Source organism: Spea bombifrons, chromosome 9 (assembly GCF_027358695.1).
Source record: "Spea bombifrons isolate aSpeBom1 chromosome 9, aSpeBom1.2.pri, whole genome shotgun sequence".
NCBI classification, from domain to species: domain Eukaryota; kingdom Metazoa; phylum Chordata; class Amphibia; order Anura; family Pelobatidae; genus Spea; species Spea bombifrons.
In genome coordinates, this window is record NC_071095.1 from 2954380 (window position 1) to 3026468 (window position 72089).

The following is a 72089-nucleotide window of genomic DNA, read 5'->3' on the forward strand; positions in this document are numbered from 1 at the left end:
ACTTTCCAAACTCGAGTTTTTTTTATTAACAATTCACAGTTCACATTATACATCATTACATTACACATTAATACATATTTCTCATTTTTCATTCATACATACAGACACATTCATGGAGGATGCAAACCATGAATTTAAAATTTTCTTTCTTTTTTTCTCTTTTCTTTTTACCTGTATGAATCTTGTTATTCGGGGGTTAATTTCTTTTTATCCAAAATTCCCATTCTTCTAATTAGAGGATCTATCTTAAATCCCGTATTCATCCCTTTCTCCCTTTAACATCGCCACGTTGCTTGGGTTCTAACCACTTCCCATTCTAGTATATTACTAGTTTTCCAGTTCCTAGCTATGGCTAGTTTGGCTTCAATAAGCATATGTATACTGATTATTTTGTAATATTTAGGTGCAATAAAGCTAGTTCTGGTAATACTTGTTTCTGTTAGATTGCCTAGCTTTTTAAAAACAGGGTCACAGTACTACCATACATGCATCATGTTTTCTTTTGCTATATCGCACCTCCAACATAATTCCGAGGCTCCTGGATACATTTTAGAATTTTTTTTCTTGAAATGTAGGTCTTCTGAGATCCAGTTCCCATTTTATTATAGCCAAAAAAGCAGGTTCTTGTTTAAGATTAATTATTATATTCCTGCACCTGAAGCTTTTTTAAAATGATGTTTTAATAGATAACCTTGTCTTCAAATGTCGAAAGATAGAGATAGCTCTCTCTCTCGGAGAAATACAAATGTATACTTGAAGAAAACACAGAAACAATGAGTTTAATGGTAGGTAAGAACCATCAACTTCTGTCCGTTTATTCCTAGAAACCTAATTTCCATCCAGATAAACTGCTTTTGTGTGTGTGAGCAAACTGTACGGTTACACACTGCTATCAGTCAGCCTTGTCCTACAAATACTCCTTAAACCTTTGAGTGCTGAGGATCAGGCTTCATGAACCCGATCCCTGACTAAAGGCAAGGATCTAAAACTTTAATTTACTCTTTCAGAAGATGCTGATCAGCTACAGACGGATCGGTAGGTTTTTCCTTCGCCTAAATGACATGTTGTGTTTATAAGTAAACACAACGCACCTGTCTTTAAAAGAGGTCTTGTGTGTTCTTAAACAGGCAAAATGTCCACCAAGAAAGGTAGATGCAGGGCCGGATTAAGAGCATCATGGGCCTGGTGCTGAGGATTTTGGTGGGCCTTTTTATGGGAATAAAGAAAAATCCACAGAATAGACAGAATCTGAACTCCTCTGCATCCATGTGCACCGAAGAGAACGTCAGTGCTCGGCCGACAGTATAAGATAGAATCTTATGTGATGGGATTGGGAGTACATCAGTACACCAAAAAAATCATCATACACGGGATACCCGAAGCCACAATTTAGTGCCACTAATCCTTTTTTATAATATATGCAGATTGAAATAGAGTAAATAACACAAAAACTTTACTTTTCCTCTCACTGATTTCTGGGGGTAGAAAGTTTTGTCCTCGGAAGTGACTACAAATTCAGGAGGGCGTTTTATCTCTGGATAACTAAAAATGAAATGTGTCCAATTTATTCCTACAGTAAGTAAAGTGCCAGTCAACAGATAACCAAATACACACAGGCTCTGCCACACCAACACCAAACACACACACACCAGTACAGACTCTGCCACACCGACACCCAAACACACACCAGGACAGGCTCTGCCACACCGACATCCAAACACACACACCAGGACACTTTTTGCCACACCAAACCCTAAACACACGTACCAGCACAGGCTTTGCCACACTGACACCCAGACGCACGCTCACCAAGACAGGCTTTGCCACACAAACACACACCAGGGTAGGCTCTACCACCCAGATACACACTCTGCCACAGGCCCACACAAAAACCTAAACACACAGCACACTGACGGGCTAATTATTTCCCCCACTGCTTTGTTGTTGTTGCCCCCCATTTTGTGTTTTTTCCCCCTTATGTATCCTAGCCACATTTTGTACCTATGCCACCCAGGCCCACTCCCACCGATTCTTTTTTTTTTTTTTTTTTTTTTACTAAACTTACCTTTTTTCTGGCTCCCTGCCTGTCTGCTCCGTGACCTCCTTCGAATTCGATTACTCCTCCATGGGACTGACAGACTCCGGGACGAAGAGCAGCGCGGCCTCCACGAGCAGGCCGCTTCAACATCAGATGGCCGTGGATGCCGGTGGTGCGGCCGTATCAGCCGATTCGAATCAGGTCCCTGGAAATCTCCCGGTGGGCAGGTATGGCCCTGACTGGGCCTATTTTCATGTAGGGGCCTGGAGCTGTAGCTCCTTCAGCCCCTACGTTAATCTGGCCCAGCGTAGAAGAAGGATGTCCATCGGCTTACGGCCTTAGAGAAGCATGGAGCCCACCTGCATCTCTCCTCCTTACTCCATACCCTATACTGCGGGATGGAAGTTGTTTAAATGAAGCACAGTGAAGCAAATGAAAAGCAAATACCCTACTTACTCTCCTATCTCTAGCTCTCCCAGGTATATGGGGACGAGATCCATTCAATGGACCCCTTGGGTGCCAAGAAGGCGGACAGTGAAAATCAAACACTATCACAACTCTCATAGAATAATATTGAGCAGCAAATAACATTTGTATGACAGTCTTACTACAGACATGTGAAACACTTTTGACTTTTTTTTCACGCAACGGAAATTCTAACGCAGGTAAAAGTAGAAAGTAGAAACAAAAAAGAGAGACTCAAACAAAAGTCAAAATTCAGTTTTTTTGTAGGTTTCATAACAAATATAACCTAGAGATAAAGGCCTACGCTATATGGTGTAGTAAGATGTATTTCATCATTATTTGCCTTCCATGAACCGCTAGCCCAGAGGTTATCTAGTTAATGTTTACAGGGGGTTTTGTCTTTCTCAATAGTAAGGGCATTTTCCCATATAAAGTGCACCCTGGTTCTGTGAGTGGGACATCTCGGACAGATCACTGGGAGAGACCAGTAAGTGTGCGGACCTTTAACGTCCGCCATGATTTTTTTGCATTTAAGTATTAAAGCTGTGTTTATGATTTTTAAAATCTAAGTGCAATTCTAAGCTTTAAAATAATCAGACTCGGCTTCTCTATATTCAGATTTCAGCACAGTTTCCTGATTGTTAACATGTTTTTCAACCAAATTAAGCTACAATTATCTAAAAGCTAAAATATAACTTTTTTAACGAATCAGCTGGTTTAAATTTTACAAAGAGGACAACCACAGTTGGACCTTATGCAAACCTCTAGACAAAATTTTGGTGATGTATTGGGGCCCTGTTAAAATGGTAACCCTGCATAAGGCAAGATTAAATGCGAAAGTCCCTTTTTCCCATGAGAAGCATGACTGACGGTAGTACCTTCTCTAGAACAGAAGGCGGCGATAGAGTGTTGCGTGTAAAAGTTTAGTAGCACCAGAAAAGAAGGCAAATTTACGCATTATTCTTATGTCGATAGGACATTGTTATTGCTGACCTTCTTGTGGGTATCAAGGATGTTCCGAAAAATAATATCTAAAAATATATTTGTTTTTCATGAGTTTCCAAAAAATATCTAAAATAAAATTTATATCTTATTAAATGTAAATATATAAGAAAAACTCTGCATTTGTTTGGCTCTAGAAAATATATTTGTTTTTCATGATAGTACTAGACTTTTTTTATTATTATTTTTTTTTTAAATCACAAATCTCTCAGGAGTGTCCCCATTTATAAATCCATAAAATATTTTTTTAATGATTTATGATCATTATTCATTGGCATTAAACAGATATGCTACAATGTAGCAGGCAAATATCACAGTGACAGGACCTGGGAGATCATCAGTATCAGTAAATTATCAAAGTTTTTCCTCTATCCCTACCTTGAGTTTACAATGCTCGCTTATACTCTCATTTACTTTCGTATGTATGGCTGATTTCCTGATGTTTTCTTTTTTTTTTTTCAGTAAAATGAAAGTCCTCCTCTTTGTCACTTTGAGCACCGCTCTTCTATGTACTTTGGTCTTAAGTGACCATGGCGGAAGCCATGACGATGATCACAGTCATGACCATGATCACGATCATGATCAAGATCACCATCATGATCACGACCATGATCACCATCATGACCATGATCATAAACATAACGAAAGCCACCATCACCACCATCATGGCGATGGCAAATATCACCACCATCACGGCGACGGCAATTATCACCATCATCATACCAATGAATCCATGGCTTGTCACAGAATTGCCAAAAGCAATGCCAATTTCGCCTTCCACTTTTTCAATCAGATAGCATCAAGGAACCCTACCGATAACATCTTCTTTTCCCCAGTAAGTATTTCCATAGCCTTCGCTCTGCTTTCCAAAGGCGCTAGGTCTAAGACTCATGACCAAATTATTGAAGGACTTGGCTTCAACGTGTCCAAAATTACAAAGGAGGAAATTCATGCAGGATTCAAGCATCTTCTGCACATACTCAATGACCCCAACAGCGAACTACAACTGAACAGTGGGAATGCCCTCTTCATAAACAAAGAGAGCAAGCTGCTCCAGACCTTTTTAGACGACGCAAAGAATTTTTATGAGTCTGAAGCATTTTCTACTGACTTCCAAAACACAGAGGAAGCGAAAAAACAGATCAACAGTTATGTAGAGAAGCAAACCAATGGGAAAATTGTCGATCTGCTTGACAGTGTTGACAAGGATACAATTTTAGTTCTTCTTAACTACATCTATTTCAGAGGTAAGAAATGAAACCCGAGGAGAAACTATATAGAAATAATCATTCAGGCATAACTATTCATATAGATAACACTACAATGTTATCAATCTTATTTATGTTGTAGACCTTTGAAGACAATATGAATGATAGCATCGCTTATATAAATAGAGTAACCCCTGACATTAAATAGAAAATTATAGATTTATTGGTAGTAAGAAAATTAATATATGATTTGATTTTTTGTTTTATTTTGATTAGGAAAGCTATTTAGAAACATAGAAACAAAATTAACCACAAGGCTTGTCACGCTGATGTGTAGGGCTTTCAGCCGTTGTTAATCGCAATGCAGCATTGGTTCAGTTATGGTCCATTAATATGGCTCTGAACGCATATCTCAGTAGGTTTATGGTCCTAATGAGTTAGTAATTGTAAAGAAAATCATTGTTCAATGCTTTGAAAGATCAGTATGGATGTCTCCACTTTCTTGTCGAGTGTTCCATTCTGTAGAACTTTCCTTTGGTCGCTATCACAGTATGACCACTTCCAAACTTTTATACAAATACATATATAAATAACACAGTTCTTCCCAAGCAAACATTCTTTCTTGAAGTATAACAATTTATTAAAAATCCATATTTTTAAGGGAAGTGGGAAAAACCTTTCGAAGAGGAATTTACAAAGGAAGGCGACTTCCATGTTGATGAGAACACAGTTGTGAAAGTCCCGATGATGCACAGGACAGGCATGTATAATGTGCTGTTAAGTGAAAACTGCTCCGTGGTGGAGCTGCCATACAAAGGCAATGCCTCCGCGCTCTTTATTTTGCCGAAGGAAGGACATCTCCGAGAGGTTGAAGAGAGTCTTGAGAAAGCAGCCATCAAGAATTGGAGGAAATCTTTCTGGCGTCGGTAAGGATTTTTTCTATTGGTCGATTTCTGTGATTTTCGTGATTTATGACATGTCGCTCAGAAGTTACTGGTGGCTACCGCTAATGTCACGTAAAAAAAAGTGCATATAAAAAATAAATGTTTAATAAATTATTAGAAATAACATTAAATGACATTAAAAAAACACATTTTTTTTCAATATACTTTAAGTATAAATATAATATAAATATACTATAAATTATAATCCTTCTATGGATGAAGAGACTCCTCGTGTTGTACATTTGCCAATTAAAAAAACTTTTTTCTTTCCTGTCTCTCCTAGGTCTGTGGACTTAACACTCCCCAAATTTTCAATTTCTGCAACTCTCGACCTTAAAAACGAATTTGAAAAGCTGGGTGTGACAGAAGTCTTTACAAACACTGCCGACCTTTCTGGAATCACAGGTGAAGCTAACGTGAAGCTGTCCAAGGTACGTTCATTTTGTAAAATTAGTCATTACTTCAGCATTCCCTGATTGCTTGTATTCCCGTGATCCATTTCATACATTTCATATATAATGACCTGAGTCCTTGGCCATGTTCTAAGACTTGTCTGTTGAATATCTGAGACACAGTGTATGGTACCTCTGCCCCAGACCTTTACATAATACAATAAAAATCCATTCAAACCTCCCTAAAATGCATTCATACTTCAAAAATATGTTCTGAAGGACAGACTGGAAAGATGGAAAGAATACCCAACGCATTTTTTATTTTAATTTTTTCTCTTCTTGAATTATCAAAGTGCTAAAATGGACGGGGTATTTTGGGGCTAAAACTGACCAGGAAGGAGTTGTACCCGGTCAAAAAGCCCTTTAATAAAAAATCATACTGGGCAATTAATGCATGCTGTGTACAGCATCTAGTCCTGTCCCACATCCGTTCACAAGACAGACCCCATCAACAAGCAAGTCAAGCACATAAGGGATCCATTTACGGTATAAACCTTAAAGACTAGACGTCTGCGCACCTCTTCTGGTAGTTCCAAAAATATTTCGATTTGAGCAGCACAATGGACATTTTCCCTACAAACCACACTTGCCAGCTCGCTCATGGACGTTGAGAACCTACAGTTGGATATTATAAGGTATGACGTACATCCCCACAAACCTGCTCAATCTTCTGTTTGTTTCTCTCTAGGCCGTTCATAAAGCTGTACTCAACGTGGATGAGAAAGGAACAGAAGCAGCAGCCGTAACAGCCTTAGAGATTATGCCTATGAGTCTTCCTCCGGCAGTCAAATTCGATCATCCTTTCCTGATTGTTATAGCAGATGACATAACGCATAGCGTTCTGTTTTTGGGAAGAATTAGCAACCCTGCAAAGAAGTAATATTTGTGTTGTGCCTTTTGTTCTCTGAATAAAATATAATTCTGCATGTTTGTTTTTTGTTTTTTTTTCTCTTGACATCTTGGTGTCACCTAGATTTGCCTTTGACACACTTACCAATATCATGCCCCTCCACACCGGGCATTTGTCATATAAAGGGTTGTGTCATTTATTATCCAGAAACAGACAGGTGATTTCCAAGCCTCCAGGGTAGACTTTATGCCCAGTTCCAGCCACTTCCCACCACTTATGGCATCCAGTTGGTGGCCATTCACCAAGCCCTGGAACCTAAGGGCTATGGCTGGTGTTTCCAGCTCTGACATTAGCCAGTTAAGCCATTAACACAAATAATGTAGCCCTAAAAGGTAAAGCAAAAGCTAAATGGTTTTGACCCATTCTGGTGTCCATACTTGGCCTACATTTATCCCCCCAAAAAACTCCAAAAATATTACAAAAATCCCATACCAGGCAATTGTAAAGTAAATGCTGGCACGATCGCTGTCTATAAGCCTGGTGTTAAACAGGTAGACAGCTCCGGTGAAGACGTTTAAATACTACTGAACATTAATATCATGTGGGATAATAACACTTGGCCACATCTTGTAAAACAATTATGAAACGCTTCAAAGTAAAGGTGGTTGAGCAAGCCAAGTCCGACCGGTTTGCCAAAGATAAATGAAGCCGGAGACACTGCTTGTGTGCGGGGACCCAAATCTGGGAGAACTTTGTTGTTTGTTTAAGCGTTGTGTCTATTATGTAGCAATCAAAACACACTAAACTGAAAATAAAATCAAACAAGTACACAAACATTCTTTCATTAGAATTAGAATTTCTTTTTAGAAACTACTAAGTTTTAGTGCTGTAAAACACTGCGAGCCGTTTCCAACCAGAAAATATTCTACAAGCTCCAAGAGTAATTGGAATACTTTGTGTGTGGGGGGGGGGGGCACCAGACATTTTATATTTTGTATGCCGATAACAGAGGAACATTTAATTTCCACAAACAGGGGATATTAAACTAGAGGGTCAGAGGTTTTACTTTGCTTGGCGGGTGACGGGGTCACAGTACCACCATATATGCATCATGTTTCCTTGGCAGTTTAATGGCAGGTATGAGGTTCAATATAGAGAAATGCAAAGTTATGCATTATGGTAAAAATAATAAAAATGCAACCTATTCTTTAAATGGAATATTCCTGGGGGAAGCTACCAATGAGAAGGATTTAGGAATAACGTTGACAACAGACTTGACAACAGTGCGCAATGCCAGCAAGCAGCTGCGAGGGCCAATAAGGTTTTGGCATGCATAAAAAGAGGTATTGATTCAAGGGAGGAGGATATCATCTTGCCCTTTTACAGGTCATTGGTAAGACCTCACCTTGAATATGCGGTACAATTCTGGGCACCGGTCCTTAAAAAGGACATTATGGAATTAGAAAAAGTGCAAAGGAGGGCTACGAAGTTAATAAGGGGATTGGGAGATATTAGTTATGAAGAGAGACTAAAAAAGTTAAAATTATATACACTGGAAAAACGGCGTCTCAGAGGGGATATGATAACATTATATAAATATATGCAGGGCCGATATAAAGAGCTCTTCAGTGACCTGTTCATTAACAGAAATATACAAAGAACAAGAGGTCACCCTCTGAGACTGGAAGAGCGCAGGTTTCATAGACGACAAAGGAAGGGATTCTTCACAGTGAGGACAATAAAGGTATGGAATTCACTTTCAAGGGAGGTAGTGTTATCCAATACATTAGATACCTTCAAAAGGGGCCTCCATATTTTCTTAGAAAGGCATGATATACAGGGATATAAATAGAATAACATTAATATTTTAGAGCTTCTTGATCCAAGGAGAAATCCGACTGCCTCTTGGAATCAAGAAGGAATTTTTTCCCCCTGATGGCAGAAATCGAAGTAGCTTAATTAGGGTTTTTTTTGCCTTCTTTTGGATCAAGAATAGGAAGGTTAGGTAGAAGGGTTGAACTTGATGGACTTAGGTCTTTTGTCAACCTTATGAACTATGTAACTATATGTAACTATGTAAGGTAAGAACCATCTACTTCTGTCTGTTTATTCCTAGAAACCTAATTTCCATCCAGATAAACCGCTTTTGTGTGTGTGAGCAAACTGTAAGGTTACACACTGCTATCCGTCAGCCTTGCCCTACAAATACTCCTTTAACCTTTGAGTGCTGAGGATCAGGCTTCATGAACCCGATCACTGACTAAAGGCAGGGATCTAATTTTTCAGAAGATGCTGATCAGCTACAGACGGATCGGTAGGTTTCCCTTCGCCTAAATGACATGTTGTGTTTATAAGTGAACACAACGCACCTGTCTTTAACGGAGGTCTTGCGTGTTCTTGAACATGCAAGTCGTCCACCGAGAGAGGTAGAAGAAGGATGTCCATCGGCTTACAGCTTTAGAGAAGCATGGAGCCCACCTGCACCTCTCCTCCTTACTCCATACCCTATACTGCGGGATGGAAGTTGTTTAAATGAAGCGCTTTAAAAAAACAAATACCCTACTTACTCTCCTACCTCTACATCTCCCAGGTATATGGGGACGAGATCCATTCAATGGACCCCTTGGGTGCCAAGAAGGCGGACAGTGAAAATCAAACACTATCACAACTCTCATAGATTAATATTGAGCAGCAAATAACATTTGTATCATATAGAGTAGACAGTCTTACTGCAAACATGGGAAACACTTGTTTCTTTATTTTCACACAATGGAAATTCTAACTCAGGTAAAAGTAGAAACAAAAAAGAGAGACTCAAACAAAAGCCAATATTCTGTTTTTTGTAGGTTTCATAACAAAGATTATGAGATAAAGGCCTACGCCAAATGGTGTAATAAGATGTATTTCATCATTATTTGCCTTCAATGAACCGCTAGCCCAGAGGTTATCTAGTTATTGTTTAAAGGGGGTTTTGTCTTTCTCAATAATACGGGCATTTTCCCATATAAAGGGCACCCTGGTTCTGTGAGCGGGACACCTCGGACAGATCACTGGGAGAGACCAGTAAGTGTGCGGACTTTTAACGTCCGCCATGATTTTTTTGCATTTAAGTATTTAAGCTGTGTTTATGATTTTTTAAAATCTAAATCTTTTTTAAAAATGCAATTCTAAGCTCTCTATATATTGAGAAAATCTCTCAGGAGTGCCATAAAATCCATAAAATTATTTTTTAATTTATGGACATTTAATTATTTATGATCATTATTCATTGGCAATAAATAGATATGCTACAATGTAGCAGTCAAATATCACAGTGACAGGACCTGGGAGATCATCAGTATCAGTAAACTATCAAACCAAGTTTTTCCTCTATCCCTACCTTGAGTTTACAATGCTCGCTTATACTCTCATTTACTTTCGTATGTATGGCTGATTTCCTGATGTTTTCTTTTTTTTTTCAGTAAAATGAAAGTCCTCCTCTTTGTCACTTTGAGCACCGCTCTGCTATGTACTTTGGTCTTAAGTGACCACGGCGGAAGCCATGACGATGATCACAATCATGACCATGATCACGATCATGACCATGATCACGATCATGACCATGATCACGATCACCATCATGACCATGATCATAAACATAACCAAAGCCACTCTCACCACCATCACTGCGACGGCAATTATCACCACCATCACGGTGACGGCAATTATCATCACCATCACGGAGACGGCAATTATCACCACCATCATACCAATGAATCCATGGCTTGTTACAGAATTGCCAAAAGCAATGCCAATTTCGCCTTCCACTTTTTCAATCAGATAGCATCAAGGAACCCTACCGATAACATCTTCTTTTCCCCAGTAAGTATTTCCATAGCCTTCGCTCTGCTTTCCAAAGGTGCTCGGTCTAAGACTCATGACCAAATTATTGAAGGACTTGGCTTCAACGCGTCCAAAATTACAAAGGAGGAAATTCATGCAGGATTCAAGCATCTTCTGCACGTACTCAATGACCCCAACAGCGAACTACAACTGAACAGTGGGAATGCCCTCTTCATAAACAAAGAGAGCAAGCTGCTCCAGACCTTTTTAGACGACGCAAAGAATTTTTATGAGTCTGAAGCATTTTCTACTGACTTCCAAAACACAGAGGAAGCGAAAAAACAGATCAACAGTTATGTAGAGAAGCAAACCAATGGGAAAATTGTCGATCTGCTTGACAGTGTTGACAAGGATACAATTTTAGTTCTTCTTAACTACATCTATTTCAGAGGTAAGAAGTAAAACCCGAGAAGAAACTATATAGAAATACTCAATCAGGCATCACTATTCATATAGATAACACAACAATGTTAGCAATCTTATTTATGTTGTAGACCTTTGAAGACAATATCAATGATAGCATTGCTTAAAAAAATGATAGATTTATTGGTAGTGAGAAAATTAAACATAAGTATTATATGATTTGATTTTTTGTTTTATTTTGATTAGGAAAGCTATTTGGAAACAGTCAGCAAGATGATATTTAAAACATATAAAAGGCTTCTCACGCTGATGTGTAGGGCTTTCAGCATTGCCATTTCAGTTTGTATAGGGCCGGGAGTAACCCATCAGCCGTTGTTTATAGCAATGCAGCATTGGTTCAGTTATGGTCCATTAATATGGCTCTGAACGCATATCTCAGTAGGTTTATAGTCCTAATGAGTTAGTAATTGTAAGGAAAATCATTGTTCAATGCTTGTATGGAAGTCTCCACTTTCTTGTCGAGTGTTCCATCCTTTATAACTTTGCTTTGGTCGCTATGACAGTATGACCACTTCCAAACTTTGCACCAAAGGTTTTTTACATCACCCTCAATCTATTATCCTCGTTGATTGTGACAATCATTTACAGGAGGTCATCATACATTCAAAGACTGGGCATGTACTTTGAATGTACCTGTCCTAAAATATCTAAATATATATATATATATATAAACCCAGTTCCTCCCAAGCAAACATTCTTTCTTGAAGTATAACAAAATATAATTAATACATTTAAAATCTTTATTTTTAAGGGAAGTGGGAAAAACCTTTCGAAGAGGAATTTACAAAGGAAGGCGACTTCCATGTTGATGAGAACACAGTTGTGAAAGTCCCGATGATGCACAGGACAGGCATGTATAATGTGCTGTTAAATGAAAACTGCTCCGTGGTGGAGATGCCATACAAAGGCAATGCCTCCGCGCTCTTTATTTTGCCGAAGGAAGGACATCTCCGAGAGATTGAAGAGAGTCTTGAGAAAGCAGCCATCAAGAATTGGAGGAAAACTTTGTGGCGTCGGTAAGGATTTTTTTTATTGGTCGATTTCTCTGATCCGTGATTTACAACGTCGCTCAGAAGTTACTGGTAGTTATCGCTAAGTAGCTCTTATTTAAAAAAAATAATGTTTAATAAATGATATAAAATAACATTTAATAACATTTAAAAAAAAAAAACTTTTTTCAATATACTTTCAAAGTAGTCCTCAAAATTATAGCTTTCAATAAGTGCCAGTGAAGACGCTTCTAATCGTTCTATGGATGAAGAGACTCTTCATGTTGTACATTTTCTTTCCTGTCTCTCCTAGGTCTGTGATGTTAACATTCCCCAAATTTTCAATTTCTGCAACTCTCGACCTTAAAAACGAATTTGAAAAGCTGGGTGTGACAGAAGTCTTTTCAGACACTGCCGACCTTTCTGGAATGACAGGTGAAGCTAACCTGAAGCTGTCCAAGGTACGTTCATTTTTCATTTAATATTTTAAACCCTTCCCATGGATGTAAAATAAGTCATTACTCCAGCATTACTCCAGCATCTAGTCCTGTCCCACATCCGTTCACAAGACAGACCCCATCAACAAGCGAGTCAAGCACATAAGGGATCCATTTACGGTATAAACCTTAAAGACTAGACGTCTGCGCACCTCTACGTGGACGTGCAAGTAAAACACACTCCCTACAAACCACACTTGCCAGCTCCCTCATGGACGTTGAGAACCTACAGTTGGATATTATATGACGTACATCCCCACAAACCTGCTCAATCTTCTGTTTGTTTCTCTGTAGGCCGTTCATAAAGCTGTACTCAACGTGGATGAGAAAGGAACAGAAGCAGCAGCCGTAACAGGCTTAGAGATTATGCCTACGAGTCTTCCTCCGGCAGTCAAATTCGATCATCCTTTCCTGATTGTTATAGCAGATGACATAACGCATAGCGTTCTGTTTTTGGGAAGAATTACCAACCCTGCAAAGAAGTAATATTTGTGTTGTGCCTTTTGTTCGCTGAATAAAATATAATTCTGCATGTTTGTTTTTTTTCTCTTGACATCTCGGTGTCACCTAGATTTGCCTTTGACACACTTACCAATATCATGGACGGTCTTTGTGTTGTGTAACCCAAACTCATTGCCCCTCCACACCGGGCATTTGTCATATAAAGGGTTGTGTCATTTATTATCCAGAAACAGACAGGTGATTTCCAAGCCTCCAGACTTTATGCCCGGTTCCAGCCACTTCCCACCACTTATGGCATCCAGTTGATGGCCATTCACCAAGCCCTGGAACCTAAGGGCTATGGCTGGTGTTTCCAGCTCTGACATTAGCCAGTTAAGACAATCCCAAAGTCATTAACACAAATAATGTAGCCCTAAAAGCTAAAGCAAGATAAATGGTTTTGACCCATTCTGGTGTCCATGCTGGGCCTACATTTATCCCCCCAAAAAACTCCAAAAATATTACATAGATCCCATACCAGGCAATTGTAAAGTAAATGCTGGCACGATCGCTGTCTATAAGCCTGGTGTTAAACAGGTAGACAGCTCCGGTGAAGACGTTTAAATACTACTGAACATTAATATCATGTGGGATAATAACACTTGGCCACATCTTGTAAAACAATTATGAAACGCTTCAAAGTAAAGGTGGTTGAGCAAGCCAAGTCCGACCGGTTTGCCAAAGATAAATGAAGCCGGAGACACTGCTTGTGTGCGGGGACCCAAATCTGGGAGAACTTTGTTGTTTGTTTAAGTGTTGTGTCTTTTTAATTTCTTTTTAATTAAAGTTTTAGGGCTGTAAAACACTGCGATCTGTTTCCAAACAGAAAATATTCTGCAAGCTCCAAGAGTAATTGGAATACTTTGTGGTGGGGGGGGGCATCAGATAGTTTATATTTTGTATGCCGATAACAGAGGAACATTTAATTTCCAGAAACAGGGGATATTAAACTAGAGGGTCAGAGTTGTACTTTACTTGGAGGGTGGTAGATAGGTGGAATAAGCGGTAGAGGCTAAACTGATGAGGGCATTTAAATGTACATGGGACAGGCATATGGTTCCTGAATCTAAAAGATAAGACCAACGACTGACTAAGGTCTGAGTCTTTACAGCAGGGGGGAAAAAAACGCACAGGCAAGATTGGACCAAACGCGTCTTATCTGCCAGCAAAATGTTGTGTGCAGAATCCAATCAGACTAATTTGCTGCAAGTCATTTAAATACAGGAACTATCAGCACAGTACGATATATCACATGGGACGGAACACAAATATTTACTTGCCAGCAGAGTTGCATTCCTATCCTGTTTCCCTTCCCATCATGCTTCTGCATCCAAGCGATAATTATCTAATATATTTTCTGCTGCCCCAGTCAGACCACAATTTGCTTAAAATCCAAGCAGGAATAGACAGGTAGGCTGTGTTTTCTCTAATTCCTTTATATGTTTTAACTGTTACTGCACTTTATATATATATATATATATATATATATATTATATATATATATATATTAAATATAATTAGATATTTATATATTTATATTGAATATTTATATTTTGCCCTAGTTTTTAGATTATTTGACCTTTTTGGAGACCTGTTTTTGGTGGAACTGTAGGTCACTCATCCTCCTGGGTGATCCAGTACCCCTTACTCTTCACTGGATTATAAAGAGTGTTACACATAGCCTTATCGCATTATATGTTCTTCACAACCTTCACTGAAAGGTAAGAAACAAGACAGTATTAAAAACAAAACAAAACAAAAAAAGCTGTTGGGTTTAAGGACTGGATTCACGTGCAACATGCTACACGGTATGGATAATACCGGTATTTTAGTCTGTTGCTGGATAAATACTATTATAAAAGATATTTATTTATTTATTTTGTGTCCCTTACCATAAGTCTGTCCTTTACTGCTTTTTAACGATTTTACATCATATTTTTATAGTTTTAGAATAGATGAATGTAGGAAGTTGACCTGAATGTGTTTCGAATTATAAATTGGTGTTAAAAATAAAAGTATTGGTCCATACCACGAGGATCATGCACTATTCAATATATGATGAGTAAGCTGTGCTGCAACAAGTGTGCGCTTGGACGGACAGAGCAGAGGGAAGCACGAGCCAAAGGTCAGGGCAGGCAACGTGCAAACAGATCCAAGTCCAAAAAGTAGAAGCACAGAGGAAGAACACAGAGGATCTGGGATGCAAGCCAGGGTCAATAAAACCGGTCCCACGGCGTTCAGACTAGATAAGACTAATAAAACAAGTAAAAGAGCATCCCAAGGATTTCTGCTGGAAACGAGGCAATTTATTCACATCGTGGGTATCGTAATAGAAACTCGACCTTCCAGCCCCCCTCTGGGGCTTTTATCAAGAGACGTTTTATCCCCCTCCTAGGGGCTTTTATCAACAGAAGTCCCCAGAGAGGGGCTGAAACATCCAATTTCTATTATGATGCCCCTCGTTGGGGTGCTCTTTTATTTTCTTATAGATGGACATTGGTTTGAAGGTGAATCGGGATCCTCAAAGTAATTTTAATATTAGAGAAAGATAACCCAAGCAAAAACAGAATTTGGTGAAAAATGTCATCTTGGTGACATTTTGTTCCTGATCGTAGGCAATACAGCGCGACATGCTAAATGTTTTGTATTTTGTAGTAATAGCTTCGTACTTTTCGTACTAAAATAGTAAAAAGCTAAACAATTATTTACTGTTCTGCAAACTTAACCCAGAGGAGCACACGGCGACTACGTTTACATTTCATCACAGAATTTCAGAAAACTATTATTTGAATGTCAGCCTTACTTTTTCTTTTATTACTATCAGATTGAGAAATCATCTGTTAAAGCAGTGCAAATAACCTCCACGTTTCATAAATTCTACAGCTCAAAGGGCTAAAAAGTTAGAGAGAAGTTCAAATGGAAAGTTTGGTTCTGTTTCTCGCACGTATCCTTTTTTTAAAAGAAATTAAGAAATTTGAGATCACCCGCGCTACGCCTACTCCAGCATTCGGGATGTAGATTCATTATTAAGGGGTTCTTTCACTAGAACTGAGTTGAAATTCTAATCTTGGGTGATATTTTCTTGCTGGCCACTGACCAGGGATCCAGTCCACGGTGAGTCCCGCACTCCTGTGCATCACCCAAACTAGCTGTACCCCAGTTCTGCACCATTGCTGGCCCTCAAGGCACACACACACACACACACACCAGCACTGACCCTGACCTGAAGCCAACAAAAATCTGTAGGGAGACAAATCCTTGCAGCAGATTCAGGCAAAAGAGGTCTGAAGTCAAAAAGTTTCTTTCCGTCCGACCTACACTTACCTGAACCTCCGAGCACTGTGTATGTTAATGATGTTCCATGCGCAATGAAGCAACCTCTTATGAAGGCTAAATCATGGGTTGTGATTTAAACTCTATACCCCAAACATCCCTAGGCTGATCCTATAACTCCGTATCCTAATCATTTCCCATATACCCAAGCAGCCCTGTGTAATACTAAATACCCAGCAAGCGCTAACTACCCGCAAACATTAAACTTACCGGGAATATATTAAGATACGGAGGGGCAGCCCAGGTCTAAGCTCACCACCCTGACCTACCTACGCTGATCCCTACACTGATACAGACTTATGGAAGAATAGCTAGTAATCTATTACATGGAATTCTAATTTTATGGCTTTTCTACATTTTAAACGAAGGCCAAAGTAGTTTGCGCTGTAGATGATTTAGATGATTCATACTAAAATTGTAGAACGTCAAAGTAAAGAAGACAAGTTACAAATCAGCAAGTAAATTATTGACAGTTCTGCAAATTTAACCTAGAGAAGAAAAAAAAAAAAAGACAACTAAGTTTACGTTTCATCAGAGAATTTCACAGAATGAACTCTATTGATTTAGCATACTATCAATACTAGATTGTAACAAACGATCAAAATTGATTGAGAAACAATTTGTCGGGCGGTATAAATATCCTCCACATCAAATAAATCACACATCTGAAAGGGCTAAATGGTACGAAACACAAAAGGAGATCCAGAAGAAGTTGTGGGTTTCACTGTAGGTAAGTAACCTTTTCAAAGATATGAAAAATGTGAGTTTTTAAAAAAAAAAAAAAAATTCTTTAAATATAAAATATGTTTAAATGTAAGATGCAATCAGATGAAGTGCTCTGCTCCTACCTCGCTAGCCAGTATGTGAGTCTATATGGTACATATTGATTATTAGGAGGGTTCTGTCACTAAAGTCAGAACTTTAGCTTAAGATCCTTGACTTGACTCGTTATTTATTTATACTACTTTGGGAATTAGCTTAACCCTCACCAATGTTTTTAATTGTTCCTTTTCCTTGGCGTGACACAGCTCTTTCCTGGTTCAGATCCCACCTCTTTGACCGTTCGTACCGTTATCTGTTTCCTGAAGGCTAAGTTCTTGGGCCTCTACTATTCTCCATTTACACCTCTTCCCTTGGACAAATCAAATATACCTTTGAGTTCCAAAACCACCTTTACGTTGACAACATCATTATCTTAATTTTCCCTCCTGACCTTTCACCTTTTGGGAATTGCATCATGGATGGTGTCCCATTACCAAAAGCTTAACATCTCAAAGACTGATCTTATGGTTACCCCGCCACCCCCTCTGTCCACAATTCCTGTCATCTCTATCACTGTTGACAACTCCACCATCCAACCAACAGACCAAGTTCACTGCCTTGGTGTCACACTCCACCATGGTCTCTCCTTCATTCTTCACACTCTCAGCCGGCATCCTAATTCTGCCATCTGATCGTCCAACAACTACAGATCATCCTGACTCAATCAACTCCCTGCCCAAGCCATCCTCTCCTTCTGTTTCACTTTCCCTCAACCACTGACTAGATTGTAAGCTCGCAAGAGCAGAGCCCTCTTCTCATTTTGTACCAGTTTCTTTGGGATATTAAATTATTTTACTGACTAAGGAATCTGCTGGCACTATATAATTAAATGTAATGTAATGTAATGGAGTCTGCAGGTGAGTTGTGATGAGTTTAACATTTGACCAACCCCAAGGACCTTCTCCTGCAAGAAGAGCTGCCTCAACCCTATATAACACATAGCTTAAATCGTGCCATTTCTTGAATGTGATCTCAGTGATTAAACTATACATTATACAAGGAGAGCTGCGTCCTTACCATGGGAGAAACCCATAGGGACTGGCCCTTCGTAATGCATTTAGAGGTCTATGGCGATGTTTCAACTCAACTGCAAACTCCCAGTTTAGTGAATAACCCATACGCTAACCTTGAATATTAAAATACCCCACAGGTCGGTCCTTGCTGAGAAGAAATGAAGTACTTCCTTTACCTTGTATTATTTATTCCCGTGACATTTGCATCAGACCATGATGTAGACGGTAACGCTGAGGTCGCAGAGAGAATTGCAAAAATCCGAAAAGAATTATCGCAGGCAAATATAGGATTTGCCGTCGGCTTGTATAAGAAAATTGTTTTGAAAGACAGCGAATCGCAGCACAACCATTTTTTCTCGCCCGTTAGCATTTCTAGTGCATTTTCTATGCTGTCTCTTGGGGCCAAATCAGCGACCCACAAGCAGATTACGGAAGGCCTACACTTAAACCGAACGCAACTGAATGAGAGAGACATACACGAGGCGTTTGAGCATAATATCCGGTCTTTAAATCAACCAAAGGATGATCTTTTAGTGAACATTGGGAATGCCCTCTTCTTAGACAAAAACATGAGTCTCTTGAATAGTTTTGAAGAGGATGCTCAACGTTACTACAACGCGGAAATTCTGACCGCAAACTTCAAAAATATAGAAGGCGTTGAGAAGCTCATCAATGATTACGTGCAGAACAAAACGAAAGGAAAAATAAAGGAACTGGTAAAAGACCTCGATAAGAGAGCTCTGATGGTCGTGGTCAATTATATCCTCTTTAAAGGTAAGGACGGATTAAAGACTTAATGTTATATTTCATAGTTAATACTTTATTTGTATGAATATAATTTAAATATAAATATTTTACAGTATGTTGTGCATTAATATTAAATAAAAATAAAAATAATGCAAATTCTGCAGAATGTCCTCTTTAGGTACCTAAATGTGTTTTTTATAGACTAAAAGATATTGGGTCTTAATTTATATTTAAATTTGGTATATTTTTTATAAATTATTAGATACTCCATTAAAAAATTAAGTACGTTTTTTTTTTTAATAATATGAAATTATTTTGATTTGATTGATTTTAATTATTTTTAATTTCTGTGAAATCTTACAAAACATTGAATATCCTGTGCATGGTCATTTGGATAAATCTAAATGTTCTAATCCCAATCCTCATGCCAATCTTATCTTTATTTACTGAATTTATTCATTATATGACCTATTTTCAAGTAGGAATTTGAAACTTGGCATGATATTAGGCGAAAGTGAATTCAATGCAGAACATGAAAGATCCAGCTCCATTAAAAACGTATCTATGGAATCCTATGCATCCTGATCTAACCAACTATCGACAGATAATGTTTCCATTTTATTTTATACATTTTAGGAGAATGGATAAATCCCTTTAATCCTCTTTTTACCCAAACCCATAATTTCTCCGTGGATGAAAAAACTAAAGTCAAGGTTCCGATGATGAGTCGCATTGGCCTCTATAAAATCCTCCTGGACCCACAGCTCCCGTGTATAGTTATTGAGCTTCCTTACAAAGGACAGGCTTCTATGCTTCTCGTCATTCCAGAACTGGGGAAAATTCACGAAGTAGAAGAAGCTTTATCACCAGAGACGATATCAAGGTGGAAAAATTCAACCAAACAAAGGTACAACCTAATTGTTACATACATGTATCTATAACGGTATGACTAAAATAGAAAAAAGTAAACAATCAACAAAGGGAATTAAGGATTGTAATTATGAGGATTGTCTAAATGAGGTCTACATAGTCTAGAAAAGCAACATGGAAGAAAAGACATAAATATTAAGATCTGTATGGAATTCCTCTTACAGACCAAACAGTTAACAAGACCCTTTTACTTGAGAACTGATAAACTGTGATTGTATGTGACGGTAGATGCACTCATTACTAGAAAAGCTCTAAAATAAAATATATACGCAATACTAAATATGTTAGAAAGCTTGAATTCAATGTATTATGTTGGAATTCCACCTCGATAGTATTGTAATTACATGGCTACATCAAAGAACATAGCGTTCTTCATTGTCTGTATTCACACTATATGTGTCTTGACTATCATGGCTTCTTTCTTCGCTCAGGATTATCGATCTGCGTGTGCCAAAGTTCTCGATCGGCTCTTCTATCGATCTGAAAGAAATCATCAGTGATATGGGAATGGCGGATGTTTTTAGCATCTTGGCAGATTTCTCTGGGATTACGTCCGATGTGAAACTCGTGTTATCGAAAGTGAGTTCTGAGAGAGGGAACTACACAAAGGGTAGACAACATGGCAGCATTTCAACAAGGGCAGGGTTAGGGTTCTGTAAGGTAAGAATGCTTTCAAAAATAGACAGTTCAGTCGTTTATTTTTATCACTTAACAAAATACAAAGTGAGTGAACAGAAGAAGAATCTAAATCAAATCAATATTTGGTGTGACCGCACTTTACCTTCAAAACAGCATCAATTCTTCTAGGTACAAAGTCAGGGATTTTGTAGGCAAAAAGTTATTAAACAATTGTACCAAACAGGTGCTAATGGCCATCAATTTAATATGTAGATTGAACCACAATCATTGATTAAAGCAGAAACAGCTGTGTAGGAGGAATAATATAGGGTGAGGAACCATCCAAACTCACTAACAAGCTCAGGCTGCTGAGGACAGTTTAATGTCAAAAGTCAGACATCGTGGCAAGACAGAGCACAGCAAGCAACACGACACAAAGTAGTTAGAAAAATGCAGATGAGGTACTGATGAGTTTAAATTAGAAATATTTGGTTGTAGCAGAAGGCGGTTTTGTCGCCAACGGCTGGAGAACGGCACAAAAATAAGTGTTTTTAGGCAACGGTGAACCATGGTGGCAGTTCCTTGCAAATTCTACATTTCTGTTAATGGAGTTGGGGAGTCGGTCAGAATGGATTGGCTCCTCGATGCTGAGACAAACCGGCAGATACTTATCCATCGTGAAATGTGTACAAGTCCACCGAGAAGAAACGATGTTGCTTTGAAGGCAAATGGTGGTCACGCCAAATATTGATTACATTTTGTCTTCTGTTCACTCACTTTGCATTTTGTTAAATTATAAAAATAAATGAATAGCATGTCTGTTTTTAAAACCATTCTTATATTTGACACTTGGCCCTAACCTTTGCCCAGTACTGTACATATGTACAAGTCCGTTAACAATAGACAGATGATGGTGAAGAACATGTATAGCCTTGCCATCCTCACAGTGCTCGTACCTAACTGCTTTTCCTCGTGGAGGATGACTTTTAATATCACCCTCCATGAGTACATTGAATGCTCATCAAGCTCTTATTATTGACTTTTTAGGCTGTCCACAAAGCCGTGCTAGATGTTGATGAGAAGGGAACAGAAGCAGCTGCAGCCACTGAAATCGAAGCTGTATTCACAGCATTGTTCCCGACCCACAGAGTGGATAGACCATTCCTCCTGATGATCTGCGATCAGGAAACCGACAGTATACTCTTCATGGGCAGGGTCATAAATCCAGTTGAGAAGTAAAAGTAGATTACCAGCATCCTCTTCACCAGGACCCCCTGGAATTGACATTATCACAAATCCTACAAATATTTGAAAGAATAGATTTTAAACTCTACTGAGCAAGATTGTCTTCTTCTTCTTCTGTACCAAGATGTGTTTTTTATTTCATTGTTAATTTTTCATATAGCTAATTTGAATTGTTTCTTGGTATTCCATTATTTAACAATACGTGTAATAATAAAAAATAAATAATTCCTAAAAAAAAAACAAAAAAACAATTAAATTTGATGATTCTGTGATACTTGTGTAAAGATTTTTTTTTTTTCTGGAAATTCCTCTTAAATCTTTAGATCCAAAATTCCTAGAAGAGCTGTGGATATTACCTGTACTAAGATGCCGAAAATCCTAATGAAAGAAAATGACTGTTTGGGTTTAGCTGTATAATCGCTGCATTGAAGTATGTCTGACTTCCAAACTTTATTTCAGTCAACGTGTTAATATCTCCACTGATATTGCTGATGGAGACTCTAGACAATCATCGTCACTCAACTTTAAAATAATATCTTTTCCCTTATTTCCAAAACTGGGTAATTTTCCAATTGATTGATGACTTCAGCCCACGATGAATACATGAATTATGTTAATCTTTAGGAATTATCATTATAAGCATTTTTTTTGTTTTTACAGTTCACCATTTCATACTATAAAATAAAACATTCTAGAACTTTAATCAAGTTAATTATAATCAGTTTCATTGGTGTTTCTTTTCAGAGCACAGATGACTTTTCTCTTTTACGTTACACTATTGCTTTCTTTTATCTCTGTGTCAGACCATAGGTGTTTAAATGATCTAGATGAAAAGCCCCCCACATGGAAGAAAACATGACAACTGCATTAGCAAATTTAAGTCTGGCAAATGCACAATTTGCACACAATTGGTACTAGACTATGGGTTTTTTTTCACCCCATAGTATTTCTTCTGCTTTTGCCACATTAGACATTTTGATATCTCCTACAATCTTTAGACAAACCAAATCACGACCTACATCTAGGGAAAGCACTGTTTGTACAAAATGATTTAAAGCTCTTGGTTGATTTTGTTAACAAAACAAAACAAAAACCTATTATCAAACAGAGATTTTGCCATATATTAGCCCAAGGAAAAATAAATGGTTATGTCAACAATAAGACAATAAATCAGGTTCTTCCACACCAAAACTCATCTCACCGCAAAGAGCCCTGACCTCAACCTCATCAAATACCTTTGGGATGAACTGAAAACAAAAACTATAGTAAAAATGCCAAGAGGTCAAGAAAAAACTTCAATACAGCAAGAAAGAAGAATTAAACATTTAACTGAATCATGAAAATAGCTGTAATTTCTTAATCTACTAGATATCTGTATTTTGGACTTTCTAAACTTTTTAAATTAAAAGGTCTTGAAATAATTAAAAAAATTTAAGTACTATTTCCATTATTCCAAATCGATAATTAGAATTAGTTACAATTTTTTATGTATATTTTAGAGGACTCCAGTAGCAACCTGTGAAGCTCTGGTGAACTCCATGCCCAAGGGGGTGAAGGCAGTGCTGGAAATAATGGTGGCCACACAAAATATTGGCACTTTGGGCCCAGTTTGGACACTTCCACTTAGGGGTGTACTCACTTCTGTTGCCAAGGTTTAGACATTAATGGCTGTGTGTTGAGTGTACACTGTTATACAGGCTGTACACTCACTACTTTACATTGTAACCGAGCGTCATTTCTTCAGTGTTGTCACAAGAAAACATACAAAAAAATATTTACAGAAAAGTGAGGGGTGTACTCACTTTTGTAAGATACTATATATATATATATATATATATATATATATATATATATATATAATTATATGCTCTAATGAAAATATAGTTAAATTAGATTTCTGTACAAAAAAAAGTGTATTTTTAATGATGACCTCTTAAACCAAAAGTCATCATTTTGTTACCAATATGCTAACATATTCTAACAATATGCTAGGATTTTGATTCGACAACTGCTTGAAGCGTAAGATATTGAATTAAATTTTAAAACCATGCAAAATACGCCATCATGTGGGAACTTGATAAATTACAAGTGCTGAAAGAACATCTCTGCACTCTTAACCCATTTAAAGCCAGGAGACTTTTTTTGTTTCTTGTTAAACCATGATTCCTCTTTTCGATAATTCTTATGCCCACACAGGACAAGTAGGACCTTCTTTTATAACCATAAAAATACATAAAAAAGTGAGAATATGTAAAAAACATATGCTAAAATAGGAAAAAATACATATTTCTGTGCAATTATCCCTAGAATCAGGTGAATGATGACTGAGTTCATGTTCGGCAACATCCCCTCATTACAATAATACCCCACATACATATTATTTTATATTATTCCAGGGGGGCACATCCAACATATATTACCCTATATTATACATTTTTTTAATATTACTAGCTTAAGTGGTTTGGGGGTAGTGATTTTTTAATACAATTTACATGTAGTGATAGGCCTAAGGCAGGCAGGGCTCCATAACAGAGGAGCAATCTGAGATACTTGCAGGATCTAAATAGACCCTGCTTGGTCTCACCTGTCCTCCAGTGAACTTTCAGCAAGTGGCAACATGATCAGACATTCTTTATATAACAGTGTACTTGTGATTGCGCTGAGCGCCATTATTACACCGTTGATGCTGGTTACTGTAGACAGGAGAGAGTCAATAGACAACTTGATCTCCGGTCTAGTGGGAAGAAGATGCAACAAAGTCAAGGGGCATCTTGTCTTACCAGTATGTGCTTAGCGGTGCGTATGGGTTAGTAATGTATGGATCAAACAATAGTATTAGGTCACCTATACTAGAAACAAAAGTGCTTGGGTTGTAGAGATCGCTCGGGTACTACTCAGGTACCTGAACCATTGTAACTTACAAAAATGTTTAAACCATATTTGCACAAACTAGCGCCTTCCAGCATTTTTCAAAAGGAAAGTGCGGAAATTATTAACATAGCATGCAGTTCATGAAGTTAGGAAAGATGAGCATGAGATCTAATAACATTCACCCTTTAAGCAAAAAGTACCGGTAAGTCATGTAGCGTCATTTAAGTTTAGTGAATCGTTTGCTTGTGTGCAGCAGCCAGGCCTTTGTTTATTTGAAACATGATGTCATTGCGTAATATGAACAGGATGTGACATCATGAAGGAATATAGAAGAATCTGCATTAAACTGTGTTTTTGTTTTATTTTACATTATGTTTTATTCATGTTGACGTGGAAAAAGAGTTGGACGCAAGCAAAGACGGGCCCTTTATGTATAAGTGCTTCAGGGCCCCAAGCGCCTTAATCTAGCCTTGAGTAAGTAATTGAACAGACACTCATCCTGTAGCAGCATGCACCTTGGTATCAAATTAACAAATCTAAAAACACCACCTCTAACAAAAAAAAAACATAACCCAAAAGGAAGTGCTATTCCATGGCAAAAGACAGAAACAATGAATAATGATCAAATGATCATGGTCTCCTTCTGCCTCTCCTTGGACCATGCTGTTCCCTAATGCTCTTGAAACACCTGCCCCTCAATTAAGGCTCAATATAAACCAGGCATCAGACTAGCCTCATGGCTAGAGCATTGTGTTCCTGGCCCTGTATACTGTTTCTGTTTTCTGTGTACGGCTCTTGGCTACTTCAACGATCCCCATTTGTGTACCAGACCCCGGCGTGTCTCAGACATACCTACCTGTCCGGCTGCTTCCTAGCCATCTGCCCTGCCTGAGGGCTTCCTAGCCTTCTGCCCTGCCAGTGGGCTTCCAGTTCCCTGCCTGTTTTTATCCCGCTCTCACTGAACACCTACATATGGCGCCCAAGAGAAAATCTAAAGCTAAAGTAGAGCACAGCCCTGAACTGGACACATCAGCCTGCTTACAGCCATGTTCCGAACCTGAACCTGCCCCTGCATTGAGACTCCTACCTCCTGCACCGAGTGCCCTGACAAAGGGTTTGTTGCCAAGGGCAGATAAGGGAAGAACCAACCGATTGCAGAGGCGCCAGACAGAGGGGTTCCTCCTTGATTGTCTACTGGATGAACGTCATATTTTAGCTCTACTTAATGGCCTTCTGATATGTTTGTCTTCTAAAGGAGACATGCGAAGATTATTCATTGCACAATTAGAATGTGGTTGCTTGTTTGAAAATGCAAACACCGTTAGTTTTACAACCTGTAGAGGGCACCAGAGATTACAAACATTACATTGACAAAGTCAACACCTGCTCACCAGCTGAAATGTGTGTGGAGGGCCGAGGGAGGGACAGACAATGCTGGGGGGGGGGCGAGAACTGACATTACATGCACGGCAATTCGGAGGAACGATGAGCTATAGTACTGACGTGTACATGTGCTGTAGATTTACAAACTGAGGAGAAGACTCACGGCCCTGATAGTGTAGATTCTATTTTTTTTAAAGAATACTTGTATTTTTGATTCTGGAGGTTAAAATATCATTACTCTCATTTGGTTAAAGAGTTTTTCTCTTCTTTTATTCATTTGGTTCTTCCTTCCTACCTATATTTTTGCTCTTACTTTCTTTTGCTTTCTCTTTGTTCCTTTCTTTTATTTTCTTTCTTTCTTTCTTTCCTCACTTACATTTTTCACTCTCATCTCCAGTTTCTCCTCCTTTTCTTTTGTTTGTCCTTTTCTTTTTCTTATCTCCTTTCTTCTCTCTCTCACTCATCTTCTCACTTTTCTGTATTTCTTTATGCTTTCTCACCTCTCCTTCCTTCTATCTTTGCTCTTTAATTATCTATTCACCCGTCTCTATTATCTATGATCTTCTTTCTCACTTTCCCCATTTCCTTATATTCTCTCCTCTGTCTTTTCCATGTTCATTTTCCTCTCTTCCGCTTTTATCATCCGACTGGATAGTTTCTGAGCTACTTATACAAAGGTTCAGTTTTGGTAATTTAAGGCAGGACCACTGTGTAAAAAGAACTTTTAGCTCTTTAACAACCACTCAAATTCCAAATTCTGTTTTGCTCTTTCACTTTTTAAGATCAATTTACACAACAAGTTTATAAAAGAAAACAACCGCAAAAAACACCCCCCCACAGTGAACAGCCATATAACGGCCAGTAATAATCAAGGCACTTATCAAGGTTCTAAGAGTAGTACCTCAATAACTAAGGGTTGGAGTACAGTTGTTGGAAATGTTAATGTGCCAATAGAAAAATATTTGAAAGTTAACACAAGAAGTAGTAAAAAAAAGTCAAATTAAAGTATTTTGCATTTCACATAAAACCTCCACTGCTAAATATACAAGATTAAAATCTATGGCCTGAGCCAAACCCAGTGGATTTACGGCATAGGATGAGTACCAAGTTGCAATGTAATTTTCTAATGAAGTACATGGCAGCGCTTTAAAGTAAAAAAGAAGGACTGCCGCCTCTCTCCATCCACTGGCGCATTCCAAATTTTATTACAAAGTTTAAGCATTTTTTGCCAGCCAATTTAAACTTGTGCCAATGAATTAAAATTAACAAAGATATATGCCTACTTTTAGGACATAATAAGTTGAAATAGTTACAACTTAGTAACACATTCGTATCATTAAGTTAAATGAACGTTAAGAAGTAGAAGCCTAATGTGGTACATATCTGTAGAAGGGGTCGGCACCAACATTGCTCATGGTGGACATTCACTGGGGTCTGTGGCAATTTAATGTTCTATGGACCTTCACAAACCCAGCCATGGGTGCTGGTGGCCTTCTATGGACACTGGTTCTGGTTCTGGGTGGGATGCACTAAGGATGCATATGGAAACGAAGGTTTTCTCTTGTTCAGAGACGAGGGGAAAAAAACAAGAACTTGAAAAATCCTATATAAAATGAAATGGTATCGGGTCATTATATCGAATTTGAGTTTTTATTATTAAAGCCCGTATTGTGATGGTATCATATAGTCAGTTGTCTTTAAGGCACATCTGTCATGTCCCCTCCCTCCAAAACCCCCGCAATAATTACACTCTTGTAATCCACTTTATGGTGTATACCAAGGGAGCCGCCATCTTAACTTCCTGTTGTAATGACTTGTATGATGTCTATGAAGTTATTTATCTTTTGTTAAGTTACTGCGTCTCTTTGGCTGATTGGCAGATTCAACCTTTGTACTAGTAATGGGGGATGGGGGTGCGGAGATATCTTAGGAGCGGGAATTGGTTACATAGCGCTAATGTTGTCACCTTTGATCACAGTCTAAAGCTTTCTTAAGACTTATTCTAACCCGAATATTTTCAAAACTCTGATTGACAAAAAGCACGCGTCATAAGTAATTTTGATACATGAATTTACTTGTGCGGTGACGGCGATAGTGCTTTTTTAGCCCTCAGGTAATCTTTTTTCCACAGCCATTAAACTGATGCAGTGCTTTATCTATCATTTCATCTGTTTGAAAACATTTCATCTGTTTGAAGACAAGTAGGATAGATAGAAAGAAAGAAGTAAAGAAAGAAAGAGAAAGAAATTAAGATAGATAGATAGATAGATAGATAGATAGATAGAAGGGCTCTGGATTAACCCTAAAAGATATACAAATATTCCGTCGGTAACTTGGTGTCACGCGTTTCTCGTTGATAACGGTTGAAAATTAGATGGAGGATGCAGCCAAATCTTGGTAGACACAGCAGGTCACGAAGGTCTTGGCTCTATCACTTTTAATTCTTTTCTTTTATTTTCATTTGCTTACATGCTGGGCTCAATTATACCTAGGACTTTTCATATTAGTGCCCAGTGAGCATGCAATCTGATCTTTAATTGGCAATTTCATTGATATTCTAAAAGGGAGTAAAAATTGAAGAAAGAATTAATAGAATGCTAACAAAAACTTTCCACAACATAATGACTGTTGTGGTCTATTGATTCATATCAGCTCTAAAGATAATCTTTTATCTATTAATCTATTTTTTTAACCTACCAAAAAAGGGAATTCATTTTAATTAGTGTGTTTGTCATTTTGACATTTCTGATACAAAAACTGGCTATTGGTAGCGAGTCAAATTTACCAAAATAGTGTTGGAAACTCACTTGCGTGTATTTTCTTTTTTTGTTTTTATATTGCAGCTTGATAAAAAAAAAAACATACCATTTAAGTTTGGCAGGGATATGATTTGCATCACGCCGTTGCCTGTTTCTGCATATTATATCTGCTGTAAATATTCCAAACATTCAGACAGATCAAGACAAGTCAGAATAAGGGAAAGAAGAGCCTTTAACTTCCAACTATTTGTAAAATTCCAAAAAAAAGTGATGCGTGAGAAAATTTAGGATGGTCCACCCACACACATACAGTGAATGTGTCAGCTACACGTGACATACTTAACATACATGCCTCTGCATTAGGATCCATTATGGATAATTACTTTACATACTTATAGATCAACCAAAAAATGTACGTTTTTGTTGCTATATTTACTCCTTTCGTCCGTTTTAGCAGCAAAAACAGGAGACAGGACGTTTCCTTTCCATCTTCTTGGATCTTTAATGTCTTGAGACAGCTCAGAACCGTATGCGGTATATACCATTACCTGCCTGAAATTTGGTCTTTCTTGCCACAATCTTGTTCCCAAGATATGGAGATATCGGAAAATAAGTTTCAAGACAATAAACCTTAAAGAACCTTGAAGAATTTTAGGACAGAATTTCCCAATGTTGAGAAGTGCAGTATATGGTTTTATAATTTCTTTATTTAATACATGATTAGATTTCTTTTTTCATGCTATAGAAGGTTTTTTGGTTGTGAAAGGTTGTTCATATTGGAGCCATTATCTTCATTCATTCTGGTCTTCCAGATAATTTGTTTTCTGGGACCCCACGGCCCATTTTGGACCTTTTCAGTAATAGGAAGTCTGTCGGTTTCAGACAATCCCGTTATTGTATGAATGTATTAAACTAACACTGTAGCCTTACCTCCATATATTCCGCAGATTGGAGGCCACTTTGCATGGATTCCAAAGCATTTTAATAACTTGAAATGTTAGACTATATGCCAGTGGCTGCTGCTCATGCATGCTGATTCCAGTAGGAGCCATAAAGCAGGAAGTGTACTTAGGTACGCCGCTTACTTTTACCAGAAGCAGTCAGGGGAGGAGTAAAAAGAGACTAAAGTAACTAAAGTAACAAAATGATATATGCAGTGATTTGAATGAAGAAAAATCTTTTTCAAAACCATGTAAAATGGACCCCGTTAAGTATTAATGAAACCCTTTTCAAGAGGTTGTCAAAGTAGTATTTTAGTATTTTAGATTTTTGGAGCCATGGAATAGCTTAAGATGCAAATTCTCGTTAACTCTCACGGGCCTCTTTTTTTGGTCTGTCGATATTTTTAAAAAAGAAAATGTAGCTTAGGATTTGTGAAAACACAAAAAAACCCAGATTCATTAAAAAAAAAAAAGATTTAAAAATTAAAATGTGGTGAGATCTGTAGTTTGTTTAAAGAGCACTAAGAAATAATATTTGTTTGCAAAATAGACCAAATATCTAATTAATTTTAACCCAAGAATGTATACTAAATTGTCCCTCTACTTCTTCATTACTACTGCAAAATAGGACAACATGCGTTAATATTCCTCATACCGGGAAACGTTTAATTCCTCATGTGTGCCTCGTAGTAGTTTAATGCTGGGGTTATATTTCACACCGGGTAAATGTAACGTTTAATTTCCTGTGCACTCTAGTAAATGTCTTGCAAAAGGGAAAATTTAACCCGAAACCGAAGTTGTAGAACTTATTAAAATGTAACATCTGTGTCTTTTTGGTAAATGGAAACAGTGATTGTGATGTGGAGAAACCAATAGTCTCTGTCTAAAAAACTACACTTCTTGGTGTAGTTAACCTGCCACTGACCACTAGAATTCTAAGGCACTACCACGTGGGGAATCTACGCGCTTTACACTGTAATGCTCTCGACTCATTTCTACTTAAAATGACAAATATTTTGGGGAAGCTAAAAAGTATTTAAAAACATTTCAGGAAACCATCTTATTGAGTGTCGGGACCCCTGATTGTAGGTTGAATTTTAATATAATATGTTATAAGGGGCAGCCGTGAGCGACTCTAAAGACGAAACGGTGAAAGAGCGGCGAACATTAATCTGTTTCCCCAAAATATTTTCGTTTTAACCCCTTAATGACAAAGCCCATACATGTACGGGCTCAAAATGCATTGTTTCCAATAGATTTAGGGACCGCTCATTGTCCTTAAGGGGTTAAACAGAACGGAAACCAGGTGTTTGCCGATATTTAGCCTTAAGTACAAATTTTATCATCTGAAAATACCTCGAAGATCGTGTATATGCAGTATATGTATCCAAAATGTTCAGTAGGAGCAGCTATCATTTTCAATGCAGTTTCAGGGGAAAGTAAAATAAACTGGCCCGGCGCTGTTAAGTAAATATGTTTACAGATGGGAATTGGTCTCAGCAGTCGGGCGCGCTCTATAATAAACGCTCTTCTTAGTCATAAAACGTGCATTAGGGACAACAAAGGTGTAAAACAAAGATAGTTGCCTTGAGTGTACTCATGACGAAAGGTCACAACGTTGGATGGCTAATGCATGGTTTTCATGTTTAATCTCCATTAGACGGTGGATTAAACCTAATAGAATTTGTATTTTTTTGGTAAATTTGCACGTGGTTTTCTTTGACAGGTGAAAAAGAAAGGGCATTCCGTGGACACAATAAAAAGCTATAGGTAAAGCCAATAAATCACTCAGGTATAAATGTATCTGTAGCACGGTTCATTGATAGCTCACCTGTGTGGAACGTGTTCCCTCTATATTGGCGTCTGCAGTAAGCAATAAATGGTGTTTGTTTAGAGAGGAGTGGAGGCTTCTATCAATAGAACATTCTCATACAGCAGCTACCAAAAAACATAGTAGGAGTTTCTTTAAACTACATTATTTGAATTGGCGGATCTCAGCGCCATTATTCTAGAGCGGCCAGGTTCCCGTGCGGTTGTCAAACTACTTGGTATAAGAAAACAATCCACTTTCTTCAACGCCAGCCCTTTATTTGTTATTCATTAAATGGGTAAACTGTAGAGCAGGTTACGCCGCGGGAAACAAATCAATCAGGTCAATTTTGTAAGTGATTCTGAGACGCTGTATTTGTACAGATATGAACGACATCTTAATTTGTATTATTCGGGAAACTCTCCATATCCGCAGTATCAATAAAATAAAAGCATTGGTTATAAAATGTATTCGGTGAGCCCTTAATACGAACGGGTAATGCTGATAAAGTGCAAAAAGACGTAAATGTGAAGAAAAAAGTAGGATGTTTCTTTTGGTTTCCAAGGTGACGATCCTACAGTTAGAACTTAACAATATGTGCTGTAACAATATAAAACAAGGTATGTTTTGGGTAACACCAGGGCCAGGCTGGGAATGACGAGGCCGACCTGGCACTATAAGGCACCTTATGTATTTCTGCTCACGTAGCGCGGAGTCGGGCATATCCAGTCAGTAGCCCCCCGCTCCAGGACCTGACGTGCTGCTGGAATGGCAGATCTGTTGAGTATGGAGGGTTGGTGGCCAGCGTCCCGTTGGGCATTTATCTGGTGCATCAGATGGCCAGTTGAGGCCTAGTAAAATCTGATTTGCATTATAAATAAAATATATAGTTAAAGTAACAGTTTTATGGTATTAAGAAGTGCTTTGTAGATTTTAAAGGAAATTGATTCATTTCGGAGTAAAGGGATTTTGTGGCGGACCCAGGAGAAATTGAGCCACGCACAATGACAACCTGGCAGGCTCTTAATAAGCAGCTCCTTTTGGATGAATGTGAGGACTCCGTGATGGAATAGTAGATGATGTTTTAGGCAAGGTTAGGCACTGTATTATTGGGCTCATCTACCTCTGATAGGAAAGCAATCCAAATTAACTCTTAGGAGCACTTCCCAACCAGCTGGTGAATACAAATCTGGCAATCCTTAACTCTGGCTGTTCGCTAAAGCATATAGACACTTTTGTGGACACGCTCTCAGAATCCGCTGACAACGTGCTCCCCGTTGAGTTTGATGAGATGACAACCAGGATACAGTGAATGAGACAGATCTTAATGAGTCTGCATAAGGTTGACGACCTCCAGAAGCCTTACATGCGTTACACTTACGCTGTCTCATATGGTGTAGGTTACATGATAAGTGGCAACCCCTGAGATACAGTATCACGTTTCGTATGTTGTATTTTCACGTGATGCCATGACATATCATGTCCTACCTAAGGTGAAGTGTGTAGTGAGATCCTTGGGTTCTACTGAATGTGCAAATTTCAAATTAACACAAGTTCTTCTGGAATCCTGGCTGAGCATCTGCGGTTTATCTCAGCAGGGCTCCTTATGAAACTTCAGAATGTAAAATCTATCTATCTATCTATCTATCTATCTATCTATCTATCTATCTATCTATCTATCTATGAAGTTCTCATTTAGATATCATGTCATTTGGGTAATCCTACGGCCAAGTGTAATTGTGAAACGGCTATTGTTCACGGCGGTGTATTGAGTGTTTGTATACAGAGCTGGAAGTGACTCTTCGAGTAAACAAAACATCCAACAAAAGGACTCAGCGAACATCCTCTCTTGTTAGGACACATGCCAACATCTAAACAAACTTTGTAAGGGGATCCTTCCTTCTAGACTGTGGTCGTGTTACCTGTAAACTATACTTGGCTTAAAAAAAAATAAAAAAAGGTTTGTGGCCACAAACACCACTGGCTCGTTAAAGTACACCCGGGAAATAAGTGCAAATGCATCACATGGCCTGATTTATTCACCTATTGGAAAGTCTGTATCAGTGTGACGTGTCATGTATTATTGAATAGACCGGATGGAGAGAAGCGATCCACGGAAACACACAGGGTTCCACTTGGAATCACGCATATTGTCACAGAAACATCGCCGAAACATTCTGGGTTCACGCAAGTTTCATCACAGGCGTCATCACAAGCGTGGGTAACCCTGTTTCAATATCACTGGGTAGTTTGACATTCATGCAAATGATATTCTAAAAAGGATATTATATCAATCAACAGAAGAAAAGAACATGTTTCTGTAAGAATGCACAGAAAAATTAGTTTTGTGCATAAAAATTGCATCTTTTCATCGTACTTGTATTTGGACTGAAGCAGGTAATCTGCTTTTGAGAGATAATACTAAAATTCAAAACCTGATGTGGCTCTTAAAGCCGAATTGTCATCTTTAAAGGCATCATTAATTATAAAAAGCACAAAACTATTATTTAACAAAAAAAAAACAGGATTACCCATTTTTAATACTTCTAAAGCATTTGCGTGTACACAGATAAGGCATTGTCTCTGTACTATCTAAAAGCCTGATAATTTACACAGACACCCTCGGACTGGAGAAAAAAAAACCCAGATCTCTGATAGTATTTTAAAACCATGATAGTCCTGCAGACGTATAGAAGGTATAATCATTTCTCACTTTGTAATAAAACAAAAGTGACTCAAATTACACTGTAAAAACAAATGTCCTTGGCATCTACAACACTGGTCTATATGTCTGCACCTCATTAATGACATAATATGGTCGAACTAGTAAGTAGTTCATTGATATATGGTCTGGTTAAATATGGGATATGGCAAGAAAGTTTTAAAAAATGTATATCCGCTTGCAATTCCTGTAACACAATATACAGATTCATATGATTGCATTTCCGCTGTAAATAAACCTCTATTAATGTTAAAAATGTTTTAATGCTGTATTAAACATTAGCGTGCTGTAGTTCTACTTTCTGCCAGGAGGGGGTGCTATGACTTTCTCTCGGCTTTGCATAGTAGTGTAATTAACTCTAGAACACATAAAATGCGTACCAGGAAGGTGTGAGGTGTTCTACTGAGCCTAATAAAAATATTCAAATCAGTAATAAATCACCTCCGCTTCAATTGTTAATTCATGTCGATCTGCATTGTAACGTAGTAAAGGGCTAGTAACGTTCATACGGTTATTGTCTTTTGTACGCAGGAAACGCTGCAAAATAGATACATAGTGATTCAGTAGAATAATGTAAACTAAAATATATGTATATATATATATATATAGTGCATTTAGAACAATCTTACAACTTTAATGTGGAACTATCAGGCGAGGGAGAAACAACCTACACAAGATATATGTGCTAAAGAGCTTTTTACATTTAGAAGACCAACTGATTCCATATTTAAGGTTGATGGAGGAACATTGGCAGGATAACGTTTAAAAGAGGCAGGGGTAAACTCATCATAACTGGTAAACCAGTCCTAGTAGATAAACCTCACACGCGGCTCTCCATATATTTCTTGAATTATGGGGAAACAGCTTATTAGGGGGAAACAGCTTATTGATCCAAGGAGAAATCTGACTGCCATTTTGGGGTCAAGAAGGAATTTTTTCCCCTGGTTAGTGCAAAATTGGAAAGAGCGAAGCCGGGGTTTTTTGCCTTCTTTTGGATCAACAGCAACAAATTAAACGATATAGGAAAGGCTGAACTTGATGGACGCATGTCTTTTTTCAGCCTATGTAACTATGTAACTATGAATAGGACGATTCGGTCTGGTGGCCACATGTCGCTGGCCTAGAGAATGTCGCTGGCCTAGAGGCCCCACATGAGAATAGCTGATCCAAGCAGCATTCTCCAAAAACATGGATACTTTACATAGTCAAACTGCAAAGCCCCATTGATTAAGTGGACATGTCTGGTCAGTATGAGTGAGTCCTGCTGTGTCCATGTGCTAAACACGTTTTGGAGTCGATTTTCCAAGTATTGAGAATCTCTATTTACTCTCTTCCTTGTAACATATATATGTTTATGTTTACACAGGGACTCTATCTTCTCTTCCCTATTAATAGCTATACCAGAAAAGAATACTGACAAATTTCTCTTGTGTCTTGTACAAGTTCAGTGGATTCAGGAGTTTTTTATCTAGTTCAAGTACAATTAACTTGCTACATCACTCTGTTGATTACTTTTTCTGCTCTTATATACAATGTTGCAATCTTAAATAATGTAACTCATGCACACTGTGTATTGTATAATATAGCTAGGCAGGCACAGGGTATTACCAGCACGATATCATGCACTGGCTTGGCGCATTATCCTCATACCAACCATTTTTTGATTTCCAAAGTTCTCTCAAGACCACAATATAATTATGGTAAGTTTACTCCAAATTCAGCAACTTGGACAACTTTCAATGCATTGAGAACAGAACTAGGCAAAGGTAAGCCTATTTTTGTAAATATTCATGATGATGATCAGGGGAGGACTGTCACCTTCTGGGCTGTGAGACAGGTAAACTCAAGTGCCCCTATGAGCCTCTTGACAATTCCCCCCGGTTACTAACATATGCACTGGCACACATATTTACACACGCACTCTTGCACTAACACAGTTACACAAATTTATACACACATACACATTCAAGTTAACACACACATGCTTACACATATACACTCATGCTAACACACCCACTTACACATACACACACATGCTAATACGCACACATGCTAATATGCACACACACTTACACATACGCACTCATGCTAAAAAAAATATTGTCTTCAAGCAATAACTACTCATCGTCATTTCATTTATCCAATGATTGAGCATACAGAATTCTCAATTTGGGGTCTACTATGAGCCCAATGGCCTCTGACAGTTGTGATGAACTCTTTTCTACTTACAAGGTTTCCAATGCAATTTGATAACCTTCTCAACAAACAGCCACCGAGGGAGATCTGATAGCACTATTTAAGCCAACTGTAGGCAGGCGTTATCTTCATACCTCTGAAAACATACTTTGGCTAAAAATTCTTGATTGCACTAGAGAGTAGTCATATAATGTTATTTTAAACGGCATAATTACATTTTCCCTAGTCATTTAATATTAGTGAAGACATCAGAGATAAACATATTGTTTACTATTTGCTCAATACTGAAGAGCAGCCAAATTGTCATCGAAAGGAGGTGTTTAATTTGTTTTTGTGGGTTTTTTAGTGAGGAGGGGATGGCAAAGTTTAATATAAAAGAGTGTTATGGACATTTTAATGCCTTCAATGATGAAGCCAAGAACATACATCCAACTGGGCTAAAAGGCACAACGGGCGACCTCGTATTTATTTTAAAAACAATAGCATAAAAATGAAAACATGATTTAATACATAATGGTAAAATGCTAGCTTATAAAGAAAAATGACTAATAACTCAGTCATCATTGTATCATGGCAGTAGCTATCAGCTTAAACAGCTGTTATAATCTTTCTCTCTGCCTAAAGCGTGCAGCGCCTAAATTCAATAACATATTGTTTTGGAAGCGGTGTTTGTTTAGAATGCAATCGTTCATAAGTATGTAATTTCCTGCTGATACATAATGGCGGTGACAGGAAACTGCAACAGAGCAGACTGGAACCCTGAGATATGGAATAGTATAATTGCCCTGCAACACCCAGCATCGGTCTGTAACTGATTGCACCTCTAGAGATGGACACACCTTGATAAGTATGAACAAACTTGGTACATTTGGTCCTTCTGATACGATTTGCACTCAAGAATAAAGGAGGTGATGGGTACTGGGTCTTTCGATCTGATAATAACGGGATATAAAGGAGACACAATTCTCCCTTTTATACCCACATAGTGTATTAAGAGGGAGATGGGGGGGTATCTGATTATTTTTTTATATAACACAATGCCATTGTAGAGGTCGGAATGAGCATTAATCTAGAGAGAGACCACCATAGGTTAGTTACTTTAAGATTACCAGGTCACAAGCCGTACCTGGCCATATGCTCGAGAATTGCATCACTATGTTGAAATCCCTTTTGTCCCAGGAAGCATCCCGTATCATATTACATATGAAAAAGACATATGATAATGTGGATGACTGTATCATACATACGTATGTGGCCGAATCCCATTATACAAAAGAACTCGGTATAGAATGTATCATTCAATTTATGTTATGTGTATTCGGGGAGCTCTCTTTCACCTGCTGCCATAACACCTAGAAGTAAATATTAACGAATGCCACGGCATTTTATCCAAACGGTTCATTTTCCTACATACTGAGGATATTATTGGTGAAAATCTTCCGCCGCTAGGCATATACCCACATGTCTCACCTTTACATAAACTCTCCATCTTTGGGGCCTCACATCGCTCTGCCTGTCTTTTCATAAGCTAATAGCTCTCTTAAGAAAGACGTTAGGATCTATTTGGTTATTACAAAGCAGTCATCATTGTAGAGTGTCAACCTATGAAATCTTTACAATAATCAAGAGAGTAAAAACCGCAATAGTAGCTGTTTTAATTTTTTTTTCTAATAAACCTGCTCCAATGCTGTCAATTTAGAGGAATGCAATTATTTAAATTAAATAAAATTGCACAGTGATATTTAAGCTCACTTGGAGAAGACTATGTGATAAAGAATTGAAAATGAACATTTTTTATAATGTTTATATTTTTATGCTATTGAGTAAAGTAAAGATCTCTGTAACATTCATTCATATATATATATATATATATATATATATATACACGTTTTATGAGTTCACGTCTTCAATAAAGGTAATGTCGACAATAGTGTGCATTAGGTGCTGCCCAAAAGAAAAGCAAGCCGTGTCACTTTCAGAGTTTATAAATAAGTCATAATCGGAGGATTGGGGACAAGGTGTTACCGGACTTGTTTCATTGGGAAAAAAAAAGTCTTTCTACTGTTACTCCAGTGTTTATTTTGTCTCTAAGCACAAGTCAGTTCAATCCTGAGAATTTAGTGAATAAGAGGGGTGTCTACGGAGCCAGCAAGTCTACAAGATAAAGGGTAGCATTGTGTATAGTCATCCACAGTACTGTGAGATCTTGAGATTGAATTTATTAACAAACTATGGAAATGTTTAAAAAATTTCCTGAAGCCTACACCCCTTATTCCTTTGTGAACAACAGCCGTTCATGTGATATCTGATAATCCATTTTATGAGCTACTGGGTCAATAAACAGCAGAATATTTCATGAAAACACAGGGCCCTTTATTTTACAAAAGCTGATTAAAATAACTAATCACAAACTTTAGCCCTTTTATTAATCATCTATAATATATTAAAGGGATTGATATGCGTGCACTTGTGTCTTGGGGGACAGAATCCTTTGGTCTGGCACTTGAGAGTTTAAATATAACACGGCAGATAACAAAGTATCACATAAATAATTCTGTGGTGGCTTCATATAAGCTAATGACATCCACTGGCATCAGATTCCTATTTGCAGTCAATGAAACTGTTATCCACCATGAAGGCAATGGAAAAAAAGAAGGGGGAAGGGAGGCCATCGCTTTAAAGCTGCCCCCCGAGAAGGCTATACAGAATACATACGGTATATGTGAGCTACGTCAGATCTGGATATACCACGGTGGTAGTTTTGGGGGGCTCTACGTGATTCCATTCTATACAAACTAAGGTTTGAGATATCTACGTTCACATGTCTATTCTATAAATGCCCTTTAGAGGTGTTATTTTATAGTAAATCTCCATCCATAAGGGCCGCGCGGTTTTTATACCCAAAGTTATGCACGGATATGTTGTGTACATTAATATTAATCCGTTCTTTTTACGGCCACATAGTAATCACAGGGTTTATAGACACAGATATAAGCATTCAGCTGTTGTTTGAAATTGTAGCCTATGTTCTAAAAAAGGCAATGATGACACATTAAATTACACCAGGCATTCGGCATATTTTTTTTTTAATTTAATAATCTGTATAAAGTCATCTGACGATACTGCTTTAAATGTATAATTTATTATATATGTCTTAAATTTCAAAGAGAACACTGTATGTCGCATTTATGTATTCCACTCAATTAATCATGCTTTCTAGCAGCGAGACAGGTGCACAGGCGAGATCAAGCTGTGACCTGCAGTTGGTTCGGTGGATTTTTTGGTCCATTTTACATAGATTAAGTGCCACGTTGTCTACTTGCCAAATTAAAAAAAAAACTCATGATAATACAACAATTTCATCCCTAATAAACATTCATTTAAAGATCATATGAAGTAAACTTGGAAATGTAACAAATCCGCACACAGATTTTTTCCTTGTGATTGTAGAATTATTCATTTTATTTTACTGATATGTGAAAAGATTTGTGACTACATAACCTGGAAAGGGATTAGCAGATACCTTTAGTCCAATGAAACAGTTCCAAGTTATTATAATACATTATGCATAATAATCTTCTTAGTGAATAGATGTTATGAACCCACAAGTATTAATCTGTGACATCAGATTCTGCTTCCTAGCTTGTTGCTCACAATTTGATATATACCATATGAAGTAGGCAAAGAAGTTCAGATACGGGAAGGAAAATATTGAGATTACATAGTTCGGAAGCATTGAAACATCGTGGGATAAAGTGATGACTTAGTTCAGATTATTCAACAAGAGTGATCTGCTACGTGTTTCATAGAGTCTTTATTGAAGCCATGTATGATAGCATCCCCTTTCTCCATTGTGTCATACATACCGCTCATTATCTAACAATGGAAACAGTTACATGTTACAATACTTTGTTACACATGCCACACGGCAATATAATAAACTATGATGTGTGGTCCAGCAATGCCATGTATTTTATTAAATGCTACCAAAGTTATAAAATGTGAAAAGGCCCACATGACCCTAGAACAGCATGTTTACGGTGGTAACCTCCAGAGGATTTGCTTGCATGGTTAACGAGCCCTGGAAGTTGTGTCCGTATACTAATGGCTAAGACCAATAGTGTGTGGTACGGAGTCTTGTAACTGACCTTTGGCCATCTTACTTTCCTGTACATTTTATTTCTTAGTTGATAGAGTTGATTAATTAAGGGCTGAGTTAGACCGAAATAGGATACTTGGCTTGTAGAAGCCAGGAGGTACTTAGCAACTGGGGAATTTGCCCAGTACTCTGTCCCACTGTTACTTTAGGGAAGTGAACGATCCCTACTTTAGAAGTTAATACACCATTAAGACCTTGGAATGATGTATTTAATAATCAATGTTCTTAGCCAGCACATATTATACATATTGATAAACATCTTTCAAGGGGCCACATTAACGATATTCTTCTATAACATGATGCCATTTTGCATTCTTTAAATAATTGTTGTCGAGGCACATTCCACATCTTAATCTTACAGCATCTCAGAAAAACTGATTTTAGGGCTAAGAGGAAATACCATTATTTGTACTAGGAAAATCTCACTCCGCAGTGTTATCAAAGGATTAGTCGTTTTTTATTTATAAGAACACAAAGGCAGGATAAGGGAGGTTCCATGCTTCAAAAAGCGAGCTAAATGCAATAAGCAAGAAACACCAATTCCTCCAAGGAATTGTAAGACGCAAACAATCAGTTTGTGAACTCTATCAGTTTTCAATACTTACATGTTGCAGGTATCAAGCAAAAAATATTCCCTACAATATCACATTACTTAATAATTATTCAATAAAAAAAACCTTCTCTGCCATCAACATTAAATAAGTGAATTAAATGAATGTAGTTAAATGTATGCTGGTATTTAATGCCTTTTTCTAGAGGTGACAACCCAATGAGAATGAGAGGTCTTTTCTCCTGAAGAACATAGGCGGAATCCATATTTATCTCAATTCCACTGTAATGGGTTCTTTTCGGGGTCTCACATTTACCCCAGACAGGGTATGGTCCCACCAACCTAAAATTGCTTCAGTAGTTCTATATGCATTTAATAATGATTTTTTTTAAAGTTGGCATATTTTAATATGTCAAACTGATTAATTATTGATCAAATATGCCATATAGATGTTGAGTTACGGCTTATTTCAGGCTAATAAACCTCAAGAAGAATATCAGGTCAGACTTTTCACTTTTCACCTACAGTGCACTTGTTTTCCTGAACAGAGAGATAGTATAGAGTTTAAAGGGAACTACTCATGTTCCAGTTTTCCCAACCTCCCATTGAAATGATATTTTCGCACAGTCTTAATTCCATCTTTTAAGACCTCTAAACTATTTCATCTATTGTTTTTCAGTTACAACCTCCATGTTTTCAAAGACCCATTCACACCATATTCCCACCCTATCCATCTTGGCCTTCTTTAGAACAATTACCTGTAAAAGCTTTTGTTTTATTCTCTATAGCTTCAGGCCATGAGTGGGTTTCTCATGAAGAGAACCTGCTACAGTATCTCGCAGTTACGTCAACTCTAAACTCTCATTCATGCACAATTATGTGTAAGACAAAATTAATATATGGGATCGAAGTTGATGCAGGTACGAAATGTCTTAATGAACTAACCTTCCCAATACCCATAAAGTTTTCTGGAAGCACCATAAAAACATCATCAGCATTTAAAGTGTCTAAAAGCAAGCTCTCTTCTGTGATGGGATTGCCCAAAATGTGATGGTGGCTTAAGATGATGGTGAATGATAGAGATATCACTTAAATAGAAACAAATATCCATATCTAGCTCATAAATATGGCAGCTGATTGGACACTGGGACAATATTTTGAGATATGGCTGGTGGGGGTAAGTCTGTTACATCCACCCCCAAACTAGACTCCACATATCCCATTGGCTCCATTGGTTCCATATCTTCTCATGCTCCCTTGACCCATTAGTTAAGGAACATTTATATTGGAGGGTCCAGATTGTGCGCATTGCCATCATTGGCCATATATTTTGGGACACCATTATAGGAACTCTAGCTTGGACTCGCTCCCCGGGCTGAATGGTCCTAGCCCTCCCCTGTTCACATTAAGCAAGCTTAATAAAATTGCATTTTCGGTGATAATAAAACTGCTATTGCCTGTAATTGTTTTTCGCCATCTAGGAGCCCTCAGCATGCCGTGTATACAACCCAGAGGCAATAGACTGGTCTATATGGAGGACAAAAGGTTAGATAACTGCCAGTAATGTGTCATTACTGTTTCCATGGTGACAAATAGCTTAATGAATACAGGCATACAAAGCGCATATTCCTACTAACAAGCTCTATATTATTTACAACTCCTTAATAACATGTGAGCATATCCCATTCCAGCCACATACAAAGAGGCACAATAAGGAATAATTATCCGCGCATTGAATGTTGTTTAAAAAGAAAAAAAAAAACGTAAGCTGCCATTTATATGCCAAGTTTAAAAAAAAAAAATAGTACCATGAATAAGGTGAGTTTGTAGACCTCGTTCTTGTTAATAAGTTCTTATTATTTTAATTATTTTTATTATTGGGATACATGCCATGCAGTAAAATTGTATATTAATGAATTTCTCCCAAATGTCCTCCTTTAGTAGGAACCCATAAAATCTGCTAATATGAATGAAAATTATATACATATATATTACACATATAATATGAAATATTATATTATATAATAAAATAATATGCCACTTGCACTTGAGTTTAACATAAATACATAATCCATAAAACCTACAAATATTGAGATTTGTCATTGATATTTATTCATGTTTTACAGATATTCATACAACTTTTGGCAAATAATTCATAATAATTATTTAATAATAATAAGCACCAATAAAAATCAGAATAATTTTACATTTAATTATATTCAGCTAATATTGGTATTTAATTGTACAGGAAAAACAACAGATCATCGTAAGATCTTAGGACCCCATCGTCTGTACTTTGAATACGTAAAAAATAACTACTTTTACGGTTTTGCTCGAAAAAGCAAATTCCGATGTACTGGATTCTTGCAAACTGTGTCAACAGCGTTTTAAATGAAGCAAAGGAGAAATACCTGTGAAATATTTAACCCCATAAAGCAGCGCAAACAAACTGTGGATAAATGGACATTGCTCAATGTTAACTGTCAAACAATGCTATGCGGCCATGAAAAATGTCTCAGGGCCTCCTTTTTAAACCAAAGGCAAATACAACAAAGAATAAAAGACCTCAATAGTGTAAAAGTACATACTGTGCTTATACTTCCTATTTTTGAAGTGTTTGCCTTTGATTAATTTAGGAAAACTAAAATAGACAAAGATAAATATTCCAAAAATTGTATAGGTTGTAATGTAAAAAAATAAAAATGAAATGGAACCCGGAGATTTGTAAGCTCTGATTCTATAACTGATATTAAATGTATTACTGTTCTTAAGATCATTTTTTACATTGTAATCTACATGCGATCTATTTAAACAACTCGATCTAGCCCAATGTGCTTATCAATTAAATTGTGTAAATAAAAGATCTAATTTATCTTTAGAACGCCTTATTTATATAACATGTTGGGAGACGTTAAATATGATACATGTTGAGAAATAGGTAGATATATAGGAACTGATATATCACTATATAAATAGATATGTGTGTGTGTGTATATATATATATATATATATATATATATATATACATTGTGCATGTTACTCATATTGTTATTATTTATACTTATATTTTGTTTATATAGCACCAATTAACCCAGTGCATATGTACCTGTATGACAGATATTTAATGGTATATCGCTGTATTATGTATATATATATATATATATATATATATATATATATACATACATACATATATATGTACCTCTACAACAGATATACAGTATATCGCTACAGATTATTAGTGATATAGTACTATATGACTATAAATATATATTAATATATACATACATATACATGTGGACATGATATTAGTATGTATCTATATATATATATATATATATATATGAAGTGAAATGTCACTCTATATGGGCATATGTTACTAATTTGTATGTATATGAGAGATATGGAGTAATAGTAATATGGAGTAATATGGAGTAATAGTTCTCCATATATTTTTATTTAGTACACATATATGTGCTTATGTTAGTCATGTATTTCTATATATTTCTGTATGATTGCCATGAAGTGGTATATCTCTATCTGTTCGTATGTATATATGTGATGTATCCCTTTTTGTAATAATAGGTATTTTCACACATAATATTGACGCACACTGTGTTTTATTACGTTTTTTGGAAACCAGGGCTCTTTTCCACTCCACAAATATCGTGAGGGTTTTTTTTATTTTTTATTATTTATGCCGTAATGATTTAATGTTATTTTCAGCGGCTCCGGCGGCCGGTGTCCCCGCTCCCGTTTTGGGGAGGCAGACACCGGTGCGCACAGCAGGCGGCCGCCCCTCCCGCTCTCCTCACTGAGCGATGGGCGGGAAACACAACCGAGGGAGACTCGCGCCAGGCGCGCGCGCGGGAACCGCCACCCCTCCGCCTCCCCCCTGCCCCTGCCCAGGCATTGTGTCCCCAGCTAAACAAACAGCGCGGGCGGCGCGTGTACCTGACACTGGGCGGGAGCGCGCACCTGCCGCTGACGGGAAGGGGGCAGGAGACGGCAGTAAAGTGACAGGACTCCCGCGAAAGTAACGAAAGCTGCGCAGAAACAAGGGACTGAACATTAACAAGCTGGGAAAGATAAATGCTGTGGGGAAAATACGCATATAGCATGATGTGAGGGGTTTATGTAACATGGAAGGATTTACAGATTGGAGGTTAAAGTGTGAAGAACATAATGAAGAACATTATGGTGTAATGTATTTATTATACCCCAGAGAGTCTGCACCCAGTGAGCCCCTCTCATGGAGGTATCTGGAAGCCACCTATAGACCCAAAACAGGGGGACCAGTCTGTAACTAATGAGCCTGCTGCTGCATACCTCCCAAATGTACCTCTTAAGGGGGGACAAGTTTGGCCCTAAATCCCTCTTTCCTACCCAGATGCCTCTCTCGTAGGAGCACAGAATGTGTGCTGAGGGCATCACAGGTTCCTACAGCCCTAAAAGCCCCGATAATGTGTATAGAAATGGCTGAAAATGTGCTTATAAACGAAATAATGTAAATCTGTTATTCTACGAAATGCATTACTTGGCTACTTAGATAACCATCTACAAAGTGGTGCCAAGCGAGTAGCCTCCAAAAAGGGTTTATGAATAAATGCCTACACTGGCAAGAGTTGATTCTCATCCACAAGAGAAGTTCTGTTTCTAATGATCAGCGCTGCCCTCTCTGGGGTAGAAATAATGGAGAAATATGTCTGTATTAAACATAACCCCAAGTGTCCCTCGTTAGAAAGACCAGTCCCTGCTTACAACCAAATCCATCTCTCCCTGATGCCCCATTTACTAGGAGCTCAGAATGACGGTATGAGGGTATCACATTGTTTTACAATAATGTAACAATATTGTGTTTGTAAACAGCAGAAATTTGTTTATAAACAAAACTGTGAACATGAAATACACTCTTCTAAACATCTTTTGTGACATAATAGCTAACACATAATGTCTCTGTAAAGCCCCACCCCTGATCACAAATTTAACTGCAAAATAAAAAAAAAAAATTAGAATGCAAGTAAGTATCGTTTTGTTTGTCTATGATGTTTACCACAATGGATAACCATTGGAGGAATGGAGAGCCGCAGCCCAACAATAGCAGGTCTGCAGCCGTTTGCTCCGCTCGTAAAGCAAGTCGGGTACAGGGGATGATGAGACTATTTTGCCTTGTGGTTCTAAGGGAAAATGGTCTGTTTTTTGTCTACTGAACCCCCCAGTTCTAATTAGTTGCATAAGACCATCACCTTTTCATGCAGAAAGTGGAGTGAAGCATATACTCTGGAGAAAGACATTAGTGTTTTTAACACGTTGAAAGCCACAAGCTGAGCAGTTGCAACGCTCGCTTCTCAGGCATGTAAAGGTTCAATAGCCCGTTGCAAACATTCTGGATAGTGACTCGCCCGTTGTGAAAGCCCTAACTTGTCAGGGATTTAGATATATTCTTCACCGAGTCGCCTGTAGTGATGCAGGAATGCAGCCGTCGCTTACTGAAAAAAAAAGTTTAACTCGTGAGGCCCATGAATCCTAACGTTTCCCATCGCGCTACGTTTATTAGTGTCCTGCAAGCACAGTTTATATTTTATACGATACTTTCACAGACGTGGCGTAATCGGTACAAGATTAGCATCATGCAGAGGTCATATAAAAAGGTGATTAATGGGACATCGCTACTGTGCAAAATCTAAATGTGGGTCGCGAAGAAATATTTGTACAGCCTCCAAAAGTACTGCAGTCTTCCTCCATGGAGATGAACAGACAATTTGCATGCAAATAATTCACTGATGGCTATCCTATTGCCCTCCATGATATCCATGAGGCTAGCCATTGCTATATAACACAGCAACATTTCACTTATGGTCGGCTGCGCACCACACGAGTATAAAAACGTAAGCATATCTTGTGACTTGGGAGCCGCCGGTTGCTGCCGCAGCCAGTTTAGGCCAGATAGTGCTGAAATTCAAGATAATTGTGCTATATTCTCTAAGGAAGCGGTAGAAACATTTTATCGCACCACCTTTGCTGTGCAAAATCAAAATCCTAACCCGTTGATCTTAGTCTGCTTTGTAAATCTAAATGTTTAATCTAGCCTACAAACTCCCAGTTTCTTGAAAAGTAATCCTTATAAAAGCATATTATGTTGATTCACTAGGAGTCTCCAGTTCCAAATAATTCCACAAATTATATATTTGAATTTGCCCCCTCAAGAATTATCATAACTTCAGCATAAGCGGTCTATGCTAGTGATGCATGCGCTTGAATGTTACATACAGTGTGGACGTGCTGTTATAAGCATGATCTTGGGTGCTAACAATCAAAAAAGTGAGCTGCGCGCGAAACAAGGTTTGAAAATCACAACATTTGCAGCAAAAAGCATCGGTGTGAACTTTCCTGGCTGCATCCAGAAATATCGCATAATTGAACAGGCTTGTAAGACACCAACCGCGTAGCATGGATGGTTTAACATTAAACCAGATCAATTTCAAAGTAATTCCGATCCAGGACATTAACGTTTAAGATGCGGGACATTCAGGTTGGGAACTTTTTTGGTGAAATGTCAAAGCTGCACTAAACCTTAAACCGAGCAGAGTTAATATTGGCGGAGGTTAACTGATCCTTCTCTCATCTCCAGTGGTCAGCGAATGTCTCACAAAAGGGCTAATCACAGACCAGCATTAATTATTTGTAGCTTCATTTTGTCCCGGCTGGGAGAAACCGTTCTCGCAAAGCTCGGAGATAATCTAGGGGCCTGTGACCGAGCAGCTGGCCTGGACAAGGACAAGGAGTAACGCTCCAATTGACAAGTTGCTGAATTAGAAAAACTATCAAAAGGCAACAAGAGTAAGATTAGGGGGAAAATGAACTCTGAGAGCAGTGTGCGGCCCGGCCGATGAGAAACAATACAGGCTGGAGTCTCGTAGGGGGAGGATCGGAGGTGATGAGGCCATGGGAAACGTGTCACATTAATCAGGGAAGCTGCAGGTTGCTGATCTTCATGAATAGAACAGGAAATGGGATTTTTGTGGGGCAGATGTGATGACCAGCGATGAATTTATGGTAGAAAAATAGGCAATTGTGTCGCCTCAAGTAAAGGTATACTTAAAAAAAAAAAAAACACGCAAGCAAATGTACATGAAAGATCCATACACCTTAGACGTCAGATACAGCGTAATCTGGAATCCGTTGAAGGCAAAAATCTGTTGGCATATTTTACATTTCATTTATTTATATTTTATGTTTTGCTATTTTAATATTCTTTTTCAGAACTGTACAACTACAGTCCTTAAGGGCAAAATGGGCAAACTAGATAGGCCAAATGGTTATCTTACCGCCAAATTCTATATTTCTGTGTTTTCTCATTTTTTTTGTCTTTAAAGGAAATATTTTTAACGTTTTTGTTAGTGACCATAGTATATTGGAATGAGAGAAATTCAGGTTTAAATAGTTTTACTTGTGTTTTTTTTGAATAAGTCACATTTTAACAGTCAGTTGAGATTATTGCTCTGTTTTTAGAAAGAAAATAGACATTTATTTGTACAGCTCTTTCAGGGCAGATAACAGCTCTGAGATTAATGTTCTCGTTACAATGGTGAATACCTATTACTTGACTTGAATGATGCTAAGATTAGTAACTCATGCAATCTAAGTGTGTTTATTGTAATTTTCATTCATTATATGTTTGTACCTTATGGGTCATCTCTTTCCAAGTGCACACTCCCCACATGTCAATAACCCAATTTGTATTCAGCAATATACCCCATGTATAGGTGTTTCTGGTTTATGAGGGCAAAATAGCCCCTTACATCCTACTAATTTATAATCTCTAGGTTGGGGGGCAGAGGAGTGTTTTTTTTTAATTATTTTTATATATGCCTGGCAGTGGTATGGACCAGTTCTTACATACAAATCATGGAGCAGTGACCCGTGATCCCTATGGGGACTTTGAAGACCCTCGAAGAATCAGACATTCAAACCTTTAGAATTTTTTATACCTTTTTTTTTGTTAAAATAAATTCTTTATTTCTTTTTATAGTCTCAACTTTTTTTTACTTTTTAATATTTTTTTGGAAGCTTAGTTTCCCCTCTTCTCACTCTGATCACCCTCCATGCCGATCACACAGTATAGAAGTATGGCATATAACGTTCCTCATTTCACATTTGCTTAGTGGATATGCGAATGCCAACCCTGTGACGTAAATGTTGTGATTCATTTGTTACATAGATTATGCTCTTTGTTCCTCAAGTTTTATAGGGTGAAGGAGGCAATCCAGTCTCTGGAACTATATGCCACTCAAGGAAAACTTGGTCAAGGACCTTAGCGACACACAATGTAGCTGAAACAACATTTCATCTTTTGTATTATGTAAAGTTACTCAACCCCTGCATTCCTCACAAATAAGGATAGTTCCATTCACCAGACAAACGTGATTCAAAATGATTTATATACGTTGTCAATATTTCAAACACCAGGATTATATGTGATATTTGCAATTTATGCAATAGCTTTGTTGACTACGCCCAGACCAGTGGGTGGATACATTGAGCAAGAGTCTCTTCTGTTCGGAAACATGACAAAGGTCACTTTAATTCCCTAAAAAATAAAATAATCTGTGTTTTTCTTTGAGAAAAAGTAAGCATGTTTCTGAAACCCGAGAAGTTGACTAGCAATCATATGTACGCTGGAGGTGGCTGATATTGTATGTCCCTTCCATAGAACAATCAATAAAGTATACAGCTTGCATGTGAATCCAGCATTGTACTCTGTGCATGTTTAGGCAGGTATGTACAGAGATCTCGGTCTTTGTCAATTTGTGATTTGGCAGCTTAATACAGAGAGAGTTTTATTCTCATTCATGATCTAAACATTCACAGGGACAAGGCCTTTCATGGCTGAATATGATGTTAAAGCTACTCATTTTTAACAAGACAGGCTTCTATCTGATGCAGTGTCACATGCAGGGGCATAATTAGCTGCTTGGATCACGTTGAAGCGTCTTGACCAACTCCAACTTAAACTACACACTACATTTGTCTTCAATAAAAGGTGTATTTTATTAAATTGTTTTAGCAGCAATTCCTTTTATCCAATGAGAGTTTAATTGTAATACATACTTGGTCCCCAAGTGATTCTAGTTAACACTGTGCTATCATAGCATTCTATAGGAAAATAGAAAGTAAAATACCGTTTTTTTTATAATTTTATTTATTATATTGGTGAATTACACCAATATGAGGAGCTTAGAATAGCGAATTCATGCGTTGTAGATAGTTGCTTCCATTGAATAATTTGAAGACAAACAAAACAATCACCAATTTTGGGGCTTTACAGTATTTCCCCAGAAGCTCTCAGAGTACTTGGACGAGTAAATAAGTTTACTCATTTGGTTGTTACGCAAATAGCTTATGGATTCTGGAAAGCAGAGAGCAACACTCAAGAGCTGAAATACAAGTAGGCTGTTAGAGGTCAAGGGAAACCAGTTTGGTGGCTCCATTTGGTAATTCTCTGTACTTGTCGAAACAGCAAATTTTTGAATCAGACACATAGAATTTTAACTAGATGCTAAACAGTAAATTGTGTAAGGTGTAGAATGTCCTGTTTCTCATGGTGTAGTTCTGTAGAAGCTGGCTTATTTCTAGACGTGTTGTATGTTTAAGCAAAGTAGGACCGCCCTCGCCCTGTCTTGGTAGGTTTAATGTTGTATGATGTATGGTTCCAAGATTTCAATCAAAATAACAGACAGTTGTGGCATAGTCTTCAAGAAGTGTGAAGAGCATTCAAAAAATAGCTTTTGATTAAAAATATTTAGTCTCACTACTATTTGGAAGGTTACACAAGCATAATATTTACATTATTTTCCTCCTAGTAGATCTATTAATGGAGGAATACCAAGGGGTGAGGGACGTGTCAAAGACACACCAAAGAGTGGGTTGTCAGATAAATTTTGCTCAGTGCCTCTTGACAGTTTTGTAATGGCAGGAACTCCTTTGAGGAACTTGGGCCGGGATGCAGAATTCCTTAGTTATTCTGGTGTTTATGATATATGTGCAGTTTTTTCTCTACGCCAAGGTCAGCCCCACCAGCATACATGACGTTAAATTACTGGAGTCACAGGAAAACTCTCCGAGTGGGTCAACATGATTTGGGCTTCAGGACAGGTGTTCTGTCATTCTCAAGGTTTTGTTTCCTATAAAGGCAAATCAAAATGGGATTTACAAGTAAAAAAATAATTCTGGTGTAAGGTTTAAAAGTTACAAAAAATAAAAAATGGAATCTTACTGTTGATTTGAACATTCCTTTGGGAGCCAGGGTGATAAGCCCACTTTTCCACCTTTTGCATTACTTTTTTTTATACTTAATAACAAATATAACTCTTTTGGAATTTTCTCATGATATTATTTGTCTGCTGTCATGGAAATGAGTTACCCCCTAAACCTCACATTTTATTTGTTGGATGATTTACAGCAGAAGTCATTCTTTAGTCATTTCCTAATGCATCTTCATAAGTGAGAAACTTCCCCTGGGGGAATAGCCTTAGACATTTTTGTTCTTATAAAACTGAAGTCAGGACGAGAACAACATATTTATCACAATATTTAAATAAAAATATTGAAATCTGATTCATGCCACCAATATTTTCAAAGTAGAAATATAGTCAACAATTTCAGCACAAGTCCCTTCATCTTCTAGAAATTCCTTCAATCCAACCAGTCATACCTGCTTTACAATGACACTTTTCCTACTGAACCTACTGAAAAAGAGTCATTCCACCTCACATGAAGTATCATAGCGTTTCCACCTTCAGCGTTTCATACGATATGTGTGTTAAGAGCAAATATCTATGCTTCAGGGAAGGTCAACTTCACAAATGAATGCTTTCATACATGTCATTAGAATAATAACACAAAGCACAATTCACCAGATGTCATACTGACATTTCAATAAGTGTGTCTATGTTTAATTGACCTCCTCCTTTGAAGGAGGAAAACCCATGAACCTTTAGATCAGTAAATAGATACTTATATGTCTAAGTCAGCTTCATAATATTGTCCTAATTTTCATTTTGGAACCCCAAGGTGGGTGCTTCTGGTTGGAAGAAATGTGAGGGTGATGTTCTACCCCAAGCTCCTCTCCAAACACAAGAGCCGCAATGGACTGCAGGGCCTGCAGTCTTAATCTCCATAACCTCACATCCGGTTTGGCCCATTTTCTTCCCTCCTAGCGAAAAAGCCAGCCAGAAGAGCAGCCTCTCATAGCCACCCCTACTAAGAGAGAGCCCATGATGTCTTCCAGGGTAGGTTGTGGGCAAATGTCCAGCAGCCACATTCCCCACCAAAAAGCAGAGTCTACGATATGTCTGGTGGGAAATCCAGCCTAATGACGGGAGACGTTTTCTATTGCATCACAGTATGCTAATGGGATTTTTTTTTTACATTTTTTATTAAAATAGTTTTAAAATAATTTTCAATTGTCAAAATAAATTCAACAACAATACACACACACTCACATATGTGTAGAATTGGAAAAGATTAATGACTTGAAAAATACACATTAAGATCAGGGAGACTTCGGCTTACAGATCCGCCACATATAGCTGAGGAGAAATGTGTGCTGAGCGTGATGTGAAAGAAATGGCACGTAACGTTTCTGGTAACAAAAGAGACGGGAAGGAAACGTTCTGCTTTGTTGTAAAGGAGTTGAACAAGTCTAGGCTTGAGTTTGTCATTCAATACATCATCTTGCGCCGTTCCAGTTGCACAACATTTTGTGAACGGAGTAGAGTTCCTGCATTATAGTGCTTTCTGTCTTATACCTGTCAGAAGGCGCTGCAGAACTCGGGCTGTCGAGAACGCATCCTAGATTGGTTCATATTAATTTTCATACAGTTTTGGTGGAACTGCACTGGTTTCTTTCATAAGACACCTGCGGCCTGCGGCTTAGAGTGTTAACCTTGTACAAAACATAGCCATGTCATTACTTTTTCTGCTCTTTTAACCCCTTAAGGACAATGGGCGGTGCCTAAACCCATTGAAAACAATGCATTTGGAGCCCGTACATGTACGGGCTTTGTCATTAAGGGGTTAAATTGTTGGTAATACATCACATTCTGATGAACCTCTTCATTACAACCGTTTCTTACATTGCTGCAGCACTACCACCTGTCAATCATCTCAATTGCTGGAGACGGGTCACACGTATCCAGCAGAACAAATGCATTCATCCAAAATAAAAAGATAAACAAAAAAGACCATTATTGGACCATGCTTGCCACTGATTGACTTCTCCAAAGGATAGGAAAGTGGTCCCATTGACGTCGACGGTAGCACACAGCTTTACACCCCTGCATACAGCACCCAACTGCTGACTGGAGGTAAGTAAATCACATGCAGGTTTGGTAAGGGGCAAATGTATTTGGAGGGATTCTGCATTCTGGATTAATTGCAAAATGTGCCAAGTTGAACCTACATACAATCAGTTTAATAAGTTGAAAAGAGTTAATTACAGCTAATGTGATCGTTAGGAAATTTGGGGTTAAATGACATTAAATGAGTTCTTCCAGCTAACGTCGTAGGAGTTTAGGAATCGTTGTCGCATCCCATTCCGAACAAAATATGCAGAAAACATCCAAAGAGTTCTCCCTTATGGGTTTGTTTCTTTTTGGCTCTAATGTGTGACATTTAGTGAGCAGCCATGTGTAACCGTATCCATTGCAAGTAACGTGATAGAATTGTAATTAATCTTTGAACTAAATTAACTGCCTGATTGTGTCCTTGTTTTTTTTTTAACCTCCTTTTCAGCACTAAATTCTAATTAGAAATAGTTTCTTGACAGGGGGCATTTATTACTTGTAGGCCTTTAATAAAATTAGCATCCTTTTGATACTCAGAACAACCAAATAACAATAATAATATTTTTAAAAAAACACTGTAAGGAACAGGCGCAGATGATGTTTTCCATTATTTTCCATTTTTTTATAAAAATATATTTCACTTTTCACAAAAACATGGCAACCTTTTTAAATGTCCTGATAATAGGTAAATCCGTTTCCAAATGACTTAGCCTGATACCAATCATGGAACCATAAGAAGATACTGACCCTTCAGATCCCTCTACACCATGGCGGATTAGTCCTATGAATTCTGTAGTGTTGCGCATGCTGTTGGATGTTGGGCTGCTTTATGTTGACCACAGCTGGATGGACGGTCTCTGTAATGTCTTTATGTGCTTGGAAAGTCAGGAGGCAGATGCCAGGAGAGTAAATGAGCAGTGTCTTAAGAAACAAGCTACTCTTTTAGCTGTAGGATAAGGACCAGTAAAGCAAACACAGTTCACTTCTCTGATCGCCGATTGTCCGTTTAATACTCCAGTGGTCACTGTCCCTTTTGAATGCCTCGTTGGCATTCTCACTGCTCAGGTGTTCATGATGGACGAGGGTTTATTTGTTATTATAGAAGGAGACACATTAACCATTTTCCCTGAATCTGGTCAAGATGGCATCTTCTATCAAAGACATTTTACTTGCTGGCTTTAAGCGGCACTAACCATCTGTCTTGTTCCAGTCCATTTATTTACACAGCACCAGCAGTGACCGTAGCTCTATTACAACAGGGAATATGAAAATGAAAAATAACACCTTAAGACAGGGGTGTCCAACCTGCGGCCCTCCAGCTGCTGCAGGACTACATCTCCCATAATGCTCTTTCAGCTAAGGGGCTGGCAGAGGAGAATGGGATATGTAGTCCTGCAGCAGCTGGGGGGCCGCAGGTTGGACACCCCTGCCTTAAGACATACTGGTACAGAGCGAGCAGGCAATCTATTAAGCGGTTGAGCTCTTTTAGGGTTAAACATGCCAAAGTTGGGTAAATCTAAACAAATAGTGATGTTTATACGCAGACATCTTACAGCCCAGCATCTCTTAAAGATGCTCATAAATCACTCTCTCTCTAGTATGTTCTCCAGCACAAATAAACATTAGCAGATTTGTAATTGTATCCTGTCCTCCGAAGAACAATCTATCAGTAGCTGTTTTTTTTTTTCTGTCACATGACAATTAAGCATCTCTGGCAAAAAATGATGAACGAGTCCAGATTTTACATTTTTAAAATCAGATGCCAGATATTCACGCAGCCCAATGATTTTGCACAAGCGCTGGTTTAAAGCATTTATTTAAAGCATGCCATGTACATAAAGCAGCGGGGGAAACCCTTAGCAACTATTTACCTGCTATTAATAATTATCAGTCTGTGCAAGGCACAAAGAGAAACGTCAGGCAGGCTGCCCGGTTAAACCGATTTTCTTGCGTTTCACAAGTGATTTGCAGTAAGTGTTCCTGTAGACACTGTTTTCCTAGGAATTTACACAATAAAGGTAGTTTGTTTTATTGATTTAGTGTAACAGGTGGTTCATTAATCAACACGATCAGTTAAAAGACCTAAAACCATTAAAGGGGCAGTTTAATGTCCCCGACGGCCGCACTAAACAACAATGATTATGAATGTGCCCTGTGAGTACTTTAATATGCCTTCTTACAAATGTAACACTTAACTGGGGTAGAAGCTGCAGCTCAGAGATTCTTGCCACTGATTGGCTGCTTAAAGCAGGAGCCGAGTCCATTATCTATATCACGTGTCAGGAGGTGGCCAATCGAAAATGTAAAGGGACCACGCGGCTATCATATACATTAAAGAGCGTGTGACGGCTGGAGAGTTCCTTTAATTGAATGCAGGACTTCTTCAACATTTCGGCCAAGGTTGCTTTAAGTCATGGTCGTCCTTTTTATGGCCCATGATTTAAAGCAACCTTGGCTCTCCCGTGTCACTTGGAGTATACCTCCCTGCATTCTTAACTATTAAGTTACAGCTTGCGCATGATGAAGATGGAGACCAAGAACAGCTGGGAAGCCAAGTTAAAAAATCACTTCAAACAGATCTATCGCCTACATTTTGGAGCTGAGTACGTTTTAATCCTGTGCATATTATAATACGAAATATATATATGTATGAACAGCTATCTTAACTTCTGCATGATAATTCCTCCCCATTAAGTTATCGCTTCCCTATTGTTAATTTGGCGATTGTACCTTTTTTTGTGGTATGTTTACAACTATTTAGATGACTTGGTTACTTGGTTTATATTCATTCTCTATTCTGAACCAACATATCGCCCCAAGCAATGCATTTGTGAAAACGAGGAAGGAGAATGTTTGAACATCTTTTCTAGCCCCCGCCTCGTCGGACGCGCGCAAGCAAATATTTTAAACAGGTTTAATTGCCTGTCCAACCACAACGCCTGGTGACAAGCACTTTGTGGTGGTGTCAAAAGAACATTATAAAAATTAGCATGAGTCAGGGTTGCTTATGGCACTTTGCCAGCACCACCAAGGTGCCAGCAAAAGCTGAATAAAGCATATATATCGCGGAATTATTCCGCAAAAGACCTGCAACGATTTATGCCTTTGGTTCGAAGAGGAAATGTTATAGGTATTATAGTATGGAAGGACTTATATATGTACATTGACTTGGAGGACACTTTTATTGGGGACAGGGAGGCCAGCTTTTTGCCCCTATTAGAGGCTGATCTGATTTTGAGGCTGCCTCTTGATTTAAGAGGTTAAATTCTGGGAAGCAAGTGGGGTCCTGCATTGTCTGGCGGCTGGCTGGATACACGTGGATAAGAACACAACATGCCTCTATTTCCAAAGAAAGTAGAAATATTTATGTTCAAATGTTGCAAATATTTATTTGGCAGCCAAATATTTCTGTATGCGGTTTCCTGGAAGGACAGCAGCCATTCTTACACTTAGCACTGCAACATTTAATAATATAAGTGTCTGGTTTCCAATACCGCATGCAGTCAGGGATGTCCTCGACATCTGTGGGGGGGCACAGGGGAATTAGAAATGTGCAGCGCCCTTTTACCTTGAGGCATGTGAAAGCTGAGCTCCTGCTCTCCCCGATGCTTGTGATCTCAGCAGGTCTGACAAGCAGAGCGGTGGGACATTGATGATGATGATGAAGGAGAGCAGAAGCCCGGTGGGAATTCCAAACCTAAGAGTGGGACCCATGGTTTGAGCCCCATTGGTCCTCGAGTTTACAGAGGAAGGGGAGAATCAGATGCAAAGCTTAACGTTAGTTGATGTGGTCAGATGAGCATTAAATGAAAAAGCAGAAGATCTGTAGGCAATTAACCCAACAAGCACTTCATTCCAGTATTATGTGCATTTTAAACGAGGGTTGTATCTTTGTGCTAATAAGTTGTTAGCAGGAAATATCGCGCCTCGGCAGTAGGCAGTAGACGGGGACAGTTGATTGATGGTTAGCTGTTGCTGAACAGAAAGCGCCCGCATAATAGTCAAGGTAGATAACGGAGCTCTAAGTAGAATGGTGCCTTTGAAAGTAGCAGAGCGACACCAGCGTTATCTGTCTGCGTCTCCAGCCGATAGAGGTATAGAATTGTACAGTGTTAGCCGTGGAAAGAAAAAGATCACATTTGGTAAAGATGATACCCTCACTGGCTGAGTTACCTTAGATTGCAAGCTTTTGAGGATACTTTCTGTGTCTTTTAGACAGAAGGGGTAATTATATCGCCACTGAATAAATTCAGTATGTCTCATCTTCTACGTTTACCCATTTACTTTTCTATTAATGTTGGACTTCTTGCCCACGGGATTATCGTAGGGAAAATAACAGCATGGGTCGTATTCACTAAAGCACTTTCCATCTCAGCCAGCAACTTCTAATGAAAAATGTAGTTACTACCATTGAGTGCGGTTGAGTAGGATCTTGCAAGTCTCCTATAAAGATTTTCCTATCGAGAACTTATTACGTTTTTTCCCCATCTTATTCATCCCCGAAACTCTCCAATGCTCACAACTCTATGTTTGCACAGAGGCAGCAATTACTATGCAGTGAAAGAAGTTCTAAGACTGAGTAAAATTAAGTTACTACTTTCTTCGATTTTTTTTTCTTTATTACATGAAATAAGAATGAATTTGTAAATTTCATCAAGGGATTTTTTTTTTTTTTGCATGACACAACCTTGTGTTGTCATTTATTCTTTGTAAATGCCTTTTTATGACCCCCCCTCCCCCCGGAGAAAACATTATAAAGGAATTCCCATGGAAAAGATTATTTTTCTCTTTCAGCATAACCCCCAGCACTGTATACAGTAATAGTCCCCAACGCTATACACAGTAATGTAGGTCGTCATCGATAAAAAAAACTGGTTTTATCTCCTTTTGTTCCAATAAAGACCTGGAGGCCGCCATCATTGTCAGTGATGTGATATTCTGGATGACGTTCACCTCACTGAGCTGATACTTTATGACAATGCTCATGAAGTCCATTCATCAATAGGCTTTCATTAGAGAGTCCAGCTGGGTGATTAAGACAGAGCCATTCTATTGTTTACCACAAAGCAGTAGGATATGCAGTCATTTTGTTTTGTCTAGAATATTAGGCTAAGATAACAGCGCAAGAACTCATACAAATGGCTAATATGCAGCTGCCTGAAAACATTACATTACATGACTAAGCATCATCATAGACTTGTACCATGTTAGCCATAGAAATTTGGTAAACATGATATCTTTTTTGAGCAACTGACATATAACGGATCTAAGAAGTCTTGTCTTCAGGCATATTAACCATATTAACCATTTTACAGCAGAAAAAACAGACAGACTAGATGGGAATAATGGGTCTTATCTGCCATCAAATCCTATGTTAGACTAAAGCTAATAATCCGTTCAAGTCATGACATTTTATTATTTATCTAATCAATGGAACGTGCACTTTTTTTCTCTACATTCTTTTAGTTTTCTTTCCTAGAGAGTTGTGGCCGAGCCACATGTCATGTCATTTATCTCTGATGTTACAACATTTGTCACTGGAAGTGCAACAGCTGCCATCTGAGCATCTTGGTAAAAAATGTGTGATGACTTCACCGAGGATTAATGGCCGAAAGCCCTCTTTTCTCTCAATCATCCAGCTCTACACAGAGTATTTTTTATAATTTACCCCGCAGCAGAACAATATATGACGATCATACTTAACTCCCCAGTAAAATGGGAGAGGATACGGTGTTAAAATAATAATTTTCATGATGACATTTATTGATTTTCAAAACGAAACATGTTTTCAGTAACATTATAGGTCAGATGCACAGAAGACGCATTTTAAAGCATGGCAGCTGGTATTCTTGAGAGGCTGGTAATGTACGCTTGGGTATTCTGTATGCCAGGGCTGGACAACTCCAGTCCTCAAGGGATGCAAACAGGCTTTGGCCATCCCAGTTTGACGACAACCATCTCAATGAAACGTCAATTAAAATACCTATTTTCAAGCAGCAATACACTGAATTCGTGGCGCGTTTGCGGCCCTCGAGGACTGGAGCTGTGGAGCTCTTGATATGCAGTAGTGGATTTGTCCCCTGGTATCTGTGCTAATTAAACATGAGGATACCCACTTTTTGGCCTCGTATTAAAGCTCGGCCTAAAGGGAATTTGTGGTAGAAGGATTAGGATTATTAGGTTAGAAACAAGAGTTCCTGAATTATAATTCTTGGCCCCTTCATGTCTGGGGTTGTGTATCTTGATAACACTTATGATTAACGTCAACCTGATAAACTCATGCAGATGCCTCCTCTGTAAAGACAAAAAGACTATTGATTGTTTCCATACTCCGGTGATATGGAAAAGAATCTTTCCCTGTATAACTTTGAAGAAAGATGATCGCAAGCGAATAGGAAACTCATAATCATGAGGATTATTATATATAATAGTTAATAATAATTCTAAAGGGAGTTAAATAAAGAACAGAGTGACTTTACAAGAAGAAATGTCAGAAAAGGTGGCCATAGTCTAAAACAAGATGTGCGGAGAAGATATTATTGGAGATATTATTTTAATTTATATTAAAAATGGCCAATGTGGTCAATATAGCCCCCTGAAAGGTTATACTTTTGGCTAATGGAGCCAATGGGGCTAGAGGTGTTGCATTGATTATAGTAAGTTTCTGGTAGAAAGAAGTGAAATAGGAATATTAAGAAAGGTCGCAGATAGAATAGATATCTCAACATGTACTTGAGACCTCAATAATCTAATATGTTGTATATGTTTACATATATGTGCAGGGTCATAACCTTAAAACACTGGTAATTAATTATAAAGATGCCATGCATAATTTATATGCTATTGATTGCAAGGATCCTCTTTCAAGCATGCGTGTGCCTAAATTTCAATTAAAGTACCCTGTTCCCTATAGACAATTGTAAAGTCTAAGTGGTCTTCCCAGGAGCAATACCAGCAGGATCCCAAATACAGATTTGTAAATTGAAGGCTTAATTCCTATTGTGTCATATGTTGTTATATCACATACCTTGACGCTACTCTCAGTTCCCGTCTTTTATATTTCTGCACACTAAATAAACATATGAAAGCCCACCCTTTGTGTGTACCATGGAGCAGCCATGTCCTCTTCTACCATGAGTTTTCTCTGCTTGTTAAGTTGCTGAGATGTATTGTCGTAATTCCGAAATAAACATTGGAATAAAGATTACATTTTTGGAATTTCCTATATAGATTTTTGTTGATAATAATAATAATCAGAACTCTCTTCTTCAGATAGAACCTTCTTCTATATTGGCCCAATAAAATGTATCAATGTAAATTTAACATTCTTAGACCGATATAGCTGTATCTGTTTTAATTCTTCAAGTTTTAGTGACAGCAAATATATAAACAGTGAAACTTGAAGCTTAGTATTGCGTTTTTTTTTTTTGTAGAACAACATTGTGGCAGATCACCCCATTGGCCTACCTTGGAGATCTCACATTGCTGAGCAACCAATGGCCATTGTTCTCTCTCACAGGGAAATGGTTTAAAGCACCAGGGTGCAACTTGCTTTCCCAGAGCTCTCTGTGAGATGTTTTCTGAACTACAAGGTAGCATGGATGATGTCAGCAGAGGCATTGGCCTTACACATTTCCATTTAGACTACAAGGGATAAAGACCACACCTGTAGGAACAGGGGATCACAGCAGGGATGTCTATAGGAGAGAAGCTTGCCCTAGACTATATCTTCTGTCCTGCTTAGACACAACATGATATCCCAGTACTCTATCTCAGAGGTCTGTGCTGGAGATCGCCCCCTGGTAATGCAGAACATGGGCTGCCATCATCTCCACCAAATATGACATTGGGCCACAGGAATGATTTCATTCAGGAAGGGTTACATATATGGAACTGAATCAGTTCACACAACTGGTTTGCTAGGACTTCTGTATCCATGGCAAGAGAGGTGCATGAATAGACTTCATCAGGAGTGAAAGAGTACATTCACATATCACAGAACTGTTGAACTGCATTGTTCCGTCTACTTTCACTTGTTGTTAAATATAGAAACATAGAATTTAGCAGAGAGTAGAAGCAACTTGGCCTGTCCTATTTTCTACCTGCTGCTGTATCTGTGCTTGCTCCCTGGCCTTTACATTGCGGTCTTGCCCTATTGCCTACCCCATGTAAGCGTAAACACAGTCTCTTCTTTAATAGTTGTATAAGGGTAGCAGGTGCATGCTTGTTCATGTCTTCCCATTCCGTGAAGCACAGCAAGGACTGTTAACAGAAATGTTTAATCAACCTATAAATAAAGCGGGCTGATGGGGGTGAATGTTCGGTTCCTTTTTTTTTTTTCCTGACCTTTTTATCTCTGCCATTAAGCACTTAGAGATGCTTCAGTTTTGGGCTTTGTTCCCAGTTCCTCCAGAGCTGGCTTAGATGGGTCGCTTGCCTGAGCTTGATAATTGTTCTAGTGTATTACAAATTACTATTGATTTTTCTGTAAGATCCATCTGCTGTCATCAACATTACAGTAATGGATGTCTTGGCTGCACACTGACCTGTATTAAGCTAATTCAGTTTCTATCTATACTAAAATGTGGTAATTATAAATAAATGGATCCCCCACTCCTGTATTTTTCTTTGCGATAAAATGTATTACTAAGAAGAAAATAAATATTTTGGATGATTAACCATTTAAATGCCACACAATAAACAAGTCAATGCTTCACCAAATATATATATATGTAGGTTCCTGCATTCATAGGACTAATTGTTATGGCGTTCTGCTATCAAAACCCTTACTATTGCCTCTGTCCTCTGTGCTTCTGCTAATGCGATTGGGGCTTTAATGGAAGAGCTTTCTATGAGCAAAGGTTTTTTACTCTACTTAAAATTTAAACCATTTCTCATTCAGCAGAATGCTTTAAGCGCACATCATGCCAAAATCATTCCACGTGTAACATCTAATGGCAAGTCATCTTCCATACCATGGAGCTCCATTGTTTAAAACAAGTGCTGGATAATGGGCATCCAAGACTAGTGCCGGATAATGGCCATCCAAATTAAACTTTAGTGTACCATAAGAGAAAGTGGATCTTCACTTCTGTCTTCTGAACAGCACAGGTGTACTAAATGAATGCTCAAGAGTGATCTAGATTGATATATGTGGTAGGGTATAAAATGAAAGTTTCCCATACCTTTATGGCAGAGAACATTGTTTCCTTGAGAAACAGAATGCAGAGTCGCTCTCCTTTGGTGATTTTGGCACAAGAGCCATAGGTACAGTATATTGTAATCACACAGGATAGTGTATGTTAGGAGATAAGCGAAGCCGGAAGAGGCAATGGAGTGAGTAAACCCGGTACTAGTGTGTGCGCATGGACGTTGTCAGAAATCCAATCAGCTCCCCAGACTTATCAGGTTTATTCACTGAACCCTAGATGTGATAAGGCAGGCACAGGGCAACTGCAGAAATCAAAGCCTAGGGTTACCATACCGAATGGGAGCACTACAGCAATATTACTACAGCAACTGCGGGTAAACTATACGTAATTCACATGGTCTCTACCACATCCTAGGTAATTTACGCGCACTCAAGGCTGATGTTTTACTTATACAAAACATTCCCAAACTTTTAAGAAGCTTTTTTTTCTGTTTCTTTTCAGCAGCTTGAATCAATTCGTAATTTTGTATAACCTGACAGTGTTCCCAGCAAAATTATGGATGAGCAACATTGACCAGGAATGATATTTCTAATACCGAGCCAAGCCAGAAAAATGTTAAATTCAGCAGAGTAGGTGGAACAGCAGTTTTAATAAAGGATCTGTAATCCAGTCTATATACTTCAGTTTGCTTCAATGCATTGGCTTCCTAGCTTCATCAGGAACTTCCACACCACGTAGCCCACCTTGTTTCATGCAGCTGTGTTTCACCCCATATCTATGGAGATTCCACAGAGGCCAGAAAATAAGTTATAGACATCTAAAATGTCTATTATTCTGCCAATTTTTACTTTTTTTTCATTTCCGTAAGAAATCTTTAGAACCTTCTGTTAAACCAATTCTTAAGGATCCAGGTAATATATAAATAAGTTAATACCAATGATAAACTCTATCATAATGTCAAATTAATGATAGGAAATGCCATGAGAGAACACTACCAGATAGTAGATGGATTTTTTTTTGTTAACATGCAAAGGAGATAAGAACTGGCATCTGGCAAAAAAAAAAAAAAAGAAACGCACAAGCGACGGACAATGGCTCCATTTGTTCTTCCGAGTCTGATCACCACGTCCAGTGAAATCCTGTCGTGTTTTTCTCATTCGAACATAAATTCAAATCAACACCTGTCAAGTTTAACAAATGTTGTTTCCTGTTGCACCGACCAAAGTTTCTTTATAATACGATGTGTCATATCATCTCAAGAAAGCCTCTGGCAGATAGCTATTTTTTTTTCCCTTTTCTGTTTCAGTAGCTTTGGGACGGGGCTAAATGCCATTTCTATTAAGCTTTATGCTTACATTTCTTCACTCTACTAGGCTCTACCAACTCTGATGGGCAGCTGTTCTTTTTATCTACCACAATCTCCATAAAGTAAAGCTTCCTTACGTTATATCTAAGCCTCTGTCTCTCTCGTTTTATATTATGACCTCTTAAATTCTTTATGGTACATAAGTCTAAAGTTAGACACAGCCGTATAAGTGGAGTCAAGAGGCCTATCACATACCTCTTCAAGCTACCTGGAGACCTTCCTAGTGAGTTAGCGAGGGGTGGAGCTAGTCCCAGATTGCTGAAATCTGTATGGGGGTTAGAGGGGAATAGGGCGGGGAGTGGGCGTGGCTAAATGCTGTTCTCGCAACCTGGAAACCGAGCACGATGACCCAGAGATCCTGAGAAACAGCAGGCATGTGTACCTCATACATGGTGGCACTGTCTCCCTGCTTCCACTTATCTATTGTAGAAAACCCTGCTGAGTATAGCGGGGCTGCTAATAGGCCACTTAACTAATCAGCTGTGCCTCGCTCCCACATTTTTTGGATGTATGTGTAATACGTCTGTTACAGTTATAGGTTAGTCAGCGACCGATTAGCAGCACCATGTTAAAGTGAAAAAATAAACAATCCCTATATGGTGGCAGCTGACCCTTTTGTAAAATCAGATTATCAGCATGCAGCTTTATATATATATATTTTTTTTTTTTAACCTTATATATTTTATACTATAAAAATATGTCCATTATCATATGCTGTTCTGCTTTGTATAATAATTCTCTGCATTCTTAGCACAGCATGTTTGACATTACCAAGATTCACTGTATATGAAGGCATTTTGAAACCCAGTGTCCTTCGTAAAGGTCAAGGGTTGGGAAGAAAGCAGAGTGACACCGCCGGTAAGCTATAAAGATAATAGAAACAGGTGAAAATAAGATCCTGTAATATATTTGGCAGGGGTTAATTGCGTCCACCTCTGCCCCACATAAAGCAGCTGTTTTGACAGCCTTCAGACTTGAGCGAGATTGCGAAGAAAGGAAAGCGGCATTAAAGAAAATGAATACATGTGAGCAGCTTGCATTATTCCACCCAACACGGAATAAAATGTATGTTTTTCAGATGTTTTTAATGGATGTTTATTTAAATTTTATTTAAATGCAGATAAACGGAAAGTTTCGGCAATATTGCTTCTTCCAGTCTACTTGCTTTTTTTGAAATAGGGGTTTCAGATCCTCCATGTATAAAGTTACACAAGATTCAGCTCTCCGGGGAGAACACAAAAGTAGGAAAAATGTAGAATACAAATAAATGGTATTTCCTGGGATTTATTTGAAAAGGGGCACACGGACAATTCACAGAAAATAGTTTAAATGCATTCTCCAAGAAAGCTCATGACGTATTCTGGAAGGAAATCATTTTCTAGCTCAATGGTTGCTTGTGGCAACCTTTTACACAATTGAAAGAGCGGCTCCTTTAATGAGATTAACGTGACATACATAGTTTGATGGGCTCGTATGTCAGCCCGGTAGCCTTTAGAAGCAATATTTCTAATTGTCTGAGCGATTTACTAGGTTTATGGGCCGTGTGTCTGAGGCTCATTATCCATAACAAGCGTACTCGTTGGAACATGCTTAAATATGGTGACACCAGCTTAGAACTTTGGTAAATCAGATTTTAGAATGTTTGGCAGACTTAATTTTACCGTGTACCTGAAATTTGGCTTTGTTGTGGCAGCCAAGCAAAGTCACCGGAGATCATCCACAAATCCTCTAACAAAGGAGGCTCTCATGGGTGAACGGATGAGCCCACCTCATTTTTTTCCGGCGACAGATGTTCCGAGCTCATCAAACTACCGTAGTGGGCGCACCGTCGTTTTCTTTCCAGCCCTTCCTTGTAATCCCAATTCAGATGAGCCTAAAAGATCTCAAGGAACATTTGTTTATTTATTTAGGATAGGTCATCTAGTCCCATTTCTATCGCATTGTGCAGGAACTCTACAGGGAACGCAGGCATCTATGAAAACAGGCGGAAACTGTCAATAACCACTTTCTGACATCACAAATGCTCTATTTCCTGAAACAATGCGGGAGTCATGGCTCAAACGTCATGCAATGTGATGTAGACGCCACAATGCATGTGATGTTTTTTCACATGGTTTCAAACATTTTACATAAGTGAAGAGTTAGGCAGAGTTTTACATTCCCTGTAAGCCCCCTATATCTGAATACTTCTATATCATCATACATCAGCTTGTTATCTCACTAATATTACCTTTCCAAACCCCCTCTGACCTTCACCTTCCTCCTCGCCCACCAAGATTTTCACTTTATTCATGCTGGCTAATCCATCCTATATCTAGCTTTAAATTAAGAAAGAAGAGATGGATTTCATTCATAGGAAATCAGGTGTGTGTTCAGCCTCATTCACGCACCTTGTAGACTAAACTGAACTCGGCATATGATGGAATGTTGCGAACACCATCACTAAAAAGGTTAAACCCAGAATGAATTATGGCTGCATGAATTGATTTGTGACAAAAACTCAAGCAGACTTTATTCAAGAACTTCTATTTTGCAAAAGCTCTTTTGATAAATATTATAGAGTAACCTCGCCAATATTGATTTGGAGGACGTGGTTACCGTATGCCATTTGCGTGTCCTCTCTAGTACCTCTGGCAGGTGCGCACTACTTGTTGCTGGCTGTCACCCCAAAGCAGTTGTTTTCACCTTCTTCGCTGTCTTTTACTGGTTACTAGCGTCTGATCTCCGTCTCCATGGGAAAGGATGAAACCCAACTGTTTTCATGTCTCCAGCTGCTCCACCTGCCTGTCTGAGGACAGGGATAAGCTACGAGAGCCAGAAATTAGTAATAGCAGAATGGCATTCATTTGGACAGGCTCGGTGTTAAAGGGACACTGTCCTTCTCTCATACCTTATTGAACCTGATATCCTTACACATTATGAAAGTGTCATTTTTTGTTCCACTTTTCATAAATTTGCTAGTTTTCCATCTTTCTGTTTTGCTCCAGAACAGATTCACAGCATCAATGATCAGATGATGATAATCATGTAGAATGATTAAGAAATTCTCCAAAGCCTATGACGGATCAGTTGAGCCACCCCCAAAATCTTGCCATTGTCCCTGGTAGCCTTGGACCTCAGAGACCTAACTGCAAACCGATGGGGATTATGTGTTGAAGTTCATTTACAAGGCTTTGAAAATTTCCCCAACAGACCAGAAACACAATAATGATTCATTTTCTGAATATAATACCGAGAAGTATCAGCTGAAGCATATCGCTGTGTCTCCACGAGTACCGTGCAAGAACTCAGTGCACAACAACCTGACGATACAGCGCCATTCCAAGTGGCCAATGAAATTACGCAAAAATACAGATATTTTCACGGTCATTTAGCCAAAATAATATTATAAACAGGCCTGGACTGGCACACTGGGCCAATGCCCGGTGGGCCAGTGGCCAATAGAGCTACATGCTTACCCTTACTGCCATTCCAGGGGCAGATCATATTGTAGTGCGAGGCTGCCAGTTGATACAGGTGGCCGCACACTGCGAGTGAATGAAAGAGCAAACGTATGTCTGCGCGTATCCAGCTGGCGGTTGTACTTCATTTAGTGGCTGTGGCCTTAAAGTGCTCAAGACATTTAGTCATCCCCATTCTGCCCCTGGTTACGAACAAAAGTTGCAAATAATTCATTAACGATTCCAGAAGGTCCAAAGGAAGGAGGGTGGTCTTTATTGTATGACCTAGGTAGTGGTCAGCCTCTCCTGAAGTCCAAAGGAAGGAAGGTGGTCTTTATTGTATGACTTGGTAGTGGTCAACCTCTCCTGAAGTCCAAAGGAAGGAGGGTGGTCTTTATCCTATGACCTAGGTAGTGGTCAGCCTCTCCTGAAAACATGGAAAGTTAATGCGATGTCACACACGAGATTAATTTAAGAGTCATTGTAGTACACAAGCAAAGAGCTCATGTGTGGAAAATCTTCATGTAACAGGATATGAGAAGTTACGGCGTGCGGTTCCCCGGCAATTTACGAGAGACATTTGGGTCGGTTTTCTCAGACTCTTTCTTTCACTATAACCTGTTTATGAACCAAGCCCCATTATTCAGACCCACAAAAGTGTAACATCCCGTTCAATAAAAGGCTATTGAGATCACTTTGCTACAGCATCTGGTGATGTGGCACAGAACAAAAGTATTCAATATCATAAAATAGTATCTGGCCGTCGGGAATGCCATCAACCAACTGTATGCTAATGAGCAAGACACGTTGTTATAACGTTTGATCCTTTAAACTTTTATGTTGCAAGCTTGAGAGACGGAACACTGAAAAAAAATATTAATAATTAAAAAAAAAAAAACAATTACTTTTCATGTCTTACATTCTAGATGACAAAAAAAGCAGCTTCCACTTAAGAACTTGGTCGGATTTATACTCCAAGGACTCCCTAAGCACAAGGGTTATCCCTTCCACTTTTGGGACGTTCTAAACATAAAATTTAGAAACAAGTGCGATTATAGCTTTTTTTTATAATTATATTTACATTGTTTTTAACAAAAGAAATCTTATCTTTAATTTGCATATTCTTTATTTTTAACAAATGAAAACCTATCACGGGATCCTTTAGCTTGTGTAATATTTGACTGCTTTTGTTCTGAATATCAATCCTACTACTCATCTTTTTTTTTTTAAATTTTTTTTTTTTTTTCATCTCTAATTTCTTAGGTAACCAAGGTAACACCACAGTCTGCACTGGTCTCATTGGGGATTGTGGAGGGGGTGGAGGGGCATCATATAAGGCCTCTTGGGTATTTAATATTTTGCTGTCTATTAACTGTTAAAAAGCATCAGAAAAATGATTATGTTGAAACGGTATGGACGTTAACATTCAGGCTATTTTTCCTAGATTTATACTGATTTCCCAGAGGGGAAAAACATATAAAAATGATTTTTAAAATAAGAAAATTTATAGGGAGAAAAATGAAAGGTTGGGTCTATTTTTTAAATGGTTACTTTATTATTTATTGTAGGATATATGCTTCAATAAACAAAGTCAATGTTAAATCAAGGTCAAAGGGACCACTACATCACTGTAACTGCTCTTGATTCAATTTAAATCCTTTTACTCGGGGGGGGGGGTACTAGCGATGACAAGGAGGCTCTGGCACTTTAAGGCAAGGAGCCGCCTGATAGCGTAAGTGCAACTGGCCGCACGCAAATATCATTGTTTTTGAAAGAAAAGCACATTTTTTCCATTAAAATAACATGAAATGGATCAGAAATCCAGCACATACGGGGTTAATGTTGTAAATGACTATTGTAGCGGGAAACGACTGATTTTTTATGGAATCTCTTCATAGGCGTAAAGAGGCCCTTTATCACTCCCATCACTCCTGTGTTCCAATGGCCCTTTATCACTCCCATCACTCCCATCACTCCTGTGTTCCAGTGGCCCTTTATCACTCCCATCACTCCTGTGTTCCAAAGGCCCTTTATCACTCCCATCACTCCTGTGTTCCAATGACCCTTTATCACTCCCATCACTCCTGTGTTCCAATGTCCCTTTATCACTCCCATCACTCCTGTGTTCCAATGGCCCTTTATCACTCCCATCATTCCTGTGTTCCAATGGCCCTTTATCACTCCCATCACTCCTGTGTTCCAATGGCCCTTATCACTCCCATTACTCCTGTGTTCCAATGGCACTTTGTGTTCTCTGATCCGAGTTTAAGTTTAAAAGGCTAATTGATGGTTAGAAGACCCTTTTTGTGATTATGTTACAGCCAGAAACATTCTTGTTTTCCATGAAAAGAGCTGAGTAACCCCAAACTTTTGAACGGTAGCGTGTGTGTTTATTGAGCCAGTGGCACGAAAGCCCCGTAAAATATTGTCTACCACCCTCGATCTTGTCAGTCTGACTTAACAGACACAATTTAGTATCCCACTCAGAGCAGAAACCCTCCATACAGTATAATGTAAATATTGAATAAACCAATCTCTCCTTTTTTTTTTTTAAACATCTGTCTGCTTTTAAGTTTCTTAGACCCTTTATTTGAGTTTGACAATTTTATAAAGTGTTTAGGTCTTACGGCAGGACACGCGCTCCCCCAGATCTGACCTCCGCTAACCCGGCGTTAAAACGCGGCTTGCTCGGCCGTGCCACGCGTAATTGCAGCATTGTATAAACAAGGATTTGGTGAATGATATCACAAGATGCAGGCTACGAGTCTTGTCAAGAGCTGGATGGTTTTTTTTTCCCGTTTTTGTGTTTTTTTTTCTTCTTGAGGATTGCTTGTCAGTTGATGGCGTTTGACCCATATCTGGAGGTCTGGCATGTTTCCAGCTCACAGACTGCACAACATCTGGCTACTTGACACACACGGCCAAAGGATTGACATCAGGATCAATAAGACCTTATTGCGTTGTCCATATAAGGGCATATTGCAAGTGCAAAGATTTTCCATTGGGTTTCTCCAGGTTTGCAGGAGTCATGCTGTGTTTAACAAGCTGACCTAAACTGTGGCTGTTGGTCATTTTTAAGAAATGATATAAAATAAAAATATACGTTTTTGGCTCTGTTCTTGCATTTGGGATAATGCTTACCTTGAGTAAGCAGGATCAGCTACGCGAGTGGCAATAAAGGTCCATGGGAGGCATCATCAAGCACAGGTCCGTTGGCCTTTTGCCCCATGTGTCCAAAATGGCCAGTCCCGGCCTGGGGGACGCTATTACAGATGGCGCTAACCGTTGGACAGCCGTGGGTTCGGAGACTTCAGGCTGGACCCAGCGCCGGCACCTGATCAGGCATAAATAATACAACAGCACTGATAACATACCCATTCCATCACGCTATCCCGCTGCATCAGTATATCATCGATATACTTCACGGGATTCAGCACAATATTATTCATTTTCTCAATTTTCTTTAAAACCTGATTTTCAGTACAGTAATAAAATACAGGCCTTGGAGATCATGTGTTCATTGAAAAATAATTCCACACTCATTAAGAGATACCTAGGCACATTAATGTCTTATTGCATGATCAATAATCATTTATTAAGTTGCCATGACAACTTCATAGCCTAGTATTTGAGCCCATTCACAAATGTCATACTTGCGACCATGCTAAGTGTTTTCCCTGCAGATCCCCGGGATGCCATCAGACACATTTTATTTCCGATGGCCGAAAAATGATTTTTCTCTGAAAAAGTTTATAAACCTTTTAGAGAAAACTATACGTTCGTTCAAAAGCAAAATGACGTTAACTCTATTGTGCAGAAAACTATGAAACAATCCTAAACCACATTAAACTATATTTAGCATTAACTACACTAAAATTAAACCTCTTTGCAATATTATGATTTAGATTTTTTTTATTAGGTTTTATTGATTTTATTTCCTACCATGGTAGAAGATAAAAGGTAAAATCTCATTTTTTTTTTAATTCTACATATCCTGTGCTCCAGTAAGGTCTTCTAAAACAAGAAGGTGCTATAGCGCCTTTAATTAATCAATGCCATTCTTTTCAACATATACATATACACAGGATGTATAGATAGAAACATAGAATTTGACAGCAGATAAGAACCATTTGGCCCATCTAGTCTGCCCATTAGTCCGTAGACTTAGTATTCATAATTTCAATTTCTTGCAACATCTCTGTGTAAATTTCATAAATATCCGAAGTAAATTACTACCCGATGCCTTCGAAAGCTGTTTTGGCTCTAAAAAAGTTATATGAAGTTGGGATACATTTATCAGTCGGGCTTCTCTGACAGGATCCAGGCGCGTATAGAGAGACTGGCTACCCATGCCGCGGTTTGCTTTAAACCCAAACTGAAACGTATGGGAGGTTTTGATCTCCGACAAAGATATTCTATGAAACCATGGAATGC

The 72089-nt window shown here is 38.3% G+C and overlaps 3 protein-coding genes across 4 annotated transcripts; all 3 read left to right on the forward strand.

Moving 5' to 3' along the window:
- Positions 1-3967: 3967 nt before the first annotated feature.
- Positions 3968-7037, forward strand: LOC128504583 (alpha-1-antitrypsin-like). Its single transcript, XM_053474693.1, has 4 exons — positions 3968-4752; positions 5375-5639; positions 5941-6088; positions 6798-7037. Exons 1-4 carry the CDS (start codon positions 3972-3974, stop codon positions 6987-6989), a joined length of 1386 nt encoding a protein of 461 aa, XP_053330668.1. The 5' UTR covers positions 3968-3971; the 3' UTR covers positions 6990-7037.
- A 2952-nt stretch (positions 7038-9989) lies between these two features.
- Positions 9990-13282, forward strand: LOC128505362 (alpha-1-antitrypsin-like). The gene is made up of 5 exons (XM_053475732.1): positions 9990-10022; positions 10421-11232; positions 12016-12280; positions 12567-12714; positions 13045-13282. Exons 2-5 carry the CDS (start codon positions 10425-10427, stop codon positions 13234-13236), a joined length of 1413 nt encoding a protein of 470 aa, XP_053331707.1. The 5' UTR covers positions 9990-10022; positions 10421-10424; the 3' UTR covers positions 13237-13282.
- Positions 13283-17159: 3877 nt separating this feature from the next.
- On the forward strand, positions 17160-22019 carry LOC128505363 (serine protease inhibitor A3L-like). Of its 2 annotated transcripts, none has more exons than XM_053475733.1 (5): positions 17160-17314; positions 18557-19193; positions 19803-20073; positions 20528-20675; positions 21762-22019. In XM_053475733.1, the coding sequence occupies exons 2-5, from the start codon at positions 18578-18580 to the stop codon at positions 21951-21953; spliced, it is 1227 nt and encodes a 408-aa protein (XP_053331708.1). In that variant the 5' UTR covers positions 17160-17314; positions 18557-18577; the 3' UTR covers positions 21954-22019. The 2 variants fall into 2 exon arrangements, with proteins under 2 accessions (XP_053331708.1, XP_053331709.1); XM_053475734.1 differs by having other exon boundaries at positions 17179-17310.
- Positions 22020-72089: the final 50070 nt, after the last annotated feature.

What these genes read in the sequence shown, in the direction of transcription:
- LOC128504583 (XM_053474693.1), top strand. Translation starts at nt 3,972, where the DNA reads ATGAAAGTCCTCCTCTTTGTCACTTTGAGCACCGCTCTTCTATGTACT. An exon ending in TAACTACATCTATTTCAGAG is followed by an intron (nt 4,753 to 5,374) that starts GTAAGAAATGAA and finishes CATATTTTTAAG; the next exon opens with GGAAGTGGGAAAAACCTTTC. An exon ending in CTAACGTGAAGCTGTCCAAG is followed by an intron (nt 6,089 to 6,797) that starts GTACGTTCATTT and finishes GTTTCTCTCTAG; the next exon opens with GCCGTTCATAAAGCTGTACT.
- LOC128505362 (XM_053475732.1), top strand. Translation starts at nt 10,425, where the DNA reads ATGAAAGTCCTCCTCTTTGTCACTTTGAGCACCGCTCTGCTATGTACT. An exon ending in TAACTACATCTATTTCAGAG is followed by an intron (nt 11,233 to 12,015) that starts GTAAGAAGTAAA and finishes TTTATTTTTAAG; the next exon opens with GGAAGTGGGAAAAACCTTTC. An exon ending in AGGAAAACTTTGTGGCGTCG is followed by an intron (nt 12,281 to 12,566) that starts GTAAGGATTTTT and finishes TGTCTCTCCTAG; the next exon opens with GTCTGTGATGTTAACATTCC.
- LOC128505363 (XM_053475733.1), top strand. Translation starts at nt 18,578, where the DNA reads ATGAAGTACTTCCTTTACCTTGTATTATTTATTCCCGTGACATTTGCA. An exon ending in CAATTATATCCTCTTTAAAG is followed by an intron (nt 19,194 to 19,802) that starts GTAAGGACGGAT and finishes TATACATTTTAG; the next exon opens with GAGAATGGATAAATCCCTTT. An exon ending in TGAAACTCGTGTTATCGAAA is followed by an intron (nt 20,676 to 21,761) that starts GTGAGTTCTGAG and finishes TTGACTTTTTAG; the next exon opens with GCTGTCCACAAAGCCGTGCT.